Source organism: Clarias gariepinus, chromosome 20, assembly GCF_024256425.1.
Source record: "Clarias gariepinus isolate MV-2021 ecotype Netherlands chromosome 20, CGAR_prim_01v2, whole genome shotgun sequence".
Taxonomy (NCBI): Eukaryota; Metazoa; Chordata; class Actinopteri; order Siluriformes; family Clariidae; genus Clarias; species Clarias gariepinus.
Genome location: NC_071119.1, coordinates 28276567 through 28348655, shown reverse-complemented (window position 1 = coordinate 28348655; position 72089 = coordinate 28276567). Strand labels below are relative to the sequence as shown.

Here is a 72089-nt window from a genome sequence, read left to right as displayed (position 1 = left end):
CAAATTTAATTTTGTTATTAATGTCTTCATGAGTCTCTCCATTTAAAATTCCACGACACGCCCTTGGTGCAACTGGTGGGCAGTATAAACATTAGTTATTGATTAATATATATAGATAAAAAAAAGGTTTGCTTCATATTGACAATAAAAGTATTAATTTTGTTTTGTCAATTTAGTTTGATAGCCAAAAGGGCTACACAAAATACATCTAACAACAATTCAACACTCACAACGTCAATTACGAGCGTTGCTCCAAGCACGACTGTGGCTTCCACCGCAAGCCCGGCTCCAACCACCCTGACGACTGTGGCTTCCGTCTCGAGCGCGCCTCCGACCACACCGACAACTGCGGCTTCCGCCTCGAGCGGGCCCCCGACCACCCTGACGACGGCGACATCCGTCTCGAGCGCGGCTCCAACCACCCTGACCACTGCGGCTTCCGTCTCGAGCGCGGCTCCGACCACCTCTACGACTGCGGCTTCCGCCACGAGCGCAGCTCCAACCACCCCGACGACTGCGACATCCGTCTCGAGCGCGGCTCCAACCACTGCGGCTTCCTCCTCGAGCGCGGCTCCGACCACCCCGACCACTGCGGCTTCCGTCTCGAGCGCGGCTCCGGCCACCCCAACCACTGCGGCTTCTGCCACGAGCGCGGCTCACACCACCCTGACGACTGAGGCTTCCGCCACGAGCGCGGCTCCGACCACCCCGACGACTGCGGCTTCCGCCTCGAGCGCGGCTCCGACCACCCCGACGACTGCCGCTTCCGCCTCGAGCGCGGCTCCAACCACTGCGGCTTCCGTATCGAGCGCGGTTCCGACCACCCCGACGACTGCCGCTTCCGTATCGAGCGCGGCTCCGACCACCCCGACGACTGCCGCTTCCGTATCGAGCGCGGCTCCGACCACCCCGACGACTGCCGCTTCCGTCTCGAGCGCGGCTCCGACCACCCCGACGACTGCCGCTTCCGTCTCGAGCGTGGCTCCGACCACCCCGACGACTGCCGCTTCCGTCTCGAGCGCGGCTCCGACCACCCTGACGACTGCCGCTTCCGCATCGAGCGCGGCTCCGACCACCCTGACGACTGCGGCTTCCACCTCGAGCACACCTCCAACCACCCCCACAAATGGGGCTTCCGTCTCGAGCGCGGCTCCAACCACCCCGACGACTGCGGCTTCCAGCTCGAGCGTGGCACACACCACCCCAACGACTTTGGCTTCCATCGCGAGCGTGTCAACAAGCACGACTTTAGTGCTTGAAAATGTAACTGCGATTTTCGACTTGACCTTCAGCATTGATGAAACTTTCGATTCAGATCTGGCCAATACCAGCTCTCCAAAGTTTGCAGCACAAGAAAAAAATATCCGTAGTCAGGTATGTTTCGTTGATAATAACTTATGTTTACTATTTATTTCATTCTATAAAACAAAAGTCATTTTGCCACCCTTAAAAATTCAGTTGCTAATTTTTATTCAATTCAATTCAATTTTATTTGTATAGCGTCTAATTTTTATGACCTGACTTATTAGTTAATTAATTAATTAATTTATTACATTTTATTAAAATATTTTATTTAGGTCATATACATTTGTCACTCACCTATAGTGAGTTAGTTTTTTTAGTTTAGTTTGTTTAAATTATATAAATATTGAGAGACCACATAAAAGTGACATACATCAAAGTTCAATTCTGTTATAAATGTAACATTTTTATGGCTTGGTGTCTTCACTATTAATTGTTTCTTCATTAACTACATCTTGTACTAAATGTGAAAGACTGTTTGACAATACAATTGATGCCTACCTCTTTTAAGGTTGAACCTTTGTACAACAAAGGCTACGTAAACTTCCGAGGCATGAGAATTGTACGATTGAGGTATGATGAAATATTTGGTCTTGAATATTTATTTCCTTGTGCATTGCTCACTGAATTTAATCTTTATATGAATATTTATGTCTCTGCAGCAAAGGTTCTACTGTGGTAGACAGCCAGGTCTACTTTAATTCTAGTGGTCAGAATGTCACTGTACCTCAGGTGCAAAACACTCTTCGCAATGGACTGAGTAACTTGGATTTTCCTGTTATTCCAGACTCCATCAGAGTTGTTCAGTCTCTTGGTCAGTATACAGGCTCTTCTACAGTTACATATTCATAATAATAAAATCCAAAATCTTTTTTAATCTAAACATATATTTCTGTGCATTTAATGTTATGTACATGTTTGTATTTTGCAGGTACAGTTAGTATCATACCACCAGTGACCACCACCTCACATTCAGTGATTCATGACTCTATGATCTGGTTGTCCCTTCTATCACTTCTGCTTTCCCTAACATTGCATGTCTAACCCTAAGCTTGATCATAAAACATACACAATCAAAGGAATATGGAAAATGATTTAATTTGATAAATGAATGTATTTTTAAATAGGAAATACAAATATTTTGAGCTGTTAAACTGGAGAATGAATGTGGGTCCTGGTTTGCCTGAAAACATTCACATTCTGTCCTACAAATATTGTATTTTAACTATATTTAAATATTTTTTTTGTAAAGTTAGTATAAATCAATTTTTTTAATACCCATAACACAATAAGGTTAATACACGTACCTGTATATACATATCTAAATATAACTCATGTACAATAATTAAACATATAAAAAAACATATCAATGTACACTAATTAAAAACAATGTATGAATTAAGGCTTTGCTCTTCGTGATCATAATTTATGCATATATTAATAATATAATGATATACACACACAGTGGGGCAAAAAATTATTTAGTCAGTTTTTTCACTTAAAAAGATGAGAGAGGCCTGTAATTTTCATCATAGGTATACCTAAACTATGAGAGACAAAATAATCCAGAAAATCACATTCTAGGATTTTTTAAAGAATGTATTTTTAAATTAGAGCGGAAAATTTGGTCAATAACAAAATTTAATCTCAATTCTTTGTTATATACCCTTTGTTGGCAATGACAGAGGTCCAATGTTTTCTGTAAATGGAAGAACTTGCACAATTGTTGGCGGACTAAATACTTTTTTTGCTACACTGTAAATACCAATTTCAGTTTTCATTTCCAATTGTGAATGCCTATTTCAAAGCTTTACAAATATTTTGACACTTAACAACCATGGATTCCTCTAAGCAGCTGTGTAAGACTCTGAAACTAAAAGCAATTGATGCCCACAATGCAGGAGCAGGCTACAAGAAGAAAGCAAAGCGTTGTCAACTTGCAGTTTCGACAGCGAAAATGTAATTACGAGGTGACAATTCAGGGGAACTGTGGAGGTCAAGATGAGATCTGGAAGACCAAGAAAACTCTCTGAGAGAACTGCTTGTATACTGTTCAGAAAGACAAATCAAAACCCCCATTTACCTGCAAAAAAACCTGCAGAAAATTTAGCAGCCTCAGAAGTGGTGGTGCACTGTTAAACAAGACCGTCATGGAAGAGTCAGCAGAAGAAAACTTTACTTGCTTCCTCATCCTAAAATCAAACATCAGAAGTATGCAACAGAACATCCACAAAAGCCTTATGCGTTTTGGAAACAAGTGCTGTTGATTGATAGCACTTAAAATAGAACTCTTTGGCCACAATCAGCAAAGGCATGTTAGAAAAAAAAAAAAGAAGCAGCATTTCGTGAAAAGAACACCTTGCCAACTATTAAGCATGGGTGCTTCTACTAAGGCTATGGGGTACTTTGGGGTTGTGTTGCAGCCAGTGGCACAGGAACATTGCACGGGTGAAGAATAGAATGGATTCCACTTAATACCAGCAAATTTTGAAAGCAAATATCACACCACCTGTAAAAATGCTTCCATTACTCTAACAGGAACATTTGCAAAGCCCCTGGACATTTCCATTTTCATTTACATTTATATCTAACTTCATTTCACAAAAAGAAATCCATAAATTTTATTTTTCTACAGTGTACAGCTGTTTTTCCTATTCTTCTATATTTTTTCATATATATTTTTTCTTATTTTGAATATTTTGTGCTGTACAGTTATTTTATTTAAATTTTATATTTAATTTTATTTTTTCTTAGTTAAATTTACCTTCTATTTTATTTTTTATATTTATTTTCCATTCATAGTCTATTCATAGTCTCTTATTTTAAGGTCACGAGCAGTTGTCTAAGCATTTCACTGCATATGTATGACTGTGTATGTGGCAAATAAAAATTGAATTCTAACTTTTGCACAGTGCCACAATAATATTTTATCTTTGTTCAATTTATGACATAAGAAGTAACTATGCATCAATGTTTACTGAAAATATTGTGCATTTTTTCCATTTCCAAGAGAGACTGTGTTAACATATTTTCAATTAAAAAATCATCAAAATCTGTTATTTATCAAGGGGTGCCTTAACTTTTGCATAATATTGTATAAATCGTCTGGTCTCTGATGCCACTTGTTTAATCGGTTCATCTAGGCTTTCAATAGACTGTTAAATATAGCTTCTCTGTGTTGGTGAGATGTTAAATGTAAAATGACTCATTCTTTATTATTCACACTTAAGATTTGTTAAAAATAAACAAATCGTTCAAAATGAACAAATTGTTCAAGATGAATTGTTCAAGAATGACCCATCAGTGAGTAAGAAAAGCACTTTATTTCATTATTCGGATCTTTATGATCCAGGAGATGATGATGAGCTACCAGTAAGAATGGCTGATGGTGGCTTCCTGTTTATCAGGCTCTTGAATGCCATAGACATGGAAGCTGACAATCATCATGCATGTCATATTGGTATGACTGCTTTTGTTTAAGTGGTATGTTGGCTTTTGGCTTCTACAATCGCCTTGCACATCCAGGGTCTGTATTCACTTTAACACCTACAGATGTCGCCATTAATGCGGGAGAATGTCCGGCCATCTGTTCGTCAACTCAAGCTGAAGCGATCTTGGGTGCTGCAGCAGGGCAATGACCCAAAACACACCAGCAAATCCACCTCTGAATGGCTGAAGAAAAACAAAATGAAGACTTTGGAGTGGCCTAGTCAAAGTCCTGACCTGAATCCTATTGAGATGTTGTGGCATGACCTTAAAAAGGCGATTCATGCTAGAAAACCCTCAAATAAAGCTGAATTACAACAATTCTGCAAAGATGAGTGGGCCAAAATTCCTCCAGAGCGCTGTAAAAGACTCGTTGCAAGTTATCGCAAATGCTTGATTGCAGTTATTGCTGCTAAGGGTGGCCCAACCAGTTATTAGGTTCAGGGGGCAATTACTTTTTCACACAGGGCCATGTAGGTTTGGATTTTTTTTCTCCCTAAATAATAAAAACCATCATTTAAAAACTGCATTTTGTGTTTACTTGTGTTATCTTTGACTAATAGTTAAATGTGTTTGATGATCAGAAACATTTTGTGTGACAAACATGCAAAAGAATAAGAAATCAGGAAGGGGCAAATAGTTTTTCACACCACTTTATTTATATATATATATATATATATATATATATATATATATATATATATATAGAGAGAGAGAGAGAGAGAGAGAGCACAATGCACGTTGTCTGTGAATGCCTGAAATGTGGTTGGGAACCTGTGGTGCTTTCACTTTACAAACGGCATTGTTCTGTGTGATGAATCAAAGTGTATGAGTGTAAACAGCTAAGACATCAGTAAGAGTCCTGATGAAACCTGGTGCCATCTGAAGCCAACTGACATTATTGCAGTTTTTTAATTCCTGGAATGGAAAAGACAGGGACATGTTGTATTGTATTTTTAATCCCTCTAAACGTAACCTGTGATTTTTTTATGCAATTAAAAAAAAATAATAATAAAACTAATTATTGCATTATGCTTCAAGACATCCTTAATTTACCTCAGTTACCTTAGTTTGCTAGGGGATATTTGATAATCAGTAGTAATATTTTGTGGTGTTAATGTTATGGCCAATAATTCAATTCAATTCAATTTTATTTGTATAGCGCTTTTAACGATTTACATCATCACAAAGCAGCTTTACACAATCAAAAGAATTAAGTTTGTATGAAATGTGAATGTGTATGAATCAAAATTATATGATTGTCCCTGATGAGCAAGCCGAGGACGACGGCGACAGTGGCAAGGAAAAACTCCCTGAGATGATGATAAGCATATGTTGTCAAAGTATTTGTGGACATATAATTGGGACAAAACATTAGATACAAAAGTTAAATTAAGGATCTCTTAAAACATAGTTCAATAAATATATATATATATGTATTTATTTATTTATTGCATTATGTTTCAAGAGATCCTTAATTTATTTATATAATTTATTTATTTATTTATTTTATTTGACTATTTTTCTTCTGCTAACAGGCAAACAGTGAAAGTAAAAGTGTTAATGTTTTGTACATCTTTTATTTGTTTTTGATGTCTTTCAAATTTTGTGTGTAAAACTGTTTTTGTTGGTTCTGCTTGTGTTTAGTTTTTACTGTTTTCCACATCAAAAATAAAACGTATGAACATAAATATTTCAGAGGGGTGGACTTTTTAATGTCCAGTCTTACAGACCTGGACGAAGGATATGCTTCATTAGGTTTACTATTTTACATTAACCCTTGTGTTTGCTGGGTATTACTCAATATTAAATGAAAAGAAGAAAAATACACATTTTGTGTCAGTAGTTTTACTTAATATAGCATATAGCAGACAACAGATGGCAAATAGTCACTCAAAGTCTTTGCAACAGTAAGTGTAGGGCTTTTTTTTTTAAAAAAAGGAAAACTTTATAATTTCTTTTTTAAGAAGTTGGTAATTCGGTCTCCTATTTGCTTCTTGTTGTGAGCTGTGGGGTGGAATTTCCTAATAACGGCATTGGAACTAGCTTGATGCAGATTGGAAGGCAGTGGGATTTTTTTTTATGTCACTGAACGTGTCAGGCCCCCGAGCACCCTGCGCCATCGCCACCCAGCCGCACAACTGTCACACTTCACACAATATGACCAAATACTGCTGATGTCAACTTGGGCCCTATATATTTGTCAAGGCAACTGCGTGTGTGCATTTTTGTGAGAGTGAGAGGTGTGTGTGTGTGTGTGTGTGTGTGTGTGTGTGTGTGTGTGTGTGGGAAGAATAGAGGGAATTTTATGTTAAGACTTCCAAAAAGGTGGTGGGTTTGCATGTGTGTGTGTCTGTTTACATGTGAAAGATGTAACTGTGTGAGTGTTAACATTAGTGATGTGAGTGTGTATGTGTGAGATGTAAGAGTGTGTTTATGCATGCGTTTGTGTATGTGTGCATGTGTGACTGTGCGCGTGTGTGCACGTGTGCGACAACATTCGTGATGTGTATGTGTGTAAAATAGGCCGCAGATCCTGGAAAATAAGCCTTACATCATGATGTCCCTCAATGTGATGTCACTGAATATGTCACTGAATATAATGTCACTCGATATAATCCCACACAGAAAGTTATTAATCACTTTTCAGTGTATATTTAAGGCATCGTCACGGCTGACCCGTTTAAGATATCAAAATATACACTCACCTAAAGGATTATTAGGAACACCATACTAATACAGTGTTTGACCCCCTTTCGCCTTCAGAACTGCCTCAATTCTACGTGGCATTGATTCAACAAGGTGCTGAAAGCATTCTTTAGAAATGTTGGCCCATATTGATACTGTAGGATAGCATCTTGCAGTTGATGAAGATTTGTGGGATGCACATCCAGGGCACAAAGCTCCCGTTCCACCACATCCCAAAGATGCTCTATTGGGTTGAGATCTGGTGACTGTGGGGGCCATTTTAGTACAGTGAACTCATTGTCATGTTCAAGAAACCAATTTGAAATGATTGGAGCTTTGTGACATGGTGCATTATCGTGCTGGAAGTAGCCATCAGAGGATGGGTACATACTGGTCATAAAGGGATGGACATGGTCAGAAACAATGCTCAGGTAGCCCGTCGCATTTAAACGATGCCCAATTGGCACTAAAGGGCCTAAAGTGTGCCAAGAAAACATCCCCCACACCATTACACCACCACCACCAGCCTGCACAGTGGTAACAAGGCATGATGGATCCATGTTCTCATTCTGTTTACGCCAAATTCTGACTGTACCATTTGAATGTCTCAACAGAAATCGAGACTCATCAGACCAGGCAACATTTTTCCAGTCTTCAACTGTCCAACTTTGGTGAGCTCGTGCAAATTTTAGCCTCTTTTTCCTATTTGTAGTGGAGATGAGTGTACCCGGTAGGGTGTTCTGCTGTTGTAGCCCATCCGCCTCAAGGTTGTGTGTGTTGTGGCTTCACAAATGCTTTGCTGCATACCTCGGTTATAACCTCGCTTGAATCAGTCGGCCCATTCTCCTCTGACCTCTAGCACCAACAAGGCATTTTCGCCCACAGGACAGCCGCATACTGGATGTTTTTCCCTTTTCACACCATTCTTTGTAAACCCTAGAAATGGTTGTGCGCGAAAATCCCAGTAACTGAGCAGATTGTGAAATACTCAGACCGGCCCGTCTGGCACCAACAACCATGCCACGCTCAAAATTGCTTAAATCACCTTTCTTTCCCATTCTGACATTCAGTTTGGAGTTCAGGAGATTGTCTTGACCAGGACCACACCCCTAAATGCATTGAAGCAACTGCCATGTGATTGGTTGATTAGATAATTGCATTAATGAGAAATTGAACAGGTGTTCCTAATAATCCTTTGGGTGAGTGTATATGTTTACACATTTGACACATTATCGGCTTCCGTTGACATGCGATCCCTAAGATTGAAACATGACTGCCCCTACAGGTAATGTATGTCATGTGCCTGAAAACTTAACAACTGGCCACGCCGAGACTTGCAATTTAAATGGTCACATCTGTATGGGGACAGTAACCTGAACCTCAACACCAAAGAGATAGAGGAGGTCAATGTGGATTTTAGTTAAGTTAGCAATCACCCTCACACTTTGCTAACTGCATTTTATTGATTTTGTACAATCATTTGTAAAAGTTAGTGCTTTGATTCTGTTTTTATATTAAACCATATTAAAAAACCATCTGATCATAGCAGGTCCTGATATTATGGAATTTAACCTCAGACAAACAACCAATAACTTATTTTCTCTGTGCCATTACAAAAATTAAGCCAAAACAAAAAATCATGTTTGCAGTACTAAACATCCCCATGATTCAATAGCATGTAGATAAACTTTTAGCAGCAAAAATGTTTAAGTATTTTTCCCTGACTGACTTTCTCTCAAATTTCTTTAATCAGTTCTTCATTACAGTACTGCATCAGATAATAATGATTTTTTGGTAATTCACTACATGGCTGACTCAATGACTGCAAGTTGCCCAAGTCCTGGCCCAACTCCACTTTGGCCTCATCTGTCCAAACGAATTTGTTTCAGAATGCTTGTTTTTTCAGTTGCAGTTTTGCTTTTTTGTGTATTTTTTTTTTTGTTTTTCCTTGGCAATCTACCAACAATGCTTTTCTAAGACCATGCTTATAAGTAAGAAACCTTGAGAGGAAATGGACTCAACACGGAACCCATCCTCAGTTAGGTGATATCCAATAACAGGGATTAATTATTTTTTCCCAGTATATCAGGAAGTTCAATATACTCAAAAAAAAAAAAAAAAAACATTTACATTATTATGGAGTCCCCTTTCCTTATTGGAGTCTGAGATACAAAACTGTGGGAATTTTTGAGTGACTGCAGTCAACACAGTAAAAAAAAAAAAAATCCTGCATCAGCTGAGTCTAAGACCATCTACATGGTCAAGTGGAACAATTTACAGTCACCACACACAGATCACACAGGGCCATCATCATCAACATTGAGCCGGAGGCTTTCAAGCAATGAGAACTACAACCAGAACCAGGGCACAAGGATGAGTCAGACCAGTCTGAAGGGCAGAGAGGGACTGGATCACTGGCAGCTTAGGAGTGCAATGTGTAGCTTAACAGAGAGAGAGAGAGAGAGAGAGAGAGAGAACAGTTAGTTATGCCAACAGTTTCATAATGTATAAGGTGCAGGTGTATTTAGGGCAGAGTACAAGCTGGAAGAGCCAGAAGGAAACACAGAGATGAAGCTCCTTAGACAGTAAAATACCGATCAAGGAGGCAGGAGTGACTGACATTTTACTAACTCTATGTCCACTCGGATCCAGCAGGTTTTGAAGAATAAAGGACTTGATATTAAATACTGAATGCCATTATTTTTTAACATTTTTACAATGTCAAGAAAATTGCACTTTTGTTTCAATGCTTTCGGCCACCACTGTATTCCTCTGCTTTTACATTATGTAAGAATCTGGCAATGGACATCATGTGTCTGTTTGTCTGCTGTGACTGTTGACAGGTAATCACCCTGAGAGACTATTTCAGGGAAGGTGAGGTTGTATAAATAGCTTAGAATTATTTAATGACTAGTAAACTCGTTCCTCAACCTAAAACTCAATGGGTAAGATAACCAAATTAATATATTTATTATAGATTACGTGGTCTCACGGTACTCGACGGTACAGACTTTGAGCAGACTTTATTTATAGTCCGAAGTCTTCATTTATACTTGGTCTTTTATCATATACTTTGTTGCATGTTTATGTAACATTTGTGGTTATAGAGAAAATAGTTGAGATTAATTTACCATAAATAAACATTACAGCAGGAAACAACAACAACAACAACAATAATAATAATAATAATAATAATACAAAACTCTCTTAGCCACATAAGCACAAATTGATCATTTAAACTGACATTATTATATCTAATTTAAAATAAGTGTTTAGGTTTTAAAGGCTAACGTCATACTACATTTCAGTGTGCTTCAGCAGGTTTATTTAAGAATATGCGTTTTTGTTTTTGTTTGTTTGTTTGTTAGATTTTTAAAGCCCTGTGTCACTATGATCTTCCCTTTTTTCTCAAGTGAAAGCTGTCACACTGACGCATTTGCATACACCAGCAAACACACCCATGTTTTTTACTTCTCTCTTTTATATACTTATACTATGTTTTCTTATCCTTGTTATTAGTTCTTAAAGAAAATCGTAGTACAATATTTTGGGGTATCAGTGACCGTGTGAACTACAGAAGACCCTCTAAGAGAGTTAAGGTTATGTAATTTCACATCACTTATATAGTTTAAGATTAATTTTATTCTAATATGTTTCCTTTTCCACAGAAATTAATTAAACCAAATAGCAGTAAATCTCATTTGTTAGTAATGTTGTTTTTCAAGTTGCCAAGGTTAATCACCAAACAGCCAAGTTGTGATTGGCTCTCAGGCTTGTTCGACATAATGGGGTTTGCATAATTATGATAAACACTGTGTTATTTCCTCTGATTAAAAAGCTCACTTATCTGCTGTGTATTTTACACTTTAACACTGCCACTACTGGGACGAGAACACTGCACATCTGCTACTCGTGGAAACAGGTGAGTGATTATTTCATTTTATTCCCAGTGAAATCAGCAAAATCACTAGACATGTTATATAACATTTTAAAATAACATTTTACTTACTTTTAGGTTATAAACAACACAATGGACTACAGGGTTATACTGGCTATGTTATGTCTGACTGGTAAGTGTTTTATGTTTTTATTTTTAACAGTACAGGCAATAAATCATCTGCTTTCTCTCTTAATAAGCTGCATTACTTTGTAAAACTAAATCAATTACTCTGCACATATGTCCTTACTATTATTTAATATATTACATTATTATTACACACAACAGGGAAATCACTGTAAATTCATTCTCAGGTAAATGTAATGGAAATAGCATTTGTTAATAGCATTTTAAATGAATATATGCCTATTTATAATTAATTTATAATGAAAATTACAACATTTTAACAATACAATATAGCCAATTAATAATAAAAACAACAACATCAACAACAGCAGCAACTAATATTACTTAAAAACTGGACATAAAACCACAACAAAATTATGCTAAAAACGATCCGTGACTCAAATCCATATCGTCAAACTCGTCTAATCTCTTGAGTTTCTAATAAGTGTCTCCTGTAATCACTGATGCTGGTATAGATTGTGTAGATAGTGCTTGGTCCGTTACCGCGAAGGATATATTAGTGTCATATTTCACGATACCGCTTTATGCTTAAGTATGTTGCCAGACTAAGTGGGCCTGTCTGTCAGGTAATGTACTGTACATGTTAGTGTGTGTATGAGATAAATAGAGAGAGAGAGAGCGCGCGTGAGAGAGAGAGAGAGAGAGAGCGCGCGTGAGAGAGAGAGAGAGAGAGAGTATTTCTTTGACATTGTGTTATAGATGTATTTCCTATATTTGTTGTTATAATGTGTTGGAGAGATATTGTGGGCTTTGTTCAGCTTATAAGAATGGACCTTGCATTTTTTTTTTTTACTTCTACAATGACCATGACGGTCAGGTGTTCACATACTTTTGGTCATGTGGTGTACTACTATTGTGACTTTAAGTAGTAGCTTGCACACAAGGTGAGAAGCCTTTAGATCAAAGTAATATTGTACTTTGAATCAAGAACTGAGAGACAGAAGGTCATAAACTGAGTTAAGCTGTTACAGGCGAACCTCTCCTCCTCTTATGGTTCTCTTAACCTGGGCAATAAGAACACAAAGTGCTCATTGTATTTTAATAAATAAATAAATAGCTTATGAGTATCTCTGTCAGCTTTACAGTAAATAGTTGAACATTTTTAAGCATATTTTAGTTCCTCACCTTCAGATAAGACATGAGAAGCATTAGAAACAGCACTATACATATGATAAACACAGTTTTTAGACTTTTACTAATTTTTATTATTTTATATATAAATGATATTTATAATTTTTCTATTAATGCCCCATCTCATTTCATCAGTGAACTTGTGAAGTTCAGTGACTTGAACATGAAACCACAAGGGATCTGCGAAACCGCTCTGCTGTTCTTTATTCTCTCGCCTTTTCTGAAAGGAGATTTATGATACACATACAGCAGGTAGTCAACGGGAATGCCTATTACCACCCTGCTCACCGCCGCAGCAAAACAACAGCTGCCATTTTAATTCACCACAGTTTTAAAATATAATTAGAGCTTAAGTCATATAAAAGTAAAAATTTTTTGTAACAAAATTCTACAGTAATGGTAATGTCCACATCTGAGCACTTTATACAACAAACATGAAAAATCAGAACCAAAACTATTGACATTTATCGTACTATAATGAGTCAAAAAAAAAACCTTGGTTAAATGTTGTTAAGACAGTGTCATGGGTGCTGTGCGTGGGCTTCAGGCGAGGCATATACGCAGAGGTGAAGCAAAAGAAACTCTTTAATGATAAAAAAACAGACACAGACTCAAACCGTGGAACAATTGAAGAGCTAACTATTGAAACTAAGAAAAAACAGGACAATTTAAACAACTTGACTGAACAGTACAGGAACTATGGGAACCGGCATGACACAGAAACACATGGCGCAGAACAGATGCACGACCCCGATCAACTGAACACATGACTATTTATAATGAAACTAATGAGCTACCTCGGTTCAGGTGAGTGCTCCTATCACCTGACCGAGGTGCATTCTGGGAAACGTAGTCCAAATCTGAGAAAACACAAAAAGTACAAGTTTAATTTCACACATTATTTTCAATCTCTGGGCGCAAAGGCGCCCTCTAGGGGTCATCTCTGACAGACAGACAGAAGTTCACTGGCTGACAATTTCATTTGCACAAAGAATGAATTTTTATACACAGTAGTCTATCTGTATCTGTTTAAAGTTGTTTAATAATATATACATTCAAAAACATCAAACTCTAAGTATAGAAATAACTGGAAAATTTTTTAAACGTGGGCTATTGTTATTTACTTACAATATTTGTTAAATTAATTTTAATGAGGTTTGGGATGTAAACCATCGTGATCCTCCTCTTTAATTTCCCACGTGGTCTAATCAACGCTCAACCGCACACATAAAGTTTTTCAGAGCGCACCGGCAGAAGTAGACTAATAATTATGGATGCGTTGGGGAAAAACACAGAGTCTGACCATTTTTAAAATTCATTATTAAATTAGTGATTTCTTTGTTTTCGGCTGTAGTGATAAAGGTAATCATGTCACCTGGTCAGAGCATGTCAAGCTCTGATTGGCAGTAGAGCCGTGATTAATGTGGGAGCACAAAATACCTCTCATCCCTCCCCTCTGAGAGAGCTCGGCCAATCAGCTCTTTCCCCTGGCTGTGAGAGGTTACAGCATCACCCGGGGATAGGGCGAGCACTTTACCACTGCGCCACTTGGAGGCCCCCTTTTGCACATTAATTTAAATAAAAAAAAATTCTGATGCACACCCAAAGTCTGATTTCTGTTTTAACGCTAGTGTTACACATGATATAATCTTAAGGCTAGTGGCGGTGGTTCAGCGCAACAGGGGTCATTATTTATTAAGGAAAATTATGATGATCTAACAGACTACTGCATTTAATTCCCATATTAACACAAAAACACAAGCTGCTGAATGACATCGACATCTGCTGATGCTGATGTTTTAATTTTATGGTCATTTATTTCAGTTAATAAATCTACTTTAAATTTAAAGAACACAAAGTATAAGATGACACAAAACCCTACACGTGTAGCTTTTCTAATTACACATGACAAAATTAAAAGGATCACTTTGTTAACATTTACTTTGCTTAAATTTTATCCTAATAAAAATGAATTTAATTTAAATTCTAAATTTGTACTGTAATTTTAGTACTGTGATTAGAGTATCCACATTATCTATTTCTAAAAGGATATTTTTACAGTAATAACATTAATATAATGACAGGATATGAGTTCTAATGGTTAAAAGCAATGCATTCTTTGTATGTGAAGTAAAAAAGAAAAGACTTACTTCAACCCATACCATATTCAGGGGTATGTATGCCTTTTGGAAGGTGGCATATGCATATAATAACCTGTGTGATCAGCTTATTTACGTTATGTTTGATTCCTTTCAGACTTACAAAGTCATTTTAAAAGTAAAAATAGTTTGTGTGCTTATAAATGATCCTGTTCTGCATGTACCCATCACCTCAGTTTAAACAAAAGGCCCTGACTTGTAGCCCTTCACTTGTAATCACGGTAGCTTTTGGCACTTCTTCTGATTCCTGTTAGAAAGATACAAATTGATTGTAGAAGTCAATGATAAGACAACTCACAGCCACAGATCCATTTTTCATTTTATTATTGATTACTTTGTAACTCTCTCTATTTAATTGGCCACTTTCTTGGTGCAACTGGATTTCACTATAAACATCAGCCATTAGTTCTCACTCACTCGCTCACTCACTCATCATGTATACTGCTTTAGTCAGGGTCACGGGGGTCCTGGAGCCTATCCCAGGAGAGTTAGGGCATGATCAGCCATCAGGTCATATTGTATTAGATGATTAGGTATTGTAATAGGTAAAATGGTTGCTTTATATTCACAATCAAAGTGTTACTTTTCTGTTTGACAGTCACATGTGCTGCAATCGACGATACAACAACCACCACAACAACCACAACTACACCCTCCACCACGTCTCCAACCACCTCAACAACCACAACTACACCCTCCACCACGTCTCCAACCACCTCAACAACCGCATCTTCAACCTCGACCAGGTCTCCAGTGTCCACCACCTCACGTTCAGTGATTCATGATTCCATGATCTGGTTGTCCCTTCTATCACTTCTGCTTTCACTAGCATTGCATGTCTAGCCCTAAATCTGATTATAAAACATACAAAATAATTCAAGGTAAAGGGAGTATAGAAAATATATTAATTTTTATTAATAAATGGGTCTTCAAGTTCAAATATTTTTAATCATTAAACCGGAGAGCAAATGAGGGACCTGATTTGCCTAAAAAACATTCTTACATTCTGTTCTACAAATATTATATTTCAACTATATTAAATTTTTTAATCACTGTCTAATTAATAGTATCAACTAAAGTTGTTTTAAAAAGGTCAATAATCAAACCCTAACCTGTATGTACATACCTACTGGACATATAACTGCTTTAATGTACAATAATTATAAACTATGAATTAAAGGTTTGCTCTTATTAATCAAACTGTATGCATATTCTTTCATAATATAATGATAGATAATCTCCTATCTTCCGTTATTTTAAAGATAACCTCTCTTTATCACTGTGTGGCTTAACAAACTAAAACTATTTATTTGAAGGGAATCGACCTTAAGATGAGAGAGAAAGAGAGAAAGAGAGAAAAGAAAGAGAGAGAGAAAAGATATATATATATATATATATATATATATATATATATATATATATATATATATATAGAGAGAGAGAGAGAGAGAGAGAGAGAGAGAGTTGGACATTTCGTTATTTTGATAATGATGTATCCACCTGTTTTTCTTTTTAAATGAATAGTAAATAAATACATACATAAAATAAATAAGCTATAATTAAAAAGGAAATACTTAAACCGAAAAACTTGTAATAAAAATGACTAAAATAAATGTAAAATTATTATTATTATTATTATTATACTGTACATAGCCAAAAACAGGGGTTAGGAAAAAGAAATTTTGAACAGGTGTAAAAGGGTCAGCAAATTTCTTCCATTAAAAAAAAAACCCATACATGTTTCATTAAGTTGGGTAAAAAAACAAAGACAATGTTTAAAATAGACATAGTATAGTGGTATTATAAGAAGGAGTGGGTAAAAAATAATTAAGGGTAATAATACAAAAGAAGATTGGATATTGTCTTTATTTAACACTAGCACTACCAGGTTTTTCTGACCCCTCCAGCCCTAACAGAGGTAGGCCAAATGGCCCCTTGGTTTTAAACTAACAACTTAATCACTGACAATTGACTCCCATTCATTTATAAACGGGTGGCCGATTGGAATGTGTCACTCCCCTTCCCCCCACAAATGGAAGGGCAGAGTAAGAAAAGCTTTGAAGGACGCTGGGAAACCATATTTAAATCAAAGAGGAGAACAAAAACCAGGGAAAAATCCACCTAAAGAGTTGAGTAGAAGAAGCGTATGTGTGATGTGATCTCTCTCTCTGAACACGCTGAGGAGCACTAAACGCCACAAAAACAGTTAACCTATCAAAATAAACCACATACCATATATAATAATTTAAATGTACATAATAAAGGTCAAAGACATATATATATATATATATATATATATATGTATATATCAGGATTACATCATGATTCTTTCTCATTGATTTTACTATTTTGCAAGTTGTCTGAGACGTACACAAACTAATTAGACTTTTTTTTTTATAAAAAGAAAGCCTTTCAGGTAACAAAGTATAAAATAAAGTAAAGAGCAGAATGAGCAAAGATAAAAATCTGTGTCAATTTATCTTTGTTATTCGAATAGATACACATTACAAATAAACATAATATAAATAAAAAACAAAGTTTTTATTTTTCAGGAAGTTTAGGTGTATTCAGCAGTATTGAATTAACAAACATGAAAGGTGAAACACTATATGCTTACACACTTCATCCATCATTTCATTCTATTTTATCTTAAATATGTGTGAAGAATAGAGTGAACTTTATAGTTACTTACACTATGTGTATCTGTTATAAATAAAACACATGAGCAAATTAGATTTAAATGGGTTGTTATTGTTGCTTCCATAGACATCTTTGTGTATTTTACAAGCTCAACATGTGTTGTTTTACCAGTACTTATGTGTGTTTAAATGTCTGAAACCTAAAACATGCCTTATGTGGTTAACCCTCTGGGGCCCGAGGTGATTTTGGGGCCCTTGAGATGTTTGGACATGTAATGTGTCACTCTCCTTCCCCCCAAGAAGTGTACTCTAAAGTACCTCACACATGGCTGTGGTTTGGATGACTGTGGGCAGGGCTGTTTACTGATGACAAGCTAAACTTGGGAATAAAAGGGATAGTTTACTACATGCATTCACAATCTTCAAGAACTTATCGGTACGAACAAGCTGCAAAGATGCCGCTCCCTCACGGCCAACTAGAAACATATACATGTGATGGAGAGCCAACAGGAGAAGTCAGAAGAACCATCAAAAATCGCTTGCAGAGCTTCTTGTTTTTGGTGAGTTGGGACATCCTTCACACTATAAGAAAATGTACAGTTGAGTATGGCCGCAGGATGGAAGCAGATTGGGACATGTCTGTCTATGAACTGATGGCGTTCATCTCCATCCTTCTCTGGAGGATCAGAATTCCGTCGCTGGCTGATGCATGGTCGGCAACATTGGGGATCTCGCACGTCAAGAGCACGATGGCCCGAAACCGCTTCCAGGACATCATGAGACACCTACGCTTCGATGACAAGGACACACGCACTCAACGGGTAGCAACGGACAAGTTCGCAGCAATCTCAAACGTTTGGCAGATGTTTGTTACTAACTGCATCAAGTCTTACAACCCGGGCCAGCACATCACTGTCGACGAGCAACTTTTTCCAACCAAGTCTTGCTGTCCTTTCCAGCAGTACATTGCCACAAAACCTGACAAGTTTGGAATCAAGTTTTGGGTTGCATGTGACTTGAAGTCAAAATACATGTGCAACGCTATCCCTTATCTTATATCTATATCTTATCTTATAGCCACATATGTGCCACGGATCACACCAATGAACTGCTAAAATACTGGTCACTCACACACACACACACACACACACACACATACACAAACACCAGATGTTGCACACTTATGTAAATATATATTTTTCTATTAGTGGTAGTAGTTTTTATGCTGGGAGAAGGCTATGTGGAGATAAATGAGTGGAATTTACATACCATTTGTCTTTAGTATGCCTCTTCTATGCTTTTCTTTTTATTCCATTTTATTGTGTTTTCTTATTGTGTCAATTTGTTGGGCAGTCGTGCCGTACCGTGTATGTATGTGAATGTGACAAAAATAAAATTCGAATTTGAATTTATGTTGTATGTTTTTTGTTTAAGAAAATAAACGCTTTGAACTTTGGAATCTTTGAATAAATTTTTTCTACACCAATTGTACCCTTGGTATGGCCCCTTACATATTGCTCCTAGATGACTGTGATCCCTGATTGTAAAGTCAATAGCACCTTGTACGTCGCTCTGTAAGTAATTGCCACATTTACAGAACAAAGGCAACTGTTCACACGTGATTGAGGATATTAGGTAAAAACAACCGGGCCAAGTGGCCCCTCTCTGGTAGAGCTAGGGTTAAAAGTTAAACCTTAAAACATCCATATCAACAGATCTACAATAAAACCTCCCCTTCTGCCCAAACAAAATATTTAAATAATTTCATAAACTGGTTAAGCAAACATGTAATACACAATTAATTTTTTTGTGAATAGATGGAAATGACACTTAAACAACAATTATAGCATAACATAAGTTACTGTTTCTCTCTTGTATTGAGCACTATAGTGATTAGATCATATATCAAATAACTATAATAATAATAATAATAATAATAATAATAAAGATTTAATTGATCAGGATCAGTAATCAGTCCTTCGTATAAGTAAAGAGCGGTATTATCATACCATCAGCATTCCTGAGATGACCAGCGGCCGATGCGCTTCCCCGTCTCACATGTTACTGTCTGCAGTCTCTTGACTAACACGCAGGTTTTTATACACAGACCCGATACTGTTACATTAGAGTTACTTAGGGGTGAGACTGTGAGGTGGCGATTCTCTGTCACAGACGGTGTTTGTATGTTCAGTCTGTACTTTTGTCCTGCTGGTGACTGTGATGTCATACTCTGGTCGGGTCACAGTTGTTCCTCGTCAAATGACCTCAGCTTCACCAGTCCAGATGAATTCAGGTGAATTCCTACGTCACCTGACCGAGGTGCAGTCTGGGACATGAAGTCCAAACTAAACAAAACTACAACAAAATCAACACAACGAAAACCAAACTTTGGGCGCTTTGGCGCCCTCTAGGGGTTAACCCTTACACCTAGATTGACATTAGCCCAGCTTAGTACAATCACTGGAAGTAAATGCTACAGATGCTACAGCCATACCAAGACAGGTCAGTAAGTGGTAATAATAGTACTCCAAAGTACACAGGAATTGATTAACTAATTGATTATCCTCCGCTAATTTCTTACATAAAGTGACGAGTGGGTGGGCGATATTAAATAACAGGTCGAGCTCAGCAATGAAGGAACACAAGCGAATTTTTAAATCAGTCGGACGATCGGTCATTGAGGGTAGAATATTATGGCGTTATATTCCTGCCACAATTCTAAGCGATTCTGCTCGATTCTGCCTGTACGCTCGACTCTGCCTGTACGCTCGCTCAACTTTGACCAGTGTTACAAAACAGCCACAAAACCAGCCAATCACAGACATGCACACACTACTTCTGATTGGCTGTTCCTTCTCTATCACCTGCGCATCTCAGATCTAGAGAAATGACAGATCAAACTGATTTTTTTTTTACGGCGTGAAGCCAGAACGCTAATACTCCTGTGTAACATCACAATGGTATTCCTTTAGATATACTTCACAGCACTACCCATTTTTGTATGTTACAGTTACATACTGTAATACTGTCTGATACAGAATCATGTGACACATACAGTGGTGTGAAAAACTATTTGCCCCCTTCCTGATTTCTTATTCTTTTGCATGTTTGTCACACAAAATGTTTCTGATCATCAAACACATTTAACTATTAGTCAAAGATAACACAAGTAAACACAAAATGCAGTTTTTAAATGATGGTTTTTATTATTTAGGGAGAAAAAAAATCCAAACCTACATGGCCCTGTGTGAAAAAGTGATTGCCCCTTGAACCTAATAACTGGTTGGGCCACCCTTAGCAGCAATAAATGCAATCAAGCGTTTGCGATAACTTGCAACGAGTCTTTTACAGCGCTCTGGAGGAATTTTGGCCCAGAATTGTTGTAATTCAGCTTTATTTGAGGGTTTTCTAGCATGAACCACCTTTTTAAGGTCATGCCACAACATCTCAATAGGATTCAGGTCAGGACTTTGACTAGGCCACTTCAAAGTCTTTATTTTGTTTTTCTTCAGCTATTCAGAGGTGGACTTGCTGGTGTGTTTTGGGTCATTGTCCTGCTGCAGCACCCAAAATCACTTCAGCTTGATTTGACGAACAGATGGCCGGACATTCTCCTTCAGGATTTTTTGGTAGACAGTAGAATTCATGGTTCCATCTATCACAGCAAGCCTTCCAGTTCCTGAAGCAGCAAAACAACCCCAGACCATCACACTACCACCACCATATTTTACTGTTGGTATGATGATCTTTTTCTGAAATGCTGTGTTACTTTTACGCCAGATGTAACGAGACACGCACCTTCCAAAAAGTTAAACTTTTGTCTCGTCGGTCCACAAGGTATTTTCCCAAAAGTCTTGGCAATCATTGAGATGTTTTTTTAGCAAAATTGAGACTAGCCTTAATGTTCTTTTTGCTTAAAAGTGGTTTGCGCCTTGGAAATCTGCCATGCAGGCGTTTTTTGCCCAGTCTCTTTCTTATGGTGGAGTCGTGAACACTGACCTTAATTGAGGCAAGTGAGGCCTGCAGTTCTTTAGATGTTGTCCTGGGGTCTTTTGTGGCCTCTCGGATGAGTTGTCTCTGCGCTCTTGGGGTAATTTTGGTCGGCCGGCCACTCCTGGGAAGGTTCACCACTGTTCCATGTTTTTGCCATTTGTGCATAATGGCTCTCACTGTGGTTTGCTGGAGTCCCAAAGCTTTAGAAATGGCTTTATAACCTTTACCAGACTGATAGATCTCAATTACTTTTGTTCTCATTTGTTCCTGAATTTTTTGGATCTTGGCATGATGTCTAGCTTTTGAGGTGCGTTTTGGTCTACTTCTCTGTGTCAGGTAGCTCCTATTTAAGTGATTTCTTGATTGAAACAGGTGTGGCAGTAATCAGGCCTGGGGGTGACTACAGAAATTGAACTCAGGTGTGATAAACCACAGTTAAGTACAGTACATCTCCTCTTATACACATATTATTATGCACATCAATTCCCGCTATCTGTTTTCACCCAGATGAGGATGGGTTCCCTGTTGAGTCTGGTTCCTCTTAAGGTTTCTTCCTATTACCATCTCAGGGAGTTTTTCCTTGCCACTGTCGCCGTCGTCCTAGGCTTGCTCATCAGGGACAATCATATAATTATGATTCATACATATTCACATTTTATACAAACTTAATTCTTTTGATTGTGTAAAGCTGCTTTGTGATGATGTAAATCGTTAAAATTGCTATACAAATAAAATTGAATTGAATTGAATTGAAGTTAAGTTATTTTTTAACAAGGGGGGCAATCACTTTTTCACACAGGGCCATGTAGATTTGGATTTTTTTTTCTCCCTTAATAATGTAAACCTTCATTTAAAAACTGCATTTTGTGTTCAATTAAGTTATCTTTGACTAATAGTTAATGGTTTTTGATGAGGAGAAACATTTAAGTGTGACAAACATGCAAAAGAAGAATAAGAAATCAGGAAGGGGCAAATAGTTTTTCACACCACTGTACATTGTGGAGACTTGTATTTGTAAGCAATTTAGACCAACTTTACATGAACGTAGAGAACTACTGATGTCTAAACTGGGAAAATACTTTCACAAAACTAAGCTGAAAACTGAAGACAAGTACATGATGTGAAATCCTGTCTGGGATAATCAACATAATCAGGAGTTTGTGGCGTGGAACACAACTGATTGCAAACTGACATGACAAACATATCTGCTTGAGTTTGAGAAAGCACACAGAGAGGAAGAGAACATGATGGGAGAATGGCAGGAAAGATGAAGGAGCGGATAGAGGGAACTGAACTGAGGTGATGCAGCCTGAAGGGGAGGGCGAGTCAATTATTTTTCCAACTAACAATTCTTGCTCGCAATGAAGAAAACCTTGCTATTCTTGTGTGATTAATAAAGCCATTACTTATCTTAATAATAAATATGAAACATCCACTGTAGGTACGTATCTTATGTAGAATCTTTAAGTATATCAGCAAAATGCCAACAACTGAATTGCAGCTCCATGGCAGGCACGAATATGTTTTGGTAGAATTTGTGCAGGTCATTAAGTCATTAAAGCCTGTGAATTTTACAATTTAGTAAAACAGAGGGGCAGATTCATGAACTCTGTGGGCACTTCAGGACATGCAGCTGGGGAAAGCTTCACATAGACAAGTGTGTGGCTTTCTGCAGGTGTGCATAATAATTTTAAACTTTTTGCTCTTATTGCTGCCCAGTAAATCTATTGGGGCGAAAATGTCTTATGTAAATTAGGTATAAAACTTTTGAGATTTAATCAGTATTTAGCCTGAGGATTTGACTCTTGTAAAATGTGATCCGTTGCCCCTGTTCTATGTGTATGAATGGAAGCTCTGCACTTCAGCTGTGAGTTCAGTAAATGCTACGGTGATAGACAAATATATGCCAGTAAATACATTACACTGTATGTCACATATCTCATTTTTTTAAAGATAATTTCAGATGTGTAGTTAATGTGGATATAAGCAGTGTGCACATGACACAGTGTCACACTAATGTAATTAGGGACACCCCTAATGTGTTATTGGTTAAAAGTAAGGATGAGTAAAAAAAAAAAAAAAAAAAAAAGGTGATGGGAATGGGTTAGGGTTAGGGTTAACCATAACCCCAACCCTAACCCTATGGGTGACATGTGGTATGAATGAGAGTAATTGAGAATGATCCGTAAAGTCCAGCATCAGAGAAACATGCTGATGCAATGCTGTTAAAATATGTGGTAAAGTGTAAAATAACATTACAGTTTAGAAGACCTGGCCAGGCAGAAAATTAGGTTATCAGCATGTGAAGCTTTTTCTTTTCTTTTTTCATGCCAATGTTTATCATCACTCGCTAAAATGTGTGGGCTTAGGGCAAGCATGATGGATGCAAGTTTAATTAAGGGAATTGAACTGGCGGTGGTCACCCCAAAGTAAAATATAAGGTCCTACAAACTTGATACAGTATCCCCTTCTATCCGAGTCTTTAGCTGAAATAATTCCAGTGTTTAATTCTTTTTTGAAAGCTGTTGTCATGGCACACACCAGCAAATCCTTATTGTCTAGCTGAACAAGGTCATAAAGCAAGTCATATCAAAGCTACAGTTTGCACAAAGTCAAATCTTTAGGTCAAATTGTTTTGGCACAAAATAAAACTTTGGATACCTGTACAAATACAGTAGAAATCCAAAATATTCTTAAACAAAAAAGAAAATTGAATGAAAGAAAAAGAATGTCATTGAGGTAAAATTGTTTTTACTGCAGAAAAGTAATTCTGATCATTGTAATCCTCGAGGCCCACAGTGCACTTAGTTGAACTCCGGAAACAAAAATAATCTTTTACTGAATTTAATTTAGAATAATTGTCACGAACGGGGTGTTGTGGCAGGTGTTGAACGCCGTGGGCGGAAGGAGCAGGCATAGAGGCAGAGGGGTTAGGTAAACAAAAAAAAAAAAAAAAAAAAAAAAAGAGTCTTTTAATAATAGTTAACCACAAAGTATAAATAAAAACACAAACAAAGAAACAAACAAACTCAAACAATACTTAACTCTGTGCAGGCAGGGGGACACACAGGCAGGGGGACACACAGGCAGGGGGACACACAGGCAGGGGGACACACAGGCAGGGGGACACACAGGCAGGGGGACACACAGGCAGGGGGACACACAGGCAGGGGGACACACAGGCAGGGGGACACACAATCTATGCATGGAGCTGAGACTGGATACTAGAGGGAGACACCAGAGAGAAGAGAGACACTAGAGGGAGACGCGTAGAGACGAGAGAGAGACGGGACGAGGGCTAAAGACATGGCAATCAGCTAGGCATGGCTTTTAGCTAAACATGGTTAAGCTGTGCTTAACCATGGCAGTCAGCTACACATACACCTAGCTAAGCATGTCTTTAGCCCCAACATGCATTAAGCTACACTTACCTAATAGCTTAAACACACACTAGGGAAAGGGGGCACAGAAACACAGACAAGGGATACCCAGTGGCTAGGCTGAGGCCACATCAAAGGCTAGGCTGAGGCCACATCAAAGGCTAGGCTGAGGCCACATCAAAGGCTAGGCTGAGGCCACATCAAAGGCTAGGCTGAGGCCACATCAAAGGCTAGGCTGAGGCCACATCAAAGGCTAGGCTGAGGCCACATCAAAGGCTAGGCTGAGGCCACATCAAAGGCTAGGCTGAGGCCACATCAAAGGCTAGGCTGAGGCCACATCAAAGGCTAGGCTGAGGCCACATCAAAGGCTAGGCTGAGGCCACATCAAAGGCTAGGCTGAGGCCACATCAAAGGCTAGGCACACTGGGCAACTAGGGAGGTAAGAAACACAGGACAGCTAGAGACACAGAGGGGCTATGTCTAGAAGCGTGCTAGTTACTGTAACTCAACATAGATTTTAGCTAAACACGCTCCTAGCCAAACACACACCTAACTACTTACCTGACTCTAGCTAAACACACAAGAACACAGGAGGACAGGACTGAATCAGCTCCACTAACACAGACTCACAAAACATACACAGAAACATTGCTAATAAGAGAGCCCAAGTCAACACAACTAAACTCAAAGTACAAACTAAACAAATAACAAAAACAAACAGAACTAAATGCCCACACCAGTGACAGTGGTGATACCAAAAATGCTCGACCCAGTTTCCCAGTCTAAACAGCTATTTATAGATTGATTGATGGCTACCTCGGTTCAGGTGTGCACTGCCTCACCTGACCGAGGTGCCTGCTGGGAAACTGAGTCGGCCAACAGAAACTACAAAATAAAAACAGTGACCTCTAGTGGAGGACTCTTACAATAATAAACTACTTCAGTATTGGGCATCCCAAATTTTACAAGGCCTTTTACAAAAACTGTTGATGAAAAGAATGGTTGCATGATTAAAAAAAAAAGGATTAAGATTTGTATCTCATTTCTCAGCTGAATCAGAACCTGTAGCAGCAGGATTACCCATGAGTTTATGTGCAGTGCCAGCAACTGAGAAGACAGGTGTAGCCTAAAGATATATAGTGGGTTGTAGTAATTTGACATTTCTAGTTCGTCATGATCTTTCAGTATCTTTTTATACAGAAAAGCATCACATTTATTTCAATTCAATTCAATTTTATTTGTATAGCGCTTTTAACAATTGGCATTGTCCCAAAGCAGCTTTAAACAAATCATTATTTGTAGCAGAGTGATTAAAGTACAATGCTAAATTATAAACATCACTGTGAAAAGATGTATTACCTGTTACTTTTTTTCTACAGAAAGCAACGGAGAACACCACTCCTACAAATAAGGAGGCCAAACTCAGCAGTCCCTGGGTGTAATTATACCAGTAACCCACTTTTTGATGCCCCAGAGAGTTATTGCACCCCACTGCCTGTTAAGAAATATGGAGACAATTCCACCTATGTGGTCTGTGAATAAAAAGGGGACACTTGAGTCGTGCAAGAACAAAAGGTAAATAGGGAACCTGAATTAACCAATAACCAATTGTTAAAAAAATATGTCACCAAAAATGGCACCATAAATGGCAAATACTTCCCAAATGACAGCGGTTGTCTTTTCACAGAGCTATCTTATTAAAATACAGTAATCTGGATATGTGCGACAACCACACATTCAACAACGTTCCTGTTATCCAGCATATGTGTGCGCCCAGTATGTCAGTACACATGGAAGCTCTGTAGAAGCCACAGATGCCAGAGGTAGAAGGAAAAGAGATGTACCTGGTAAGTTTCAAGTTTACACTCTCGCAAACTTGTGGACAAGCCCAAAAACAGATATAAGCTGATCACTTTTCATTGAGTTAAAAGGATCAGCAAATATGTTACTGACACTGAAAAACAACACTCTAAGTGCTTTGCAATTAGTAAGTGACAAACCCAGAGAGATCACAATTCAATAGAAAAGGGCTTTAGACATCTTATTGGCTGAGATATGCGAGGTATGTAAAGTGTTAGACACCTACTGTATTTACATACCTTATAATTACAAGAATATCAGCAGCATCATAAATAATATGAAAAAGACATTACAGACACCTCCCCTAGCACATAATTATTGGATCCCATGGTTAATTCAGTGGTGAGGAGGCTGGGGTTAATGGTTATCTTATAGTGTTTTACTGATTTAGTTTATAATCTTGTTAGGCCTGTGTGCAGCACAGTGTCTTTTACAGGTGTATACAAGACCTAATGTTGAACACTGTGAAATATCGAATGCAGCAGCAGACTGACAACAACACAGAGCAACAAAACACTGACTTGACTGAGACTAATGGGTTACACACAATGGAATGACTTATCAGGAAATGTGTAGATGACGTTGTACCATCCAAAACAGTAAAAATTTATCCAAACCAGAAACCATGGATAAACAGTGATGTTCGCATGGCCCTGGCAGCACGGAACTCTGCGTTTGCCTCTGCTAACACATTGGAATATAAACACGCCACCTATCAACTTCGGAAGAATATTAAGTCTGCGAAACGTGAGTACAGGGACAAAGTGGAACAACAATTTGATGATCCTAGAAGAATGTGGCAGGGACTGAATACAATTATGGACTTCAGAGAGAAAACCAGCACACCACAGACCACGGCCTTTATGTGTAAGGATCTAAACGTATTTTACGCTAGATTCGACACAGGAAACAACACGAGATTGCACAGCGAATGCATCATAGACGACGTCAGTGCCCACACGGTGTCTGAAGAGGATGTAAGGAAGTGCTTCAGACAGGTGAACGCACGCAAAGGCGCTGGTCCTGACGGAATCCCCGGCTGTGGAGAGAATGAGCAGCTTCCGCTTCCTGGGTGTCCAAATAGCAGAGGATCTCACATGGTCAGTTCATACTGACAAAACAGTGAGGAAGGCGCAGCAGCGACTTTTCTTTCTCAGGAGACTAAAGAGATTTGGCATGAGCCCCCGCATACTTAGGTCCTTCTACCGCTGTGCCATCGAGAGCATCCTCACTGGATCCATCACGACCTGGTACGGCAACAGCACTGCCTACAACCGCAAAGCTCTGCAGAGAGTGGTGCGGTGTTCCGAAAAGATGAATTGAGGTGAGGTTCCCTCCCTCCAGGACATCTACAGGAAGCGGTGCCTGAGGAAAGCGAGGAGGATCATCAAAGACTCCAGTCACCCCAGTAACCACCTATTTAAACTGCTCCCGTCAGGCAGGGGGTATGAAAGCATCCAGTCCCGAACCAGCAGGCTGAGGGACAGCTTCTATCATCAGGCCATCAGACTACTGAACACTGACCAATAGGTCTCTACTGACACTACACTGTCACTTTCACACTGTCACTTTATAGTCACTAAGCCACTTTATGCACTCCATACTGCACATAATTGCCTTTTTGCACAACATTCATTGCGGACATTCCTTATACATTATACACACGTAGACACACTCCCACAATCGTGTGTGTATGGGTATATACATGTATGCATATGTGTGTATGTGCATATGTAGATATATGTATATATATGTATGTATATGTATGTACATACAGTGGTGTGAAAAACTATTTGCCCCCTTCCTGATTTCTTATTCTTTTGCATGTTTGTCACACTTAAATGTTTCTGCTCATCAAAAACCGTTAACTATTAGTCAAAGATAACATAATTGAACACAAAATGCAGTTTTTAAATGAAGATTATGTTATTAAGGGAGAAAAAAAACTCCAAATCTACATGGCCCTGTGTGAAAAAGTAATTGCCCCCCCTTGTTAAAAAATAACTTAACTGTGGTTTATCACACCCGAGTTCAATTTCGGTAGTCACCCCCAGGCCTGATTACTGCCACACCTGTTTCAATCAAAAAATCACTTAAATAGGAGCTACCTGACACAGAGAAGTAGACCAAAAGCACCTCAAAAGCTAGACATTATGCCAAGATCCAAAGAAGTTCAGAAAAAAATGAGAACAAAAGTAATTGAGATCTATCAGGCTGGTAAAGGTTATAAAGCCATTTCCAAAGCCTTGGGACTCCAGCGAACCACAGTGAGAGCCATCATCCACAAATGGCAAAAACATGGAACAGTGGTGAACCTTCCCAGGAGTGGCCAGCCGACCAAAATTACCCCAAGAGCGCAGAGACAACTCATCCGAGAGGCCACAAAAGACCCCAGGACAACAACTAAAGAACTGCAGGCCTCACTTGCCTCAATTAAGGTCAGTGTTCACGACTCCACCATAAGAAAGAGACTGGGCAAAAACGGCCTGCATGGCAGATTTCCAAGGCGCAAACCACTTAAGCAAAAAGAACATCAAGGCTCGTCTCAATTTTGCTAAAAAACATCTCAATGATTGCCAAGACTTTTGGGAAAATACCTTGTGGGCCGACGAGACAAAAGTTGAACTTTTTGGAAGGTGCGTGTCCCGTTACATCTGGCGTAAAAGTAACACAGCATTTCAGAAAAAGAACACCATACCAACAGTAAAATATGGGGGTGGTAGTGTGATGGTCTGGGGTTGTTTTGCTGCTTCAGGACCTGGAAGGCTTGCTGTGATAGATGGAACCATGAATTCTACTGTCTACCAAAAAATCCTGAAGGAGAATGTCCAGCCATCTGTTCGTCAACTCAAGCTGAAGCGATCTTGGGTGCTGCAGCAGGACAATGACCCAAAACACACCAGCAAATCCACATCTGAATGGCTGAAGAAAAACAAAATGAAGACTTTGGAGTGGCCCAGTCAAAGTCCTGACCTGAATCCTATTGAGATGTTGTGGCATGACCTTAAAAAGGCGGTTCATGCTAGAAAACTCTCAAATAAAGCTGAATTACAACAATTCTGCAAAGATGAGTGGGCCAAAATTCCTCCAGAGCGCTGTAAAAGACTCGTTGCAAGTTATCGCAAACACTTGATTGCAGTTATTGCTGCTAAGGGTGGCCCAACCAGTTATTAGGTTCAGGGGGCAATTACTTTTTCACACAGGGCCATGTAAGTTTGGATTTTTTTTCTCCCTCAATAATAAAAACCATCATTTAAAAACTGCATTTTGTGTTTACTTGTGTTATCTTTGACTAATAGTTAAATGTGTTTGATGATCAGAAACATTTAAGTGTGACAAACATGCAAAAGAATAAGAAATTGTAAGGGTCCTCCACTAGAGGTCACTGTTTTTATTTTGTAGTTTTTGTTGGCCGACTCAGTTTTCCAGCAGGCACCTCGGTCAGGTGATGCAGTGCACACCTGAACCGAGGTAGCCATCAATCAATCTATAAATAGCTGTTTAGACTGGGAAACTGGGTCGATCATTTTTGGTAATACCACTGTCAGTTATGTGGGCATTTTGGTTTGTTTTGTTATCTGTTTAATTTGAACTTTGATTTTAGTTGTGTTGACTTGGGCTCTCTTATTGGCAATGTCTCTGTGTATGTTTTGTGTGTCTGTGTTTGTGGAGCTGATTCAGTCCTGTCCTCCTGTGTTCTTGTGGTTAGCTAGAGCAGGTAAGCAGTTAGGTGTGTGTGTGGCTAGGAGCATGATTAGCTAAATGCTATGTTGAGTTTATAGTACAGTTACAGTACTAGCATGCTTCTAGCCATAGCCCCTCTGTGTCTCTAGCTGTCCTGTGTTTCCTACCTCCCTAGTTGCCCAGTGAGCCTAGCCTTTGAGTGTCCCCTAGCCTTTGAGTGTCCCCTAGCCTAGCCTTTGAGTGTCCCCTAGCCTAGCCTTTGAGTGTCCCCTAGCCTAGCCTTTGAGTGTCCCCTAGCCTAGCCTTTGAGTGTCCCCTAGCCTAGCCACTGGGTATCCCTTGTCCTGTGTTTCCTCTCCCCCTATTGTCCCAGTGCGCCTAGTTTTAGAGTGCTGTCCCTCCTGGCTGGGGAGTAACGACTAGCTTGTGAGTGCCGCCTCGCTTAGTCTTGGAGGGCTGCCTCGCCTAGCCACTGGGTATCCTTTGTCTGTGTTTCTGTGACCCTATTCCCTAGTGTGTTTAAGCTATTAGGTAAGTATAGCTTAGTGCATGTTGGGGCTAAAGACATGCTTAGCTAGGTGTATGTGTAGCTGACTGCCATGGTTAAGCTTAGCTTAACCATGTTTAGCTAAAAGCCATGCCTAGCTGATTGCCATGTCTTTAGCCCTTGTCCCGTCCCTCTCTTGTCTCTAGTCTTTACGTGTCTCCCGTTCTTCTCTAGTGTCTCCCGTTCTTCTCTAGTGTCTCCCGTTCTTCTCTAGTGTCTCCCGTTCTTCTCTAGTGTCTCCCGTTCTTCTCTAGTGTCTCCCGTTCTTCTCTAGTGTCCAGTTTCAGCTCCACGCCTCGTTTGTGTCCAGTTATGTGTTTGTCCCCCTGCCTGTGTCTCGCCACAGGACGTGTTTTGTGTCTCCCCCTGCCTGTGTCTCGCCACAGGACGTGTTTTGTGTCTCCCCCTGCCTGTGTCTCGCCACAGGACGTGTTTTGTGTCTCCTCCTGCCTGTGTCTCGCCACAGGACGTGTGTTTGTTCCCCTGTCTGTGTCTTGCCAGAGAGCCCCTGTTAGCACAAAGTTAAGTATCGTTTAAGTTTGTTTGTTTCTTTGTTTGTATCTTTATTTATATTTTGTTTAATTATTATTAAAAAGACTCTTTTTTGGTTACACCACCCCTCTGCCTCTATGCCTGCTCCTTTCCGCCCACGGCGTTCAACACCTGCCAATACACCCAGATCGTGACAGAATGCTCGACCCACCAAGGCATAGCAGAGGGGGCTGGGACTAAAGCGGCAGCCTCACGTGGAGGCCACAGCTGCAGCACCCTTCAGCCTCACGTGGAGGCCACGGCTGCAGCACCCTTCAGGCCTCACGTGGAGGCCACGGCTGCAGCACCCTTCAGGCCTCACGTGGAGGCCACGGCTGCAGCACCCTTCAGGCCTCACGTGGAGGCCACGGCTGCAGCACCCTTCAGGCCTCACGTGGAGGCCACGGCTGCAGCACCCTTCAGGCCTCACGTGGAGGCCACGGCTGCAGCACCCTTCAGGCCTCACGTGGAGGCCACGGCTGCAGCACCCTTCAGGCCTCACGGGGCGGTCCCGGCTGCAGCGTCGGCGAGCGCCTCACGGGGCGGTCCCGGCTGCAGCGTCGGCGAGCGCCTCACGGGGCGGTCCCGGCTGCAGCGTCGGCGAGCGCCTCACGGGGCGGTCCCGGCTGCAGCGTCGGCGAGCGCCTCACGGGGCGGTCCCGGCTGCAGCGTCGGCGAGCGCCTCACGGGGCGGTCCCGGCTGCAGCGTCGGCGAGCGCCTCACGGGGCGGTCCCGGCTGCAGCGTCGGCGAGCGCCTCACGGGGCGGTCCCGGCTGCAGCGTCGGCGAGCGCCTCACGGGGCGGTCCCGGCTGCAGCGTCGGCGAGCGCCTCACGGGGCGGTCCCGGCTGCAGCGTCGGCGAGCGCCTCACGGGGCGGTCCCGGCTGCAGCGTCGGCGAGCGCCTCACGGGGCGGTCCCGGCTGTAGCGTCGGCGAGCGCCTCACGGGGAGGTCCCGGCTGCAGCGTCGTCGAGCGCCTCACGGGGTCCCAGCAACACCAGCAGGCCTCATGTGGAGGCCCCCACCTTCGTCCAGTAGCCCTTATTCAAGGCTCACCGCCTTTGGAGCGACACCCCAGCACAGCGTCCAGCACCCGGCTTCGATGTCGGGCACCCACCGCTGCACGGCGGAGGAAAAGCCAGTACTGCATCGGCCGCCCGGATTGGGGGACAACACAGCACTGTCTTCAGGGGCTCTACTTCTCAGAGCAATACAGTGCTGCCCCCTCCGCCCGGCCTACAACAGCGATCCGGTGCTGCCTCCGCCACACAGTTGACTACGGGAGCTAGCCCGTCGGGGTCGGGTAAGGGGACACCAGGGAAGTGCCTTGGGACCACCAATAGCGCTCCGGAGGAGCGTTTTAAGGGGGGGAGGAACTGTAAGGGTCCTCCACTAGAGGTCACTGTTTTTATTTTGTAGTTTTTGTTGGCCGACTCAGTTTCCCAGCAGGCACCTCGGTCAGGTGATGCAGTGCACACCTGAACCGAGGTAGCCATCAATCAATCTATAAATAGCTGTTTAGACTGGGAAACTGGGTCGAGCATTTTTGGTAATACCACTGTCAGTTATGTGGGCATTTTGGTTTGTTTTGTTATCTGTTTAATTTGTACTTTGATTTTAGTTGTGTTGACTTGGGCTCTCTTATTGGCAATGTCTCTGTGTATGTTTTGTGTGTCTGTGTTTGTGGAGCTGATTCAGTCCTGTCCTCCTGTGTTCTTGTGGTTAGCTAGAGCAGGTAAGCAGTTAGGTGTGTGTGTGGCTAGGAGCATGATTAGCTAAATGCTATGTTGAGTTTATAGTACAGTTACAGTACTAGCATGCTTCTAGCCATAGCCCCTCTGTGTCTCTAGCTGTCCTGTGTTTCCTACCTCCCTAGTTGCCCAGTGAGCCTAGCCTTTGAGTGTCCCCTAGCCTAGCCTTTGAGTGTCCCCTAGCCTAGCCTTTGAGTGTCCCCTAGCCTAGCCTTTGAGTGTCCCCTAGCCTAGCCACTGGGTATCCCTTGTCCTGTGTTTCCTCTCCCCCTATTGTCCCAGTGCGCCTAGTTTTAGAGTGCTGTCCCTCCTGGCTGGGGAGTAACGACTAGCTTGTGAGTGCCGCCTCGCTTAGTCTTGGAGGGCTGCCTCGCCTAGCCACTGGGTATCCTTTGTCTGTGTTTCTGTGCCCCTATTCCCTAGTGTGTTTAAGCTATTAGGTAAGTATAGCTTAGTGCATGTTGGGGCTAAAGACATGCTTAGCTAGGTGTATGTGTAGCTGACTGCCATGGTTAAGCTTAGCTTAACCATGTTTAGCTAAAAGCCATGCCTAGCTGATTGCCATGTCTTTAGCCCTTGTCCCGTCCCTCTCTTGTCTCTAGTCTTTACGTGTCTCCCGTTCTTCTCTAGTGTCTCCCGTTCTTCTCTAGTGTCTCCCGTTCTTCTCTAGTGTCCAGTTTCAGCTCCACGCCTCGTTTGTGTCCAGTTATGTGTTTGTCCCCCTGCCTGTGTCTCGCCACAGGACGTGTTTTGTGTCTCCTCCTGCCTGTGTCTCGCCACAGGACGTGTGTTTGTTCCCCTGTCTGTGTCTTGCCAGAGAGCCCCTGTTAGCACAAAGTTAAGTATGGTTTGAGTTTGTTTGTTCCTTTGTATCTTTATTTATACTTTGTTTACTCATTATTAAAAAGACTCTTTTTTTGGTTACACCACCCCTCTGCCTCTATGCCTGCTCCTTCCGCCCACGGCGTTCAACACCTGCCACAACACCCCATTCATGACAGAAATCAGGAAGGGGGCAAATAGTTTTTCACACCACTGTATATATATAGACGTGTATATGTGTGTATATTCTGTATGTGTATATGTGTATACTTATACTCACTTTTTTTTTTTTTTAATAACACTTGCACAATATTTATACTACTGTATTATCCATATGTATATTTATTCTTATAATTGTACACCACTATTGCTTGTGTAGCTTGCACATAAGAATTTCACTCACGTGTACTGTACCAGTGTACCAATAACGTAATGTGACAATAAAAGCGACTTGACTCGACTTGACTTGAAAACCCGACTCCTGACTGGCCTAAAACACCAGGTGACAATTATTATAATAATGACTTAGATTATAACACAGAGATAAAATTTATTTTATCCTATTTAAATTCTCAGAAAGTTATAAAGCATGTAAATAGTTTAAGCATGATGCACTTTTTTCATGCCTTAGTATTTTTATGTCTTCTGTATACATTAGATTATTAGGTACAGAGACAATGTCTAATGAATTTACCTAATATACAGCATTACTATTTAGAATTAAGTGCAGTCTTGAAATTTGTAAAAGTGTCCCAGCGGGCACAACACATGTAATCCACATGGATTTCTGGTGGATATTTGGTGAAGTGGTGGATCCACCAATTTTCACCTGATATCCACGTTGATTCCACGTGGTTTTAGGCACGTGGAAAACCTGTTCTAAATTAATGTGGAATCCACATGGAGTTTTAGTTCTACATTATTCTTCGTGCATTTCCACGTGGATATCACGTGGAAAATATTTTCGTACCACCTATTGATGGTTGCTTGATCTAATTTTGAATGCATATTTTGTATGTTTTTACATAAATGTGACAATCATTAATTAAAATTAAACACACTCTAAAATAAAATGACGCATATGACGCATATGACGCGTCCAATGTGTTCTAAAGTTGAACACATGAGCCAAAATGTGTTCTAAAATGGCATTTTCAAAATGTGTTACTGATCGCCTAAATGCCACACCTGACTACAACGTACACTGGATTTGCAAACTAAAAAGAAGTTTAGAACACCGATGTGCTATCAGAGGCGACACATAGGCGTCGCTGCGCAGAGTGACTTTGCAGTCTAGCGAGTGGTACTGAGCATGCGCAGTGATCAGCCTTTCCTGGATCCCGTTTTTTTAAGTGGAAGCGCGAAACATTTATAGCTAATAAAAAGAAATTAGAAACTTCGAAATTTGTTTAAATTTGTGGTCTGTTGAAGTTACAAAGTACCCGTGGCAATCGTGTTTCATACAGAGAACATTTGTGTGTGATGTTACAGGGTGAGCACTGAGGTAAGCAGTAATATTCTAGTATGTTCTGTGGCAGTTAGTGTAGGTTCTAACCGACGCGGTTAGCTTGATTGTGAATCTATGTATGTAGCTAACGTAGGCTTCGAAGCATAACAGGCAATTGCAAACGTTAATTTGTCAAAAATCATAAAAACAGGCTAGTATTTGATGAACAGGTATAATTTGTCATAAATGCAGCACCATCACCATGTATAATATATTATATGCACTGAGGAGTTCTGACAGTGAACACTAACATTTACTTGCAGAATATGTTCCATTGAATTTCTAAGAATGGGAGAAGGAACTTTTCAGTGTAACTTATGTGGTTACTCTACCCATTTATTTCTTTGAAGATAAATAGATAAGTTTGTTTTCTTTTAGATTCCTTACCAATTCACTTATGTTTCAACTAAACATGAAGGGATCACGAGGGGATAAAACATCATTTGACAGCGCTGTGCAAATTAATAACTGGTAAGTAATTGAATAGTGCCTTGTGGTCGTGTCTTTTTTTTATATTAAAACAATGATTGTATTGATAAATTGCAGTCCATGCATCTAAATTATACTAAACATTTTTGTCCTTTGACAGACAGTGTAGTAAAGGCGCATGATGTTACAGAAGCCTTTGCCCTCAGCACCATTGCCAATCAGTTACGAACTGCACCTAAGAGGAAAGAAAGGCTGGATGCAGTGTCATTTATTAAGTGTTAAGTTAATGTTTTTAAAATTTTGTTTCTTTTGCTGTTTGAGACAGTTTTCTATCTTCTCTTAGATGTTTTGTTGGTTTAATTAGTCTTTTAGTATTCACATTTTTATGGTATTTTAGTATTATGCACTACACCCAGTTTTTATGTGCATTTTGTATTGTTTGTTTTGAAATATGAATAAATTATTGGTTATTACAACTTTTATGTAATTTGTGTCTGCTTTACACTTGATGTTGTAGACATTTTAAACTTTGCAGAATTTACGTTGAACACAACACGTATTTTCCATGGGCTTATATCCATGTCTTTTCCAAGTGGTAAAAAACACGTGGATTCCATGTGTCAAATCCACATGGAATTGGACTTGCCTTTTACGCCTAAATTACCCGGCTTTTCCACGTGGTGAAAACACGTCTTCTTTACGTGGTTTCCACGAGTTTGTGCCCACTGGGGTAATATTAAAATATATTTATTAAATGTAAAAAGTTGTCATAGAATGACAAAAGGGGGATATTGTAATGGAAAAAAAATCTATTTAAATAATGTATTTATTAACTGATCTTTATGGTACTGTAGTTGTGCCACATAGACTATAAAAGCTTTAAACCAGTCTGATGAAACATTGAAAGACAAAGTCGAGAAACAAATTATAGTTGCTATTGAATAACTGTATGAGACTCTGATCCTTCTGCAGAAGTTATAATAAAACCTTTATTACTTCTGTTCTAACCCAGTGTATGAATTACTTGTATTTATGCTGTTTTCAGCAGTTCCACCACACCACCCCTGCACAAAATTTACTGTACATCATCTGTACATGATCTTCAGAAAGCAATTGAGCATGCATGGATTGAATAAGCAACACCAGAGTATGTACCAAATTATTTTAAATATTTTAGAATGTCAATAAATGTCAGTAAATAAAATTTTTGTCTTAATCATTTTGGCCACCAATTTATTCCTCTACATTTTACATTACAAAAGTATCTGGCGATGAACATGATGGGTCTGCTTGAGTCTGCAGTGACTGTTGACATGCACTCACTTGTGAGAGAGTCAGTTAAAGTAAATGGTGAGGGTGTATACATCGCTTGAGTTATTAAGTGACAAGAAAACTTGTTCCTCAACCTGAACCTCAATAGGTAAAATAACCCAGTGAGATTATTTATAGATTATGAGTTTTAGTTAATGTAATCTGATTTCACTACAGTGTGGTCTCACCCTGTGGCCAGAACAGATTTGAACAGTCTTGCTTTGTATGCCTTCCTGTTGGTCTTTTAGAAAGTACCATAAGTACATTATCATATTCATTAATCTTCTGATGAATTGATCTTAAATAAACATCATCATCATCCAAAACAACATTACTATTATTATTATTATTATTTTATTATTATTATTATTTTTACTATTATTATTACAAAACATCTTAGCTCCATTTGTATTTATATCTATGCAACTGTATATAAAAACAAGAGCTTAGCTTTTGCAGGCTTTTACAGGCTAACATTATACATAATACTAGGTTTTGTTTTGAGTGTCACCATGATTGTCACTTTTTTCAACACAAATTAAAGCTGGAACATTAAAGTATTTTTCATACACTGAAAAACACATTACTCATATCTTTATTTATTTTTTTAAGTGTTTTTTTTTGTTAATTGTCCAGTGTGAACTACAGAAGACCCCCTGGAAGAATTAAAATAATTTAGTTTAACATCACTTTATTAATCTTATGCTAACATGTGACTTATTCGTCTGTATTTAATTAAACCAAGCAGTATGAAATGTCATTTGTTAGAAATGTTGTTTTTCAAGTTGCCTTGGTTAATTAACGAACAGCCAAGCTGTGATTGGCTTTTAGGCCTGTTTGACATACAGTAATGGGGTTGGCATACGTTTGAAAAACACAGTGGTATGTCTTTAAGTTAAAAAGCCCACTTACCTGTTCTTTATTTTACACTCTAACACTGGCACAGGAACGAGAACACTGCGCACCTGCTACCCAAGGAAACAAGTGAGTGATTTCCTTATTTTATCCCTAGTGAGATCATAAAAAATACACACCCTATACATACACCATATAGATAGATATACACAGTATATGTATGTTTAATAACAGTTGACTTATTGACTTATTTTCAACCAGGACAATGGACTGGATGTTTAAACTGGCTATTTTATGTCTAACTGGTAAGTGTTATTTATTTAAAAGAAATTTCCCTAAGAGTTTAAATTCTACCTCAGTTTCTGGAGTCATTAACATTATTCTGTTCCAATATAACACTTTCAATCAATAAATCATCTGCCTTCTCGAAGCATAACGAAGTAAGATTGTGTGCGAATTACTCATGTGAATTGTGTGTGAATCTACACAGATACAGTAGCCTCTATTATTTAATATATTACATTATTCTTACCACTACTGTTAAATAAATTTCAGTCTGTTAGGATGAATAAAAAATATATTTATTATAGCAAATTACATCAAAAACTAAATAGGAGATAAAACCACAACAAAATTATACCATCTGTTGCACAATTCCATAATGCAACTTGTAATAAGTGTTGAGTGCTTGGTCCTTTACCACAGAGGAATTATCAGTCTCTCATTTCACTTTAGATACATATCTATGCTTAATTATGTAGCCAGACCAAGCGGACCTGCCTGCCACTAGATGTTGGAGTGTTGGAGCCCATAATGTGTGTTCATTCAGCTACAAGAGAGTTAGAGGAAGCTCCCGCTCCAGTTCAGGTGATGGTTCAGTTGGGTGTCTTCACTCAGGGCTCTATGCAAGACAATAAAATCCAAAAGGCTTTATGGATCTCACAGGGGGGGTCATGCTGGATAAGAGTTTGGGTTATTAACCCACTGTATATAATATCAAACCTTTACTACACACTGTCATACACTCTAACACACTAGCAACCATTTAACATTTCTATGAGACATTGACGGTTGCTGACGTAGCTTCCTGTTTTCGTATCGTTGCCGCGAAAGTTTGCGTTTGTGTTAGCGTTTAAATTACATACTTTTTTTTCATTTATACAATAATAATATTAATAGCAACTAGTTTTTATATCTCACACTATTTGGCTTCGCCTTTTTCTGCGCTTTTTGGAGAACGCGCGAGTTTCTTTTTCTAAAAACAACAAACGGAATTCAGCTCCAAACAACTACAACTCCGACTCAGGTACGTTATCATGTCCAATATTCAGCTTGTTCAGTGTGTAGAGTGCAGGATGTTTAGACATTCTTCCTCCGTCGTTAGTGGTAATTTTACTTGTGATAGGTGTGTGTTAGTGAGCACTCTGACGGAGAAGATATCAGCGTTAGAGGAGCGCATCCAGACTTTAGAGAGGGTTAGGGAGTGTGAGAGCAGTGTTATTCCTGTAGCGGACAGTCTGGGTGCCGCAGGCGGAGATAACCAGCCCCCGACTCCGGCATTAGAGCCCTCACAGCGGGGCGAGTGGGTGACGACTCGGCGGCATACTCGTTCAGCCAAAGCTAACGCTAAGGCTAGCCCACCGGAGCACACCTCTTCTGCGCTTCACGTGTCCAACAGGTTTGCTCTCCTCAGTGATGCACCCACTGAGAAACCTGAAAGAGCTCTGGTTATAGGAGACTCTATACTGAGACACGTGAAATTAGCTAGACCTTTAGGGGCGCCAGCGGCAGTGGTTAGGTGTATCCCGGGAGCCAGAGCACCGGACATAGCAGGTAATCTTAGGGCTCTAGGACAGCACAGGTTCTCCAAGATAGTAGTACATGCTGGAGCTAACGATATACGCCTTCGTCAGTCAGAGGTTAGTAAGAATAACTTTATAGAGGTGTTTAAATTAGCGAAGGCGATGTCAGATGGAGTAGTATGCTCTGGTCCCATCCCAATGAGACATGGTGACATAACTTACAGCAGGTTATGGTCGCTGAACCGCTGGATGTCCAGGTGGTGCTCCGAAAACAACGTGGGCTTCATTGATAATTGGAAGACCTTTGAGGGCAAAGCTGGCCTGTTAGGGCGGGACGGTGTCCATCCCACTCGGGAAGGTGCTGCTCTCATTTCCTGTAGTATAGCTCATAGTCTTAGAAAAGGCCTAGTTAATCGGTGACAATCCAGAGCCCAGGCCAGGGAGCAGACAGACAGGCTAAACCAACCGTCTGCTAGCTGCATAGAGTCGTCACTCAGGGTTCACTCTATTGAGACTGTGTCTGTTCCCCGAGCTAAAATAAAATTTAGAAAGACTCAGAAAGTCTGTTTTAGTAATTTAATTAGCATAAAGACCGAATGCGCAGCCGGCACCTCTGATCTGAAGCTAGGACTGTTAAATATTAGATCTCTCGCATCTAAAGCAGTTATAGTTAATGAAATTATCACAGATCAGGAGTTTGATATACTCTGTTTAACAGAAACCTGGATTAAACAGGACGAGTATGTAGCTCTAAATGAAGCTAGTCCTCCTGGATACAGCTACATACACCAGCCTCGGTTAACTGGTAGAGGAGGAGGCGTCGCAGTTATTTACAACGATAATCTGGCTACCGTACAAAAACACAGACACAAATTTTATTCATTTGAAATTCTTTATAGTAACACAACTAGTGTAGCTACAAATATTAAGTCAGCTTAGTCGATTCCAATAATTGTCATTTACAGACCTCCAGGGCCATACTCGGAATTTCTTTGTGAATTTGCAGATTTCCTCTCAAACCTAGTCGTTTCTGTAGACAAAGTGTTAATTGCTGGAGATTTTAATATTCATTTTGAAAACCCAGAAGACCCTCTGAGAACTGCATTTATGTCTATACTGGACTCGGTAGGAGTAAATCAGTGTGTAGTAGGACCCACTCACAAAGCAGGTCACACTTTAGATTTAATAATATTATTTGGATTAAGTATAAGAAATTTATTCACAATACCACTATCTGAAGTTATCTCAGATCACTATCTTGTCTCAATTCAAGTGTGTCACAATAATAATGTACACACAGCGCCGCGCTACCGTATGAAACGTACATTCACATCAACTACCAAACAGAGTTTTATCAGTAATCTCCCAGAGTTCCCAACTTCGATTAGATCACCGTCTGACCCCACAGAACTCGATCAGGCGACTGAATATTTAGAGTTGACATTTCGCTATACCCTAGATAATGTAGCTCCAGTCAAAAGAAAAAATATTAGAGATAAAAAACTTGCTCCCTGGTATAACGATCACACGCGAAATTTAAAACAGACCGCTCGGAAATTAGAACGTAAATGGCGTCAAACTAAATTACTAGTATTTCAAATAGCATGGAAGGAGAGCATCCTGAACTATAGAAAAGCTCTTAGTGTAGCTAGATCAACATATCTCTCCACTCTTATAGAAAATAACAAAAATAATCCTAGATTCTTATTTAATGCTGTAGCCAAATTAACCAGAAATAAGACCACTGCAGAAATCTCCACAACAACATCATGCAATAGTGAGGACTTCATGAACTTTTTTAATAATAAAATTGTAAATATTAGGCATAAAATTAAGGTTTTGAAACCGAACAATGTAATTGATGCAGATGTTAATCTAGCCATGTCAGACCAGAACCTAGAATACTTTACTCCCCTTGAAGAGAATGAACTAATTTCACTCATCTCTTCTTCAAATTCATCAACCTGTATATTAGATCCTGTACCGACACATTTTCTTAAACAGATAGTACCAGCAATAATAGAACCCCTGTTGAGAATAATTAATTCTTCACTCAGCATTGGATATGTTCCAAAATCTTTTAAATTAGCAGTTATCAAACCAATAATTAAGAAACCTGACCTCGACCCCTGTCAGCTGTCCAGTTACAGACCGATATCAAACCTCCCCTTTATCTCTAAGATCCTGGAAAAGATAGTAGCGGAGCAGCTATGCTCATATATACATAGAACTGGCATACATGAACTGTATCAGTCAGGATTTAGGCCTCATCACAGTACAGAGACAGCGCTCGTTAAAGTAGTAAATGACATTCTATTGGCCTCTGATCAGGGTTGTGTAACTATGCTTGTATTACTTGACCTCAGTGCAGCTTTTGACACTGTTGATCACGCTATTCTTCTTCACAGATTAGAAAATGTAGTGGGAATTAAGGGTACAGCCCTCTCCTGGCTCAGATCCTATCTGACCCATCGTTATCAGTATGTAGACTTAAATGGTGATTATTCTGCATGTTCTCTAGTGGAGTTTGGCGTTCCGCAGGGTTCAGTTTTAGGTCCACTGCTTTTTTCCCTTTACATGCTTCCTCTGGGCAACATAATCCGTAAGCATGGTATTAGTTTTCATTCTTATGCTGACGATACACAGTTATATGTCTCAGCAAAACCTGATGAGAAAAAACAGCTTACTAAAATTGAGCAATGTGTGCAGGACATAAGAAATTGGATGCTAATTAACTTCCTTCTGCTAAATCCGGATAAGACAGAAGTTCTAGTCATAGGACCGCATACAGCTAGGAGTAAAATTTTAGATCACACCGTAACTTTAGATGGCCTTTCTGTTCCATCAAATGCAACAGTGAAAGACCTTGGTGTGATTATTGATTCCAGCCTTTCATTTGAAGCACATGTAGATAATATTACCAGGATAGCATTCTTTCACCTCAGAAATATTGCCAGAATAAGAAATTTATTGTCGCTAAACGACGCAGAAAAACTAGTTCATGCTTTTATCACCTCTAGGTTGGACTATTGTAATGCCTTACTGTCTGGTTGTTCAGCTAGATGCATACTGTAAATAAGCTTCAGCTTGTCCAGAATGCAGCAGCGAGAGTCCTCACCAGAACCAGAAGATATGAGCACATCACCCCTATCTTATCTTCACTCCATTGGCTCCCTGTGAAATTTCGCATTGATTTTAAAATACTACTCTTGACATATAAAGCATTAAATGGTCTCGCGCCGCAGTACCTGAGCGAACTGCTAGTGTCTTACGATCCGCCACGCCTACTTCGATCAAAGGATGCAGGCTGCTTGTCAGTACCGCTTATTATGAAAAATACAGCTGGGGGCAGAGCTTTTTCTTACAAAGCCCCAAAGTTATGGAATAGTCTTCCAAATAGTGTTCGGGACTCAGACACAGTCTCAGTGTTTAAGTCCAGGCTAAAAACCTATTTATTTAGCCAAGCATTTTTATAAATAGATTTGCCATAGGTAAGGGAGCAGATCTGGGGGACTCATGGGCGTAGAGTATTGTGGTGAACTGGTATGTTTGGATGCTGTCTTCCTCACTCTCATTGATCACTCAGGTTTGCTGACGGTGAGGTGATTGTTTGCTTTACATGTCAGGAAGCCCTCATGTTTGTGTTTCCTTCTGGCTCTCCCTTTTAGTTATGTTGTCATAGTTAGTCCTGCCGAAGTCTCTGCTTGCACTCTACAGTTAATATACATTCACATTATACATTGTGTGACTGTGACCATACCTAACTGCCATCTCTCCTCTTCTTCTCTTTCCCCCCTCTTTCTTTTTCCTCTCTCCTCCTGTCCCCCCCTTTCACTCTTTCTCTCTCTCTCTGTCGAGCTACACATGTCGTTCCTGAGCTGCCAGTGATCCAGACTCCCTCTGCCCTCCGGACCTGTCTGACCCATCCTGGTGCCCCGCTTCTGGCTGAAGATCTCGTCACATGGATGCCCCGTGTGTCTCTCTGGGATGCGTCTGGTGTCTGGGAATGATTCTCTCTACCTAGAAAATGGTTCTGGCCTTGACTGGTGTTGGCAACTGTTTCTCTGGGAACTTGACAGTTCGATAGTTCATGACTGGAACTTCTTCTACCTGGGTCTTCAATAACTACCTGGACTCCATATTAACATCAATTAACATCAGCTATTATAGCTGAACTGCCTCCCACCCTACACACTGTATAAATGCAGATCATTTACTGCTTTCTGTTTCACCCAAATGAGGATGGGTTCCCTGTTGAGTCTGGTTCCTCTCAAGGTTTCTTCCTATTACCATCTCAGGGAGTTTTTCCTTGCCACTGTCGCCCTCGGCTTGCTCACCAGGGACAAACTGACCATTTTGATTCATACAAATTCACATTTCATACAAACTTAAATAATTCTTTTGACTATGTAAAGCTGCTTTGCGGCATTGAAAATTGCTAAAAGCGCTATACAAATAAAATTGAATTGAATTGAATTGAATTGAATGTGTGTAAGAGAGGTTTGTGTCTATGTGTCTATAAAAAAATTTTGATGGTGTGTTTAGGGACGTTTGAGTAAGTGCGAGCAATAAATCTGAAATTCTGCATGAAAGAGACTTTGTATATGAGTTTGATAATTTTTGATTGGCTTTGATTGGCTTTAAGCCAAACCATGAATCACAAGAGAGTGTGTGACGTGGTGTTTAAATTCATTTGACAATTCTCAACTTTAAATATAATTAGGGCAAATGGGTTTAAATCCTGTATTAAGAAATCTTAGTCATTGTTTAAGATTTTTGGATCTTTGAGATGTTTGAGATGTTTTTTAGGAAAAAGCAAGAATGTTGTGGTATCTGTTAAAGAATTGTAATTCAGTCATACAGAAGAAGTTTTACAACATATTACCCAGAAACAATCCTTTGCTCTACTCATTAATTTAAGTTAACCATTTCAGAGTCTAATAGTCAGTGGTTAGAACTATATCTTGAAACAAATAGGTAAAAAAAAAAAACACCCAGAGAAATAAAATGTGAACACAACGAAATTGTTGTTGAAGACATGAGGGCATGACTTAAAACAAGATTTGGCAGTATTAAAATGGATGCCGAGCAGCATTGTTACTGTCTTTAATTACATTGGGAGTAAAATTAGCTAGTTGCTTCCACTGCTACTCTGTATAATGCAAGTATTCAACAGAATTAAACATGAGCATTCTGCAAGCATCAAGAGTACAATAAGTTTACAGGATGAGCCAAAACTTTATAAGCTTGTGATATTTTTGTGAAACACAAACTAAACACAAACTAGGTCTAAAGCGTTAGACCTGTGTTTAACCAACATAGACCTGCCAGTAATTTCTGTAAACTTAGATTGGTGAAATTGTTCTGTTCCTGTCCTTCCCATATGGGGTTTTCTTCAGGTCATGATATCATCTGTGTAACAGCTTAAACGCTTATGTATAGATGATAAAATCAACGTTTTTTTATGTGAGCTTAATCTAAAAAGTAACTCCACTCTCTATTTAAAATGTAGAGAGTAGAGTGTATAAGTAAAATTTAGGGAGTAAAAGTACATTTTGCATAAGTGTATGGTACACAGATTATATATATTTTTTTTATCTCGTTACACATCTGATCAGTTAAGGGCCTTGCTCGAAGGCCTATCAGTGGTAACTTAGTAGTCGTGGGATTTGAACTTGGGACTTTCTGAACTGTAGTCCAATGAACCAACCTTAATCACTGAACTACCCCTGACCCACTCTCCATTTGATAACATTTCAGGTCACTCTCTTGGTGCAGTTCACTATGAACAAATGTTTGCTTTATATTAACAAAATATTACTTTTCTGTTTCTGTCTGCACAATCATTAGTAACAACCATTATTTCACCTGCAAACACGTCTACAAGCTTATCTGCAACAACTGCAACAATTACAACTTCAGACACAAGCATGTCTACACACAGCTCAACAACCACAACTTTACCCATAAGCACATCTACTACCACGCCAACAACCACAACTTCACCCACAAGCACGTCTACACACAGCTCAACAACCGCAACTTCACCCACAAGCACCTCTTATACCAGCTTAACAACCACAACTTCACCCACAATCTCATCTACAACCACTGCAACAACCACAACTTTACCTACAAGCACGCCAACAACCACGACTTTATCCACAAGCACACCTACACACAGCTCAACAACCACGACTTTACCTGCAAGCTCTTCTACACCCACCGCAACAAGCGCGACTTCAACCTCAAGCACGTCTTCAACCAGCTCAACAACCACATCTTCACCCACAAGCTCATCTACAACAACCACAACAATCACAACTTCATCCACAAGTACATCTTCAACCAGCTCAACAACCATGACTTCATCCACAAGCATGTCTACACACAGCTCAACAACCATGCCTTTACCCACAAGCACAACTTCAATCAGCTTAACAGCCACGACTTCGCCCACAAGCTCATCTACAACCACTGCAACAACCACGACTTTGCCTACAAGCTTATCTACATCCAGCTCAACAACCATGACTTCACCCACAAGCACGTCTACACCCACCCCAACAACCATGACTTCATCCACAAGCACACCTATACACAGCGCAACAAGCGCGACTTCACCCACAAGCACGTCTTCAACCAGCTCAACAACCACAACGTCACCCACAATCTTGCCTACAACAACTGCAACAACCACAACTTCACCCATAAGCACGTCTACATACAGCTCAACAACCACAACTTCACCCACAATCTCATCTACAAAAACATCGACTTCACCCACAAGCACATCTTCAATCAGTTTAACAGCCACAACTTTACCTACGAGCTCATCTACAACCACCGCAACAACCACGACGTTACCTACAAGCTCATCTACATCCAGCTCAACAACCACGACTTCACCCACAAGCACGTCTACATCCACCCTAACAACCAAAACTTCATCCACAAGCACACCTACACTCAGCTCAACAACCATGACTTTACATGCAAGCTCTTCTACACCCACCGCAACAAGCGCGACTTCACCCTCAAGCACGTCTTCAACCAGCTTAACAACCACATCTTCACCCACAAGCACGTCTACAACCACCCCAACAACCACAACTTCATCCACAAGCACACCTACACACAGCTCAACAACTACGACTTTACCTGCAAGCTCTTCTACACCCACCACAACAAGTGCGACTTCACCCACAAGCACGTCTTCAACCAGCTCAACAACCACAACTTCACCTCCAGTTTCATCTACAACAACCACAACTTCACCTACAAGCTCATCGACAACAACCGCAACAATCACGACTTCACCCACAAGCACATCTTCAACCAGCTCAACAACCATGACTTCATCCACAAGCACATCTACACACAGCTTAACAACCATGACTTCACCCACAAGCACGTCTTCAACCACCCCAACAACTACAACTTCATCCACAAGCACACCTACACACAGCTCAACAACTACGACTTTACCTACAAGCTCATCTACAACCACCGCAACAACCACGACGTTACCTACAAGCTCATCTACATCCAGCTCAACAACCACGACTTCACCCACAAGCACGTCCACACCCACCCTAACAACCAAAACTTCATCCACAAGCACACCTACACTCAGCTTAACAACTACGACTTTACCTGCAAGCTCTTCTACATCCACCACAAGTGCGACTTCAACCACAAGCACGTCTTCAACCAGCTCAACATCCACACTTCACCCACAGTCTCATCTACAACAACCACAACTTCACCTACAAGCTAATCGACAACCAGTTTAACAACCATGACTTCATCCACAAGCACACCTACACTCAACTCAACAACCATGACTTCACCCACAAGCACATCTACAACTACCCCAACAACCACAACTTCATCCACAAGCACACCTACACACAGCTCAACAACTACGACTTTACCTGCAAGCTCTTCTACACCCACCACAACAAGTTCGACTTCACCCACAAGCATGTCTTCAATCAGCTCAACAACCACAACTTCACCCACAGTCTTATCTACAACAACCACAACTTCACCCACAAGCACATTTACAACTACCCCAACAACCACAACTTCATCCACAAGCACACCTATACACAGCTCAACAACTACGACTTTACCTGCAAGCTCTTCTACACCCACCACAACAAGTGCGACTTCACCCACAAGCATGTTTTTAACCAGCTCAACAACCACAACTTCACCCACAAGCTCATCTACAACAACCCCAACAACCACGACTTCATCCACAAGCACACCTACACACAGCTCAACAACTACGACTTTACCTGCAAGCTCTTCTACACCCACCACAAGTGCGACTTCACCCACAAGCACGTCTTCAACCAGCTCAACAACCACAACTTTATCCACAGTCTTATCTACAACAACCACAACTTCACCCACAAGCTCATCTACAACAACCGCAACAATCACGACTTCGCCCACAAGCACATCTTCAACCAGCTCAACAACCACGACTTCATCCACAAGCACATCTACACACAGCTTAACAACCATGACTTCACTCACAAGCACCTCTACAACCACCCCAACAACCACGACTTCACCCACAAGCACGTCTACATCCACTTCAACAACCACGACTTCAGTCACAAGCACGTCTACACACAGCTCAACAACCATGACTTCACCTGCAAGCACAACTTCAACTACCCCAACACCCCTGACTTCAGTCACAAGCACGTCTACACACAGCTCAACAACTACGACTTCACCTATGAGCTTATCTACAACCACTCTAACTTTACCCACCAGCGCGACTACACAGAGATCAACAACCACAACTTTAGCCACAAGCTCATCTAAAACCACTCCAACAACCACAACCTTACCCATGGGCATGTCGTCAACCAGCTCAACAAGTTCAACCCTAGCTGAGCCTATAAAAATTCCAACGAACACGATTTCACCCATCAGCACATCTCCACACAGCTCAACCACTACATCTTCCCCCACAAGCATGTCTTTAACTAGTTCATCAACCACAACTTCACCCACGAGCACGTCTACATACAGCTTAACAACCACAACTTCACCTTTTAGCAATTCTACAAGAAGCTCTACAACCATGATTTTAAGCCTGAGCACTTCTACAGACCACTCAACAAGCACACCTTCACCCACCAGCACAAATGCTGTACCTGCAGACGTAACTGCAGTTTTTGTCTTGATTTTCAGTATTAATGAAACCTTTAATCAAGCACTGGCTGATACCAACTCTCCACAGTTTGCAACAAAAGCTAAAAATATACGTAGTCAGGTATATATTTTTTATAATTAATTTTAATTAATTTACTATTTATTTCATTCACCTTAAAAAAATTCCTTCTCCTAAAATTCTGTTGCCAACTTATATAACCTAAAGAACCTGAGAAATGTTTTAGTGTTTTTTCTTAAAAGAAGAAAACGTTAAATTTTTACATTTACCTGATTTTTCAGTTCAGTTTAATTAAAATAGAGAAATATTGTGTAACCTGATTAAATGCACATGCATTAGGATGCAATTAGTTTTTTTTTTATTTCGAACATTCTTAAGGTTAAGTATATTAATCATTTATTATTAATTATTTACCAACTGCATTTGGTACTAATTGTGACAGAGTAGTTCATCAGGGTGTTTGACTACTGTTGATACTCACCTGAGTCATTTTAATTTTCTTTCAGGTTGAACCTTTGTACTCTAAACACTATAAAAACTTCAAAAGCATGGACATTTTACAGTTCAGGTATGCTGGAGTATATGTTTTTACTTATTTGTGTTTTAATTATTAGTATTTATTAATTTATGAATTTCTTACTTAACGTAATATTTTATATCTATATTTGTGTCCCTACAGCAATGGTTCGACTAAGACATACGCCAACCTTAACTTTAATTCTAATGGCCCAAATGTTACTGAATCTGATATAAAAAAAACTCTTTTAGATGAACTGGTTAACTTGACATTTCCTGTTATTCCAAACTCCATCACTGCCATTCAGATTCTTGGTCAGTATACATTTGCATAGACTTTAGGCTTACTTATTTATAATGAATTATAATATAATAATTGTAGCTGTAAATATATATTTCTCCACATTTAATGTTAACAAATATATATGTTTGTATTTTGCAGGTAATTCCATGCCTCCAATCATTGCCAGCTCATTTTCCATGATCTGGATGTCTGTACTCTCACTCCTGCTTTCATTATCATTGCATTTCTAACTCTAGACCTAATCATTAAACATATACAATAAGCGATGTATTTATTAATAAGATAAAGGGTCTATAGGGCAATAATTTATTCTTATTAGCAGAAGATATTTTTAAGTAAGAAATACAAACATATTGAAATGTTAAGCTGGAGAACAAATGAGGGTCCTGATTTTCCTGAAAAATTCTTCACATTCTGTCCTACAAATATTATATTTGTATATTTAAATTAAAATTTTTAACTAGTGTAGTTAATTTGTATAATAGTACAGATTAATGTGGTTTCATAAAGGTTAATAGTAAAACACTTGCCTATATATACTGTACACACCAACATACAACTCTTTTATATTAGAGTCTAAAAATACGTACTAATTCTACACTCTGTATGAATGAAAGCATTGCACCAAATAATCCTAAATTACATATACTTTAATAATATAAGTATGTGGACATTTAATTATCAGACGTATACTTTTTTCAAAACTTTGGGACAAAACTGCAAGCATAAAAAAGCACAGAATTGTATTAGCTGTAGAATGGGATTTGTTTGGTTGCAGGCTTTCTTTTTAATCAAGTAAAAGTCATTGATGTGACATGTTTACTCAGTCTATCTTGACTTTTAATAGACTAGGTGTGGCCTTTCTCTGTTTTTGTGGTATGGAAAAACTGGATGCACGCCAGCTCTATCTAGGAGATATTGGAATCCTTTGGGTTAGAATTAGATTTCCATGGCAACAAAAAAACACAATGTAATTTTCACGAGGACAGGGTTTTAGTAAAAGAACTTGAGTGATCTGCACAGAGGTTTGAGCTTGACCCCCCTGCACTGCAAGCCTCAACTGACACTAATGCTTTTGTTTAAATATGCAAAAAATATTTTTTTAAAATATACCTCTGCTCTCATGTAATACAACAACAACAACAAAAAAGTCACACACTGTAATATTTCATTTAAACCACCTTTTGCTTTGTTTACCATGGCATTATTTTGATGAGCTTATGCAACATCATAACATTTATTCTGTCCCAAGTCAAAGATCTGGTATTGATGATGGGAGAGCTGGACCACTGCCTAAAGCCTTCTCCAGCACATCTCAAAGATTCTTAAGGTCTGAAAATGATATCTCATTCCTCCTGAACCACTCTTTAACAATTTAAGCCTAACGAATTTTGGCACCGTCATCAAGGAATATGCCTGTGTCATCAGTTAAGAAAAAAATCCATTGATAGAAAAAAACCTGAATGTGCTGAATAACTATGGTTCTTTTGAAACAGAGGAACGTTTTTGCCATGACCACAAGATATTGTGGCGTGGGCGGGGCGGCGGCTGGCGACCAGCATGCCTTGCGGGGATGTCGGTGTGTTCACCATGATGGGGAAAGGTGTTTGGGTTAGTGGCTTCGGCCCTGTTTGTGTGTGTGGGTGTGAAATGTGCTCCAGTTCAGGTTGACGCTGAATTGGATGTAGGCTCCTGAGTGAAGGTGCTGCTCATGCCATACCTGCTGTGTGCCTAATAAAGTACTCCCAGCCATTGCATTGGGCAGCAAATAAGCTCACTCGTCTCTCCAGCATTCTTTCCGGCGTAAAAACGCTACATTGGTGTCAGAAGTGGGATGGAGAATAACGGGTTCGAGCGCACAACGGAGGACCTTCTGAAAATCCAAGCGGGCCGCCGAGTAGCGGAGCGACTACTCGCGCAGAAGAAGCGCTTCCCTGACGGAGCTAGCGCGAGCACACCACGTCAACCAACGCGGAGCGGGAAGAAGAAAATCCAGGCGCTGGATCTCGGGGCGGAGGCTGGTGCTGCGCAAGCGCCGGAGCAAGATACAGCTCCGTGCGCCGTTAGCCGGCAAAGCAACCTGCCGCTGCGCGAGGCCGAGCGCGCTGAGCCCATATCGGCGATACATGGCGCTCGTGGACACCGGCTCCACTGTTTCGCTGCTGCGCTCTGAATTACTGGGGCAAAGCAAACGTGTTTGCGGACGGCCTGATCCTGCCTTCGGCATCAGCACCGTTGCTGGGGGCTGCGTGAAGGTGAGGGCGTGTCGCACAGTGCGAGTCCAGGTGGGTGGACGGATTTATTCCCACGGGTTCGTTGTGGGGAATGTCGAGGAGGACTGCGTTTTGGGGTTGGACATTTTGGGTCGATGGGGTGCGGTGCTGAACTTGTCCAGCGGAACTCTGCGTGGTAACTTCGGGGTAGCCAGGTTGCTCGGACCCAAACCACAGCCGGACAGGTTAGCAGCACACACCCGGGGGGGCAGAACTTCCAGTAGCAGACCGAGCGGGAAATCTGCGCGCTAACATCGGCGCTTTACCTCGCCGGCCGGGCAGCAAAGCGCGTGGCCGGTACTGCGAGCGAGTGGAGCGCCGTGTCGACGTAGAACCCTCGACGCAGGACGTTTCCCCCGTGCAGTCCTCCAGGCCCTCCGGTGGTGATCAGCCGTCCGAGCCAGCGTGCAGCCGTGTTATTGCGTCACCCAGAGCGTCACCCGCAGTCGCTTCGCCGGTCTCACAGCTGAACTGTAAACCGCTCATCGCCAGGCAGAAGGGCCCCACCCAGCGCTCGCGGGCACTGCTGCAAGACTTTCGGCTGGGGGCACCTATGGGGCGAATGGGCGTGGACACTCACAGCCAGTGGCGAGATTTTGCTGCTGGCGAGCAGGTGTGGGTGTGTTCCTCCGGAAGGAGGAGAAGGGGGCTCTCGGCCGGGCGTGTGTCTCACTGGGTGGGCCCATGTACGGTAATAGCTCGGCTTTCCGATGTCATCTACCGGGTGCGGTTGGCAGGGCGGGCACGAGTTTTGCTCCACCGGGACCGTCTTGCGCCTCACCAGCCTCACGCCGGGGAAACATCGAACTCTGTGGAGGCCGGACCGCCTCTGGACTACGTTCGCGTTCATCCCTCACCTGCCAAAGGACGCCGGCGTTCCCACCACCAGCGCCGACCGCCTCCACGCCTCCAAAACAAAGTTCGTACTGGTGACCAGGGACGGTCACAGCTCGGGTGGGGGCAGTGTGGCGTGGGCGGGGCGGCGGCTGGCGACCAGCATGCCTTGCGGGGATGTCGGTGTGTTCACCATGATGGGGAAAGGTGTTTGGGTTAGTGGCTTCGGCCCTGTTTGTGTGTGTGGGTGTGTGACGTGTGAAATGTGCTCCAGTTCAGGTTGACGCTAAATTAGATGTAGGTTCCTCAGTGAAGGTGCTGCTCATGCCATACCTGCTGTGTGCCTAATAAAGTACTTCCAGCCATTGCATTGGGCAGCAAATAAGCTCACTCGTCTCTCCAGCATTCTTTCCAGCGTAAAAACGCTACAATATGTTTCCTGACGTGGTTTGTTAAGAAACAAGAAGCTGCTCACTAAATCAGTTAGGGTTAAATAACTTGTTGCAGCTGATATATTAATCACTCCAGTACTTATCCCATGGAATCCTCTTACCTACAGTCCTTCCTTATTTCAATCAATTTGGTGATCCTTTTTTTCATTTGTTTTGTGACCACTTTGGTTATATGCAGAATATGTAACATTATTATTAATATCATATCACATTATTTTCCATATTAATATTATATCCCATTATATTGCTTAACATTGTGCTCTGTTGTTAGCATTCTTTAATCCATGCAGTAGTTTTAAATTTCTATTAGAACTTAAAAAAAATAAGAACACAATAAATAAGAAGTAATTATAGAATAAAATTCCTAAAAATGACAAGTGATACCTACATTGCCTTTGTAGGTTCCTCCGCCCCCCCCCCCCCCCCCCACCCCCATTTTTATGGCATCTTCTTTTTTTATGACTTCTGTGATAATCAATATGATCGTGTATAAAAGGTGAGATGTCACCTGCAAGATTTATAAAACAGTTGATTTACAAAACGGCTTTTTTTCATTTAAACTGCTGCTAACTTCTGTGGCATAATTAAAGAGGCCATTGTATTATTACATAATATTTCTTTCTCTTCTATGGAAGGGCCCTGGTAGTTCCATACTTGTCTTTCACATTGATGAAACCCAGTGTGCACTTGGAGACTTAAAAATTAGCTTACATCTGTACCCTTATCCATGCTCACACTCACTTTGATCATGGTGGTTCACCGAGAGTTCCTCAGACCTCAGGGCAAGTTTTTTTGTTTAAAAAAGACAAATGGCTTGGTTTTTATTCTCATATATACACCTGTGTGCTTTGTGAAGTCACAAGATTTATAAGACTGTAGTCAAGCTCTACAGACATCTCAATATAATTAAAACATGGGGATTACACCTGAGCTCATTTTTCAATTTAGAATGCTGGCCATTAGACAAGTATTTAAATCCTTTTTTTTTTAGCATTCACTTGGGTTACTGTGTAAAAAATGAATGGTAAAAAAGACAATATAACTCTTTTTATATTATAACTGATAATTAATTCTATAAGAATAATAGGTGGGGGTCTGAATAATTTTAATTCACTGTTGACTCTCTGGATACATGAATTGCCACGCTGCTAAAATTATTCTACGAATAGAAACACTGTTTAAAAAAAAAGAGAACCAGGGCTCCTGTTGGTTTTAAGTTATTGAGTTGTTAGCACCAATACAGCCTGTTTGCATCATGGTAATGTGACCTAATGACGATCAATCATTAAATAAAACACATATTTTGTATTTAAATTAGGTGTATGCAGTATGCATGACTTTTTTGTGCCAATTCTGCACTGTGATGACACACACATATAATTTTATATCTGAATCATTATCTATGTATCTGTTATTGTGTAAATCAATCTGGTACATACAGGTTTTACTATACAGTAAATCTATAAAGTTCAAGTCAAGTCATGTGGGCTTTATTATTACAGCCATATACAGTTAGTACACAGTGAAACAAAACAACGTTCCTCCATGACCAAGGTGCTACATGCAACATCAACTTACAACATAAATTAACAAAAAAACTAACTAGCTAACTTAGAAACCTAATTAGTTGGCTAGCTGGGAACTGTTTACGTTTTTATACAAAAGACACAACAGAGACAACATGCAAATGTGCAAACAAGAGTGACAAAGTGACAATGCGACAAAAAAGACATTACAATGTGGAGTTGAGGTGATGAGTTGAGGTAGTGGGAGGAGAAACATTAAACAAGTTGCTAACATAAATCTCTTTCAATCTTCTCCTTCATGCCTAATATTATTTTCCAAGGATAGCAGTGGATAACACTTTTTAATCTATAAAGAATGTTTAATAATTTCATTATACTTTGCCAAAGATTTAGTTCTTATACATTTAATCACAGAGAGACTTCACAGCAGTCAAACAGGTCAAAGGAGTCATGTGGGTGTCGGGAAAGCCATTATTGCCTTTTCCTGATCTTTACGAGAGTCATCTAATCCCAGTGTTAGCTTCACAGCAACACCTCCAAACAGGTCATCATAGTCCAATATCCCTAACAACTGGCTCAACCTCTTTTTGGTTTTGGGTTTTTGGCAACACTCATACACACTTCCTTCTGTTCAATTGCACTCTTTGATGTGATGATTATGTTATATGAGGCAGCAGCATAGACAGGATGAAAGATTTGAAGTACCAGTGTTAAATAAAAATGAGCTGTAATTGATGAGTTCCTCAAGCCACCAGGCTGTTGCAATCATTATGGGACTGTCGAGCATAGCCTTGAGTTCATCCCCCGGTGTTCAGGTAACCTGTACAGGCTGTGCCTAGAGGAGTGTCAATGTGAAACTTCCTCCATGCGTTACCATGGTAACATAAGCACCTCGGATACCTGTCGCTGCCGTGAAACTTGTATAATCTTGTAAATAAATGATTGATTAATAATAATATTTATTAAAGATGTACAGATATTTTTTTACAGATTACTTGCCTATATAATGCTAAGGTTTTCTTTTGCGTCCTTTTAATATGATGTTGTCCTCGCTAACAATGATAATAAATATATAAATCCTTTTTCAAGCAATATTCTTTCATGCTCTAGCTAGACGCAATGACATAGGAATTTTTCGTTCCCTTTTCCGGTGAAGTGAAGACCGTCTTGGGTTACAGTACTTTGCTGTATCCCTATGGGAACAAGAATACCAATGCCACTGCACTGCAAGTGTTTGGACCAGGAAGGTCTCAGACATAACTTTGGGATGCTGGGATGCTGAGTAGCATGGACATCCAAACTATTAAATCTAGGGTTCACTGTATTGAGACTGTGTCTGTTCCCCGAGCTAAGCAAAAATGTAGAAAGTATCAGAAAGTCTGTTTTAATAATTTAATTAACATAAAGACCACATACTCAGATCAGACTGAATGCGCAGCCGGCACCTCTGATCTGAAGCTAGGACTATTAAATATTAGATCTCTCACATCTAACCCTAACCCTAACCCTAGGTACTCTGAATTTCTTAGTGAATTCGCAGATTTCCTCTTAAACCTAGTCGTTTCTGTAGACAAAGTGTTAATGTTAGCTTCCTGTTTTTGTATCGTTGCCGCAAAAGTTTTGCATTTGTATTAGCGTTTAAAATATATAGCTTTTCCGTTTATACAATAATAATATTAACAGCAACTCTTTTTTGTTATGTTTTTTATACTATCGGGCTTCGCCTTTTTTCTGTTTTTTGCACTTTTTGGAGAACGCGCAAGTTTTTTTGTCTAAGAACAACAAACAGAATTCAGCTCAGAACACCTAAACGCTGCACATGCAAGTTATTTGCAAATTCAGAAACCGAAAGTAAGAGACAATTCTGTCATATGGCTTTCATATGGCTTTCATATGACTCCTGCGAGAGGACAGGCCTGTCTGTGAGTGCTTTGGGACGGGGGAGGGGCCGGCAGCGGCAGCTGCTGTGGCAAGTTGAGAAGAGTCAGTACAGACACATCAGAGTCTCCCAAAGTCTCCAGTAACACAAGAAAAAGTCGCCAGATTTGTCGCAAGTCGCTTTTAAAAAGAATTGTAGCTAGAGGGATTTAAAAAGTCGCTAAATATAGCGACAAAGTCGCTAAGTTGGCAACACTGCCTCAGTGATGCACCAGCTGAGAAACCTGAAAGAGCTCTGGTTATAGGAGACTCTATACTGAGACATGTGAAATTAGCTAGGCCTTTAGGGGCGCCAGCGGCAGTGGTTAGGTGTATCCCGGGAGCCAGAGCACCGGACATAGCAGGTAATCTTAGGGCTCTAGGACAGCACAGGTTCTCCAAGATAGTAGTACATGCTGGAGCTAATGATATACGCCTTCGTCAGTCAGAAATTAGTAAGATTAACTTTACAGAGGTGTTTAAACTAGCGAAGGCAATGTTCGATGACGTAATATGCTCTGGTCCCATCCCAATGCGACGTGGCGACATAGCTTACAGCAGGTTATGGTCTCTAAACTGCTGGGTGTCCAGGTGATGCTCTAAAAACAACGGCTTTATAGACAATTGGAAGACCTTTGAGGGCAAAGCTTGCCTGTTAGGGCGGGACGATGTCCATCCCACTCGGGAAGGTGCTTGTAATATAGCTCATAGTCTCAGAAGAGGCCTAAAGAGGTTAATCGGTGACAATCCAGAGCCCAGGCCAGGGAGCAGACAAACATACTAAATCAACCCTCTGCTAGCTGCATAGAGTCATAACTCAGGGTTCATCTTATTGAGACTGTGTCTGTTTTAGTAATTTAATTAACATAGATACCACAAACTCTGATCACACTAAATGCGCAGCTGGCACCTCTGATCTGAAGCTAGGACTGTTAAATATTAGATCTCTCACATCTAAAGCAGTTATTGTTAACGAAATTATCATGGATCAGGAATTTGATATTCTCTGTTTAACAGAAACCTGGATTAAACAGGATGAGTATGTAGCTCTAAATGAAGCTAGTCCTCCTGGATACAGCTACATACACCAGCCTCGGTTAACTGGTAGAGGAGGAGGCGTCGCAGTTTTTCACAATGATAATCTGACTATCGTACAAAAACACGGACACAAATTAAACTCATTTAAGATTCTCTATGGTAACATAACAAGTGTAACTACAAATATTAAGTCAGCTCAGTCGATCCCGATAATCATCATTTACAGACCTCCAGGGCCGTACTCTGAATTTCTTTGTGAATTTGCAGATTTCCAAATAACCTAGTCGTTTCTGTAGACAAAGCGTTAATCGCTGGAGATTTTAATATTCATTTTGAGAATCCAGGAGACCCTGTGCGTAGAGCATTTATGTCTATACTGGACTCAGTAGGAGTAAATCAGTGTGTAGTAGGACCCACTCATAAAGCAGGTCACACTTTAGATTTAATAATATCTTTCAGATTAAGTATAAGAAATTTATTCACAACTCCACTGTCTGAAGTTATGTCAGATCACTATCTTGTCTCAACTAAAGTGTGTTATAGTGACAATACATGCGCAGCACCGCGCTACCATACTAAACGTACATTCACATCAAATACCACACAGAGTTTTATCAGTAATCTCCCAGAGTTACCATTTTTGATTAGATCACCGTCTGACCCCACAGAACTCGATCGGGCGACTGAATATTTAGACTCGATGTTCCGTTATACCTTTAATAATGTAGCTTTAGTTAAAAGATCAATTATTAGAGATGAGAAACTTGCTCCCTGGTATAACGATCACACACATACACATTAAAACAGACCGCTCCGAAATTAGAACGTAAATGGCGTCAAACTAAATTGTTAGTATTTCAAATAGCATGGAAGGAGAGCATCCTGAACTATAGAAAAGCTCTTGTGTAGCTAGATCAACATATCTCTCCACTCAAATAAAAAATAACAAAATAATCCTAAATTTTTATTCAATACCATAGCCGAATTAACTAGAAATAAGACCACTGCAGAAATCTTCACAACAACATCATGCAATAGTAAGCATTTTATGAACTTTTTTAATAATAAAATTGTAAATATTAGGCATAAAATTAAGGCTTTAAAACCGGACAATGCAATGCGTGCAGATATTAAACTAGCCATGTCAGATCAGAACCTAAAATACTTTACTCCCCTTGAAGAGAATTAACTAATTTTACTCATCTCTTCTGCAAATTCATTAACTTGTATATTAGATTCTATATCCCGACACATTTAGATAGTACCAGCAATAACAGAACCCCTGGTGAGAATAATTAATTCTTTACTCAGCATTGGTTATGTTCCAAAATCTTTTAAATTAGCAGTTATCAAACCAATAATTAAGAAACCTGACCTCGACCCCTGTCAGCTGTCCAGTTACAGACCAATATCAAACCTCCCTTTTATCTCTAAGATTCTGGAAAAGATAGTAGCGGAGCAGCTATGCTCATATCTACATAGAAATGACATACATGAACTGTATCAGTCAGGATTTAGGCCTCATCACAGTACAGAGACAGCACTCGTTAAAGTAGTAAATGACATCCTATTGGCCTCTGATCAGGGTTGTGTAACTATGCTTGTATTACTTGACCTCAGTGCAGCTTTTGACACCGTTGATCACGCTATTCTTCTTCACAGATTAGAAAATGTAGTAGGAATTAAGGGTACAGCCCTCTCCTGGCTCAGATCCTATCTGACCCATCGTTATCAGTATGTAGACTTAAATGGTGATTATTCTGCATGTTCTCTAGTGGAGTTTGGCGTTCCGCAGGGTTCAGTTTTAGGTCCACTGCTTTTTTCCCTTTACATGCTTCCTCTGGGCAACATAATCCGTAAGCATGGTATTAGTTTTCATTGTTATGCTGACGATACACAGTTATATGTCTCAGCAAAACCTGATGAGAAAAAACAGCTTACTAAAATTGAGCAATGTGTGCAGGACATAAGAAATTGGATGCTAATTAACTTCCTTCTGCTAAATCCGGATAAGACAGAAGTTCTAGTCATAGGACTGCATACAGCTAGGAGTAAAATTTTAGATCACACGGTAACTTTAAATGGCCTTTCTGTTCCATCAAATGCAACAGTAAAAGACCTTGGTGTGATTATTAATTCCAGCCTTTCATTTGAAGCTCATGTAGATAATATTACCAGGATAGCATTCTTTCACCTCAGAAATATTGCCAGGATAAGAAATTTATTGTCGCTAAACGATGCAGAAAAACTAGTTCATGCTTTTATCACCTCTAGGTTGGACTATTGTAATGCCTTACTGTCTGGTTGTTCAGCTAGATGCATAAATAAGCTTCAGCTAGTCCAGAATGCAGCAGCGAGAGTCCTTACTAGAACCAGAAGATATGAGCACATCACCCCTATCTTATCTTCACTCCATTGGCTCCCTGTGAAATTTCGCATTGATTTTAAAATACTACTCTTGACATATAAGGCATTAAATGGTCTTGCGCCGCAGTACCTGAGCGAACTGCTAGTGTCTTACGATCCGCCACGCCTACTTTGATCAAAGGATGCAGGCTGCTTGTCAGTACCGCGTATTATGAAAAATACAGCTGGGGGCGGAGCTTTTTCTTACAAAGCCCCAAAATTATGGAATAGTCTTCCAAATAGTATTCGGGACTCAGACACAGTCTCAGTGTTTAAGTCCAGGCTAAAAACCTATTTATTTAGCCAAGCATTTTTATAAATAGATTTGCCATAGGTAAAGGAGCAGATCTGGGGGACTCATGGACGTAGAGTATTATGGTGAACTGGTATGTTTGGATGCTGTCTTCCTCACTCTCATTGATCACTCAGGTTTGTTGACGGTGAGGTGATTGTTTGCTTTACATCTCAGAAAGCCCTCATGTTTGTGTTTCCTTCTAGCTCTCCCTTTTAGTTATGCTATCATAGTTAGTCCTGCCGGAGTATCTGCTTGCACTCTACAGTTAATATACATTCACATTATACATTGTGTGACTGTGACTGTAGGTGCATGTTATTCACAAGTTCTGACGCGTGTCTTTAGTTACACAGTGTCACTGACGACATCAGACGTTTCGTTGATTTCTTTGTCTCTTGTTTATTTTCAACATCAAAAACAACGGTTGTTACAGTTTCTTACATAAATCCACTGTAGTCACGACAAGTCGCTTGCTGTGTTCTGTAGCTTCGATAGATTACAGTTACAACAACTTATTTTACTGTATTCCTTTTAGCTTACTGTCTCACGTTATCACGGTCAAAAGCTTGTGTGCTCCAAACCTTTCTGTATCCTTCCGTGTCTTAACAACAACTACAACTAATGTGCGTGATAGACATGGAACTGCATAACTGTGGGATGATGTCACAGAACAACCCATGAAGTGATGTCACAATACAAATTATATTTATGATACTTAATGCTTAATGCTTAACTAATAAACTGAAATAAGATAAACATAACAACAAATCACAAGAATGAAATATGGCCCTTACATTTCCAGCCCCTAATTGACAGGCAGGAAGACTGACAATTACACACATTTTTTGTTTTGTTGTTTTTTCTTTTTTTTACAATTGGGCCACAACATTTACTATTGGATTAAAATTTAAATTAACTTTCTTAACACTTTAGAATTAACTTTCTTAACACTTTAAACATTTTTTTAACGGTTTAACTTAAGGTATTCATATTGCTGCGTACCAAATGAAAGGAACATGACTACTTTATAAGGTAATTAACAGTCCATTTCACATATCAGGCACAGCTTATCGATGGGTCTTTCCAGGGTACTGGTTTTAGTTTTGACCAGTACACGTCTTACAAGTCCTTTTTTATCAGGGAACACTTTCGTGATCCGTCCGACGACCCATGAATTTCTTGGAGAAGACTCATCAATTATTAGAACTACGTCTCCAATCGAGAGGTTTTTTCTCACCTGAGACCATTTTTGGCGCTCCTGAAGCAAGGGCAAGTATTCACGCACCCATCGCTTCCAGAATAGGTCGGCAAGGTACTGAATTTGCTTCCACTTGCGACGTGCGTAAGTGTCCTCTTTTTTGAAAAGACCAGGAGGCAAGTTTGGCTGTTTTTTCATAAATTTTTCACAGGAAACTCCTCTGGAAGCAGCGTCAGCTGGGTTTTTTAAAGTGTTGACGTACCTCCACTGCTGTGGCTTGGTTGACTCTCGTATGATGGAGATTCTGTTAGCGACAAAGGTTTTAAAGTGAAGTTTTTCATTAACAATGTATCTCAAAACAGTTGTGCTGTCGGTCCAAAACACAGAGTCCAGCAGTTCTATTTCCAGTTGACCTTTCAGCATTTTGTCGTTGTTTACGGCGACCACTGCCGCTGTCAATTCCATTCGGGGGATAGTAGTTTGTTTCAAGGGCGCTACGCGAGAATTCCCCATCATGAATGCACAGTGTGTAAGTCCATCAGCATTTACTAACCTAATATACGAGACAACTCCATATCCCATTTCACTTGCATCTGAGAAGTGGTGAAGTTGTGCTGTAGTGGTGACTCCAAAGTCAACTGGTTTTACGCATCTTGCTACACTAAACAATTGATGCAACTCGTGTAGCCAGGCCCTCCATTGTTTTATAAATTGTTCGGGAATGACATCATCCCAAGCGAGTCTCTCTTTACATAACTGCTGCATTAAGATCTTAGCTGGCAGTATGACTGGTGCAAGGAAGCCTAAGGGGTCATAAATTGAACTAGTGACTGACAAGATTCCTCTTCTAGTCACAGGCCGCTCTTTTAAACTAATCTTGAACTTGAGCGTGTCTGAATTAATACACCACAGCACCCCTAGAGCCCTCTCAACAGGGAGTACGTCTTTACTCAAATCTAAGTCCCTCATGTCTTTAATTCTCTCACCCTCAGGGATGGAAGCTAGCAATGTACGACTATTACTTGCCCACTTGGTGAGGTGAAACCCTCCACTTGCGCACAGTTTGGTGAGATTACTATATAGCGCAACTGCTTGACTATGACTAGAGACAGACTTCAAGCAGTCGTCTACATAAAAGTTTTTAAGTACTGTGTTGACTGCCTCGGCAGATGCATTGCTGCGGTTTTCTTCTGCTGTTTTCCTAAGGGCGAAGTTAGCTACACTTGGAGATGATTTTGCACCAAACAAATGAACAACCATTTTATACTCAACCAAGTCCTGACTCATGTCTCCATTCGGCCACCACAGGAAACGCAACAAGTCTGTGTCCTTTTCCGGGACTCTGACCTGATAGTACATGGCTTCCACATCTGCCATCATGGCAACTTCTTCTTGTCTAAAGCGTGCGAGCACCCCAATGAGTGAGTTTGTCAGGTCGGGTCCCTGCAGAAGCTCGCTATTTAATGATATTCCCTGATAGCTGGCAGCACAGTCAAAGACTACCCTTAGCTTTTTCTTTTGAGGATGGTACACACCATGGTGAGGTATGTACCACACTTGCCCGTCTTGTCGACTTAGGTGGGGTGTGGGGACCTTGACTGCATGACCCTTTTCAAACATGTCGTTCATGAAGTTTAGATACTCTTTGTGAAAGGAGCGGTTATGCTTAAACTTCCGTTTGAGGTTCAGTGCGCGCTGCATGGCTGCGCTTCGGTTATTGGGCATTTGAATAGCTGCTTTCTTAAATGGGAGACCGATGTAGAAGTGATTATCGGTAAATTGCAGGGAGTTAGTTACAGAGTCTAAAAACTGATAGTCCTCTTGTAACAACTCAGCTTTGTCATCACAGTTCCGTTCAGGAAAATCATGGTTGTACTGTTGTATCAGCATTTGTTCTACACTTTCGATGGAGACTCTATTGACTGCAACGCTCACTTGCTCATTGTCACATGTGCCTTCCTCGACCGACTCTCGAAGAGGTCCATTTATGGTCCATCCGAGAGCAGTCTTTACTGCATATGGCCCATTGTGCCTGATGTTAATCACTCGCCATGGTTCTAGGAGCCTGTGCTCTTTGTTACCTATGAGAATTTCAACTCCAGCATTAATGTAAGGCAGTTTTACTTCGCTGAGGTATGGCCACTTATCAATGTCGTGCTGTTGTGGAATATTTTCCACTGAGACTGGGATACTCTTTTGTGTGAACACTTTGGGGAGTTCAACAAAGGTGTTTTCTTCCAGACTGCTAACCTCTAGGTCAGTAAGCACGTAACTTTCTACTTGTTTCCTCGCGTTCATAGTGCTTAACATGATGTCAATTTTTTTACCTTGTACGTTTAATCGCCTTGCTAATGACTCTGTACAAAAGGTAGCAGAGCTACCAGGGTCCATAAAGGCATATACATCTACTGTCTTGTTGCCTTTTTTGGACTTTATTTTAACAGGTACTATGGAGAGAATACAGTCATCTCCAGCCCCGATACACGCACTCGTTTCGTGACTCGCTGTAACAGGCAATGTTTGAACTGGTTCGGTTTCGTCAGCCTTTGCGATCGCTCGAGCTGTGTCTTTTGCTGCAATGTGTAGCATGCGAGGATGTTTCTTTGAGCACAACTGACAGGTAATTTTCTTCGTGCAGTCTTTGCTTAAATGTCCTTTTACTAAACAGCAAAAGCAGAATCCATTCTTTTTTAGAAAGTCCAATTTGACCTTATATGTCTCATTGTTAAACTTGTGGCATTCGTCTAGGGTATGATCTTGCTCACAGGATGCACAAGGTTTAGTGAAGGCACTAATAACTAATGCACCACTACTCTTTACTGTGATTGAGTCTCTATGATTTTTACCAACCTGTTTTACGCAGGTCGCAAAGCTGCTGCCCCTCTTTTCTTCAGTTTTTTGCTTGAATCCTGGAGAGGATTTGCTGCTGTGTTTTTTACCACTAGTCGTTGTACCACTAGTCGAAACGTTCAGGTCTCCAAAGAGTGGGTTGGACATTACCTTTGCTTCTCGTTCTACGAATTTCATCAGCTGCACAAACTTAGCTCTTTCCTGATTGCGCTCCTCGTACTTGTATACGTGGCTTCTCCATTTTTCACGCAATTTGTAGGGCAGTTTTGAGGCAACACCTCTCAAGTTGGTAGCATTGTCTAGCTCATCCATGTAATCGATGCTTGACATGGTATTGTAACATTCTACTAGGAACAGGGAGAAAGTTTTTAGCGACTTTCCGTCCTCTGACTTTATTTCCGGCCAGTTGAGTGCCTTTTGCATCAGCGTTGTAGCGATTATTTGTCTATTTCCGAAATTGTCATGTAACAGTTTCATAGCCTCTGTGTAGCCACGATGTTCTGGCATGAGCAGGCAGGTTCTCACTAGGTCCTTAGGCTGTCCTTCAGTATACTGCTCGAGAAAGAACAGCCTATCATGATTGCTATCAGTGTTGGTTTCGATGGCATGTTTAAAGGCTCTTACGAAGGACGTGAACTCAAGAGGGTCACCATAGAATGGAGGAACGTTGCGCGAAGGTAAGGAATGTTGCCTCTGACTCTTTGCAAACATTTCTGTAAGATCTGCCTGAAGTGGCATCCTACCCTGAGGCTCCACTATGTCAGTGTTGTAAAGTGAGTGTTCGTTACCTTGGGTGGGCCGTTCCATTAGGGTGCTTGACATTATGAGTTTGGCACTCACTGGCATGCTTAAGTGGGTTGCTCGGAGGCGTGATGGCAGCTCGAGGTATTCCGTTGCCGAACTGTGGTTGCAGTGGTCGTTTTGCTCTGGTTCCGGGGGGCGTGCACCACTCGTTTCGACGACCATGCTCCGTCTGGCAGGATGTTGTTTTTTGCGGTTCTGGTAAGAATTTAGTTCAGCATCGGCCATTGCAAGCGCCGTTTCCATTTCCAGCCTTTCCTTTTGTGCCTTTAATTGTGCTTGTTTAGCCTTTAGTTGTGCTTTCAATTGCTCTTCCTCAATCTTTAATCGTTCAGCTCCAGCGCCTGCCGATCTCTCAAAGTTGCTGCTTTAGCCAGCAAAGCTGCTCTGTTGGCTTCTGCCTTTTTTAGTCGAGCCTCGGATGCTGCTGACGTTACGCTTCCGTGCCTTTGGGGGGCGGGCGTCTTACGCTCCGCCATTGACACACTGTCGTTTGGCGAAACTCCATCGTCACCTGTTTGTGGCAACTTAAAGCGGTTACTAGTGTCCGCGATCCACGACTCCACTCTTATCACGAATTCTGTGCAGCGCGTTAATCTAGGGTGATACCAGTGGTGCTGATCGGTTTCACGCTCTTCGTCCTTTGCGCACGATCGCACTGTTACATTACTTTCAATAAAGTCATTTAGCAGCGCTTTGTATTGGCGGCGCTTGGCTTTAACGTCATGCAAATTACAAGCATTGTCCATAAGCGCCTCTAGTTCATTGTATAATACAGTCAACTGACTCCACTTGCCTTCTCTGGCGCTCTTCAGTTCGTCAAGCACCATCACCTGCTCAGATTCGGCGATAGCGGCGTTGTCCTTGCCGTGTGACATGGTGAAGTTTAAGGCGGGCAAGTCCTCTTCTCGCTTTCGGTTTCGGTTAATGCGCGTTTTTGAAGTCGCACGCGCGCTCTTCACAATCTTAAATCACTTATCTTCATTTCTGTGGCGGAGCCAAGCTTTTGACTTTAATGTAGGTGCATGTTATTCACAAGTTCTGACGCGTGTCTTTAGTTACACAGTGTCACTGACGACATCAGACGTTTCGTTGATTTCTTTGTCTCTTGTTTATTTTCAACATCAAAAACAACGGTTGTTACAGTTTCTTACATAAATCCACTGTAGTCACGACAAGTCGCTTGCTGTGTTCTGTAGCTTCGATAGATTACAGTTACAACAACTTATTTTACTGTATTCCTTTTAGCTTACTGTCTCACGTTATCACGGTCAAAAGCTTGTGTGCTCCAAACCTTTCTGTATCCTTCCGTGTCTTAACAACAACTACAACTAACGTGCGTGATAGACATGGAACTGCATAACTGTGGGATGATGTCACAGAACAACCCATGAAGTGATGTCACAATACAAATTATATTTATGATACTTAATGCTTAATGCTTAACTAATAAACTGAAATAAGATAAACATAACAACAAATCACAAGAATGAAATATGGCCCTTACAGTGACCATACCTAACTGCCATCTCTCCTCTTCTTCCCCCCCCCCCTCTTCCTCTTTCCTCTCTCCTCCTGTCTCCCCTTTTCACTCTTTCTCTCTCTCTCTGTCGAGCTACACATGTCGTTCCTGAGCTGCCAATGATCCAGACTCCCTCTGCCCTCCGGACTTGTCTGACCCATCCTGGTGCCCCGCTTCTGGCTGAAGATCTCGTCACATGGACTTGACTGGTGTTGGCAACTGTTTCTCTGGGGACTTGACAGTTCGATAGTTCAGGACTGGAACTTCTTACAAGTCTACCTGGGTCTTCAATAACTACCTGGACTCCATATTAACATCAATTAACATCAGCTATTATAGCTGAACTGCCTCCCACCCTACACACTGTATGCAGATCATTTACTGCTTTCTGTTTCACCCAAATGAGGATGGGTTCCCTGTTGAGTCTGGTTCCTCTTAAGGTTTCTTCCTATTACCATCTCAGGGAGTTTTTCCTTGCCACTGTCGCCCTCGGCTTGCTCACCAGGGACAAACTGACCATTTTGATTAATACAAATTCACATTTCATACAAACTTAAATAATTCTTTTGACTGTGTGAAGCTGCTTTAACTTTAACTCAAGCATATCTTCAAGCAGCTTTACAAGCATGACTACAACTTCCAGCACATTGTTAACCAGCTGAACACACACAACTTCAACCCAGAGCACATCTTCAACCAGCTCAACACCTACGACTTCAACCTCAAGTATGTTTTCAAGCAGCCAATTGTCAAATGCCAAATGCAACAATTTCTGTGCATTTAAATTTATGTACATGTTTATATTGTGCAAGTAATTCCATGCCACCAGGGATCGCCAGCTTACTTCCCATGATCTGGACATCTGCTTTCATGACCTTTGCCTTTCTAGGTCTAGACCTGAGCAAACAGCATTAATTATTAATTATAATGATACATTATTATTAATTATTATTACAACACACTAATTCATATATTTATCCAAAAGATATAGGGAAATGATTCATTCTTATTAGCAAAGGTATCTTCATCTAAGAAATACAAATATTTTAATTGTTAAATTGAAGAGCACATTGGATCTTGAAAACATCCTTATATTCGGTCCTACAAATATTGCATTTCAACTATGATTAAATCTTTTTTTTTTAAACTACTGTTTAGGTAATAGTATAAATAAATGTTGTTTTAGAAAGGCTTATACCCAAACACTTACCTAAATATACATTGTTACATAAAACTTATTTATATTAACGCACAATAATTATAAACAATATATAAATTAAAGTGTTGTATTAAATATTAATGACGGCTCATTTCTGCATATGTGAGTCGCACTCAAGACAAATGTGAACTATCTCTGAGATTTAAAGGTAATGAGCCACATTTGAGAAGATACAGATCTCACCTTAAAGTTTCTTTGCTATAGGAAATTACAATACTAATAAATTAAATTAATTAATTACAAATGTTCATGTAGATTTTTATTTTACTCTTAAAATCCTCCCCAGTATGGAGGACCAAAGATGACATAATTATAAAGAAATAAATGTGTGAAAAATAAATGTAGAAATGTGGAAATGCAGAAATAAATATAGGTAAAAATGTGGAAAATCTAAAATAGATAAATAAAGAAATGTGGCACAAAAATAAATAAATGAAGAAATGTGGAAATTCAGAAATAAATAAATCTTGAAATATGTTAATAAACAGAAGTAGGAATATATTTAGCAATTTTCCAGGGCTTATTGTATTTTTGTATTTATTTATTTATTTATTTATTTCTATGTTTACTTATTTATTCACACATTTATTTATTTATGTACTTATTTATTTCTATATTTACTTATTCATTCACATATTTATTTATTTATACTTATGTTATGTTTAGTCCTCCATACCACAGATGAAAGGTGTGAAAAGGATCAAATGATAGTTTTAACAAATGCTTGTTTAAGTGCATGAATAAATTAACTAGCTAACTAAGACACCCAGTTTATTTACAAAATGCGTTTAATGGAATTTGATATATTCCTCCTAGGTGATTTAGACAATCATTATAACCAAACTGGGCCAAGATGGCATGCGTTACACTTATTGTTTTTTGTTGTTCAGCAATTCCAGCTTTTTGGACGTCTTAATAATATCAAAAATAACACTGGTTGTGCAGTGTGCCGAGTAGCGATGGCACGGGTGCCCACTCATTGTTTGGTTAGGGTTAAGGTTTTATACTGCATATTACTATATCACTACATATAGCATTTCCTACTATATATAGTACAGTACTATAACTCTATTTTCTATTATATCTTCTGTTTGTCATTCATTTTTTGTCCTGATCATTTTGGCCACCTGGAAATCGACATTGTGGGTCTGTGTGAATCACAGGACTATTGACACATACTCAACCTGAGAGACTATTACAGGAACTGGTGAGATTGTATTCATAGATAGAGTCATTTGGTGGCTGCTTAACTTGTTCCTCAACCTGAACCTCATTAGCTAAGATAGAGTTTTAGTCTGTGCTATATTCACCCTAGTGTGTTCTCACCCTGTGGCCAATAACGCTTTTGAGCAGTCTTGGTTTATATGTCTTTCTGTTGTTCTTTTAGCACATTCCATAAATAATTTATTTGATTCTTTGTTTCTTGTTTATGTAACATTTGTAGTTATTGAGGAAATAGGTAAGATTAATTTACCCTAAATACATCACAATTACAATTATCGTTTTAATTAATAATAATAATAATAATAATAATAATTATTATTATTATTATTATTATTATTATTATTAACTTTGCTTAGCTGCATAAACACAAATTAATAATTTAAACTGCCATTATATTTATACCTAATAAAAACAGGCTTTTACAGGCTAAAATCATACTGCATTTCAGGTCACATCAGTAGCTTTAACTAACAGCAGATTTTTTTCTAATTAATTTAAGAGTCATATTACCAAGGTCATTATTTTATTTCATTCTTATTGTTATTTATACACAGTGTTATGTCTTTAGGTTTAATAGACCACTCACCTGCTATTTATTTTACACTCTAACACTGCCACTGGGACGCGAACACTGCACACCTGCTACCCGTGGAAACAGGTGAGTGAGTACTTTATTTTGTCTTTAGTTAAAGTATATCCTGAAAAATCTTAATGTTTAAGTTTAATAACATTTGCCTTATTTTTTGTTTATAACCAGCACAATGGACTATAGGATAATACTGGCCATTTTATGTCTGACTGGTAAGTGTTTTTATATTCTATTTTTTCCCCTAAATGTATAAATTCTATCTCAGCTCCTGTGGTCACTCACATTATCCTGCTCAAATATAACACACTCAGACAATAGGTCACCTGCTTTTTTTTTCTAAAGCATTACTTAGTAAGACTGTGTTAATGAATTTACACAAATAGCTACTACTGCTATTTAACATATTACATTATTATTTCACGCAACAGGACAATCACTTTAAATAGTCTGTCAGATTAATTTATAGTGTTAGATAATAAATAAAATATATTATAGCAAATTACTTAAAAAATTCTTTAAAAAAACAGGACATGAAACCAAAACCACACAAATCAATTAATTATCTGTAGCACAATTCCATAATGCTACTTGTCAAGTCTGCTCGTGTTTCTCATACTTGTCTTTAGTAATCACTTATACTGGTACTATGCTTTGAGTGCTTGATCGTTTATCACACAGGAACTATCAGTGCGTTACTTCACTTTAAACACATATCTGTGCTTAGTATGCTAGACTAATAGGTCTGTCTATCAGTTAATGTGGATGTTAGTGTGAGAAAGAGAGAACTTGTTAAATGTCCCATTACTGATTTATTCCATGTTTGCGGTTATAATGTGTTCCATTCTTTCGGAAAAGCTTTTCACTAGATGTTGAAGCGTGACTACTGTGTGCCTACTCAGCTACAAGATCATTAGTAATCTCAGGTGCTGATGTCGGGATATCGAGGAGGCTCTAGGTCCAGTTCCACCCAAATGTGAGGGTTAGTGGGATTGAGTTCAGTTAGGGCTCTGTGAAGAACACTGTGGTTCTTCCACTCCAACCTTAACACACCGTGTCTTCATGGAGCTGGATTTGTGGATCTCACATTATCATGCTTTATAAGAATTTGAGTCTCGCAGTTCCAGTTGTGATAATGACATGTAAAACAAGTAACAAGTTTCCTTCAGCTTATAGAAATCGACTTTGCAAGTGTTTTTACATCCACAATGACCATGATGGTCAGTGCTACATACTTTTGGTTATTTAGTGTATTATTATTGTGACATGCCAGATAGATTCCACACACTTTCAAATGCTGTAAGTTTGTATCTGGAACAGAGAGACAACTGGTCATAAACTGTGTTTACAATGTTACAGGCAAACTTCTCTCCTTTCAAATTATACAGGATGACTCGTCAAACTTGCACTGAATCATAAGAGATTGTGTGTGAGACATGTTGCCTGAGAAAGATAATGTTTCAATTTATCTGACATCCAAATCAAATTCAAATTCAAATTCAAATTTTATTTGTCACAAACACAGTCATACACAGTACGAAATGTAGTGAAATGCTTACACGACCGCCAGTGACCTTAAAAAGAGAATTAAAGCTTGATTGTGAAAATTGTGAAAATATTGTTTAAATTCTGCATAGTGGTTTGGTTGAGATTCTGTCATGATAACCCTTTGTGATGGCTTTTTAATCTTTATAATAATGTGCTTTTCACTGATTCCTCACTGTTTTATTGCTTTTGTGTTTTTTTGCTTTTTTTGGTCGGGTTCTAATAAGAGCTGACAAATCTCATGCATTACGCGTGAGACTCACACAATCACTCTTTTTTTACACACTCTTATGCTACAATCCCAATTTCTTATGGGTTGATACTCAAAACAGTTTTCTGTGGAAAACAGAAGGAAGAGCTTTGGACTCTTTTTGTCAGGTGAACTATAAATAGCTTTTATTTTTAAGTCAAATCGCTATATC

The 72089-nt window shown here is 40.1% G+C and overlaps 3 long non-coding RNA genes across 3 annotated transcripts; all 3 read left to right on the top strand.

Moving 5' to 3' along the window:
* The first annotated feature begins 11310 nt into the window (after positions 1-11310).
* Positions 11311-15485, top strand: LOC128508362 (uncharacterized). The gene is made up of 3 exons (XR_008355903.1): positions 11311-11398; positions 11492-11546; positions 15449-15485. It is a non-coding gene; the product is annotated as an uncharacterized LOC128508362 (long non-coding RNA).
* A 4-nt stretch (positions 15486-15489) lies between these two features.
* LOC128508367 (uncharacterized) lies at positions 15490-16050 on the top strand. Its single transcript, XR_008355908.1, has 2 exons — positions 15490-15554; positions 15597-16050. It is a non-coding gene; the product is annotated as an uncharacterized LOC128508367 (long non-coding RNA).
* Positions 16051-35293: 19243 nt separating this feature from the next.
* Positions 35294-36262, top strand: LOC128508361 (uncharacterized). Its single transcript, XR_008355902.1, has 3 exons — positions 35294-35562; positions 35944-36036; positions 36155-36262. It is a non-coding gene; the product is annotated as an uncharacterized LOC128508361 (long non-coding RNA).
* Positions 36263-72089: the final 35827 nt, after the last annotated feature.